The sequence below is a fragment of the Rana temporaria genome, chromosome 12 (assembly GCF_905171775.1).
Source record: "Rana temporaria chromosome 12, aRanTem1.1, whole genome shotgun sequence".
In the NCBI taxonomy this organism is placed as follows: domain Eukaryota; kingdom Metazoa; phylum Chordata; class Amphibia; order Anura; family Ranidae; genus Rana; species Rana temporaria.
Window position 1 is genome coordinate 41,382,448 of NC_053500.1, and position 66,084 is coordinate 41,448,531.

At 45.2% G+C, this 66,084-nt stretch overlaps 1 protein-coding gene across 1 annotated transcript; it reads left to right on the forward strand.

Annotated features, from left to right (window-relative positions):
• The first annotated feature begins 6,342 nt into the window (after positions 1-6,342).
• On the forward strand, positions 6,343-51,758 carry LOC120919576 (keratin, type I cytoskeletal 42-like). Its single transcript, XM_040331789.1, has 8 exons — positions 6,343-6,825; positions 33,882-33,964; positions 37,774-37,930; positions 39,323-39,484; positions 41,477-41,602; positions 45,070-45,290; positions 49,324-49,355; positions 51,540-51,758. Exons 1-8 carry the CDS (start codon positions 6,415-6,417, stop codon positions 51,662-51,664), a joined length of 1,317 nt encoding a protein of 438 aa, XP_040187723.1. The 5' UTR covers positions 6,343-6,414; the 3' UTR covers positions 51,665-51,758.
• Positions 51,759-66,084: the final 14,326 nt, after the last annotated feature.

The following is a 66,084-nucleotide window of genomic DNA, read 5'->3' on the forward strand; positions in this document are numbered from 1 at the left end:
TTTTCTATTTTTATTCTATTCTATTCTTTCCTTTATTTTCTATTCTATTTTATTATGTTCTTTTATTTTCTATTGTATTTTATTCTATTATATTCAAAATTAGAATTTCAGAAGATGGGTATATTCTTTCTATTTTATTATATTATTTTCTATTTTTTATTCTATTCTATTCTTTCCTTTATTTTATATTCTATCTTATTCTATTCTTTTATTTTATTTTATATTCTATTTTGTTCTGTTATACGCTATTCTTTTATTTTCTATTCTATCCCTTTTTTTTTCTATTCTATATTTTTCTATTCAATTTTTTTCTATTCTTTTATTTTATATTCTAATTTATTTTTTTCTACTCTCTTCCTTTATTGTCTATTTGATTTTATTCTGTTTGGAAATTCAAATTCGATTTGAAAACGACTTGAATTTGATTCAAAAACGTTTCGAATTCGAATTTCGGCTGACATTTAGATTTTGTTATTTTAAATTTGTTACTATTGTAATTCGGAAATTCGGATATAAAAATTTGTTTGCATTTCAGTTCAGAACGAAACGAACCGCACATGTCTAATCAGAATCTTCTCTCACTATGAAAGAGTCTGACTTACACTTGTACTTGCAAATCTTTAGTGCTTTAGGTATAAAGTTCGCTCAGTAAAGGCTTCTGCTGAGATCATTAACCCAGGAGTTCACTATAAAGAAACCCTTCTAGGAGCATCAATTATATCAAAGAAGGTCAAAGACACAACAGAAATAGGCTCACCTAATAAAGTTGTTAAAGCACAACCATGTGCACACAACAGATATTGGCCCGGATTCACAAAGCACTTACGCCGACGTATCTACAGATATGCCGCGTAAGTGCAAATATGCGCCGTCGTATCTGTGCGCCGGACCCAAAAACCAAGATACGCCTAAAAATAGGCTTCATCCGACCGACGTAACTTGCCTATGCCGGCGTATCGTGGGCGCATATTTACGCTGGACGCCCCATTGATTTTCGATTCAAATATGCAAATGAGGGAAATACAGCGATTCGCGAACGTACTTGCACCGGCGCATAATATACGCGGTTTGCGTAAGTCGTACGTCCGGCGTAAAGTTATTCCCCATCTATGAGGCACAACCCATGCAAAGGTATGGACCAGGGAACACAAGCCGTCGTATTTTACGTCGTTTACGTAGTACGTGAACATGGCTGGGCGTAGGTTATGTTCACACCGTAGGCAGTGATCCGTCGTATCTTAGGCAGTGGTTCCGACGTGATTCTGAGCATGAGCACTGGGATGTGTCCACGACACGACGCATGCGCAGTTCGTTTTAAGTACTTGTCTGGCGCTCGGCCCATCATTTGCATGGGATCACGCCTCATTAGCATGGCTCACGCCCACTTCCACCTACGCCAGCTTACGCCGAGGAAACCGATCGCTGTTTGGGAGGCAAGTGCTTTGTGAATTCGGTGCTTGCCTCTCTGCGCTGCGTCGGCGTAGCATAAAAAAGATACGCTACGGCGCCATAAAAATGCACCGATGTATGTGAATCTAGGCATAAGTATTTCAAAGAGAAGGACTCTCACAATTCTTTTTGCTGGGTAGAAATTTAAGATATCCACTTAAAATATGATTTTCTTTGATTTGGCATTTCTTTAAAACTGATTAGATTTCACCATACTAGGTGAGACTGTTCAACACTCTTATGTATTATACTCCATGGGCCAAATCCTCAGCCAGGCGGCGTAACTTAACTTTTTCCATTTAAGTTACACCGCCGCAAATTTCCCAAGTTAGTGCCCGATCCACAAAGCACTTACCTGGGAATTTGCAGCGGTGTAACTTAAATTCCGCCGGCGCAAGGCATTCCTCTTCTCCAGGGGGCGATTACCATTTAAATGAGGCGCGCTCCCGCGCCGGCCGTACTGCGCATTCTCTTGACGTCATTTTCCCGACGTGCATAGCGCGAAATTACGTTACGTCGGGCTTTGTGGATTGCGACGGGACAATAAAGTTGCGTTGGGTAAAAAAAAAGATACGGCGCCAAAAAAAAATGTGAAATTTTAAAAAAATCGCGTCGCGAGCAAGAAAGGTCTGTTTTTACAAGGTGTAAACAGTTTACACCTTGTAAAAGCAGCCCTAATTTTGCGTTTGCAAAATATAACTTACGGAGAAAAAACGAAGCTGAAAAGCTTCGTGGATCTCCGTAAGTCCTAATTTGCATACCCGAGGCGGCATTTCGACGCAAAATGCCCCCAGCGGCGGATGCGGTACTGCATCCTAAGATCCGACAGTGTAATTCAATTACACATGTCGGATCTTCGTCCTAACTATGGAAAACTGATTCTGTGGATCAGTTCCATAGTTAGGACCAGGGATACGACGGAGTAACAGCAGTTACTCCGTCGTATCTCTTTTGAGGATTTGGCCCCATGGCCTTAAAATTACACTCCTTAACCACTTAAGCCCCGGACCAATATGCAGCTAAATGCCCAGAGGTGTTTTTACAATTTGGCCCTGCGCTGCCTTAACTGGTAATTGCGCGGTCATGCAATGTTGTACCGAAACGAAATTTGCGTTTTTTTCTTCCCACAAATAGAGCTTTCTTTTGGTGGTATTTGATCACCTCTGCATTTTTTATTTTTTGTGCTATAAACAAAAATAGAGCGACAATTTTGAAAAAAATGCAATCTTTTTTACTTTTTTCTATAATAAATATCCCCCAAAAATATATAAAAAAAACGATGTTTTTCCTCAGTTTAGGCCGATACGTATTCTTCTACATATTTTTGGTAAAAAAAATCTCAATAAGCGTTTATCGGTTGGTTTGCGCAAAATGTATAGCGTTTACAAAATAGGGGATAGTTTTATTGCATTTTTTTTTATTTTTTTTTTTTTACTACTAATGGCGGCAATCAGCTGCGACATTATGTCGTGACTGCGACATTATGGCAGACACTTCGGACAATTTTGACACATTTTTGGGACCATTGTCATTTTCACAGCAAAAAATGCATTTCAATTGCATTGTTTATTGTGAAAATGACAGTTGCAGTTTGGGAGTTAACCACAGGGGGCGCTGAAGGAGTTATGTTTCACCTAGTGTGTGTTTACAACTGTAGGGGGGTGTGGCTGTAGGTCTGACGTCAAATAACTATTTCCCCGTCACCAAACACTAGAGCTGTAATGAGAGGGGCTGCATTCGCAACTTATTAATCCTTAGCAAAGTGGAACTAAAGCAGAAAACAAAAATAAATGCGAGGAGGGCAGACTCTTTATTGCAACAAACATCTCCCTCAACAGTGTTGACATCTTGTCACTGGCTTCTTCTGGGCCGGAGAGCCTTGGAAACGCCTGAAAAGGCCTGAGGACACCTCGGCTGACCTTGGCAAACCTCAGAATAACTTTGTTCCCGAGATTTGCCGTGCTGTCCTCGGGCATTTCCAAACGGCGCAGAAGAGTTGCGATCGGCAACATTCGGCTATGCTCGGCTTTGGCGCCCCCCCACCTCAGGCCAAATGCGGTACTGCACACCGCTTTGGCCTGAATCATGCTCGTTTTGCAAGACAACACTCGCAAAGTAGAGGGTAAAAATATTTTATTGCAGAAGAGACATAGGCCCAGATTCTCGTAGATGGGCGTAAAACTGCGGCGGCGTAACGTATGTCATTTACGTTACGCCGCCGCAAGTTTAACAGGCAAGTGCTTTATTCACAAAGAACTTGCCTGTAAAGTTGCGGCGGCTTGGGGTAAATCCCCCGGCGCAAGCCCGCCTAATTCAAATGAGCCGGGTAGGGGGCGTAGAGCATTTAAATTAGGCGCGTTCCCACGCCGAACGTACTGCGCATGCGCCGTCCCTAAAATTTCCCGACGTGCATTGCGCTAAATGACGCAAGGACGTCATTGGTTTCAACGTGAACGTAAATGGCGTCCAGCCCCATTCACGGACAACTTACGCAAACAACGTAAATTTTTAAATTTCAACGCGGGAACGACGGCCATACTTAACATTGGTTGCCCCTCATATAGCAGGGGCAACTTTACGCGTCGCAAATCTAACATAAACGTCGTAACTTCACTGCGTCGACCGCGCGTACGTTCGGGAATTTGCGTATTTTGCTAATTTGCATACTTGACGGGGAAAACGACGGAGGCAACACCTAGCGGCGAAAAAATAAATGCATTTAAGATCCGACAGCGTAAGAGCCTTACGCCTGTCAGATCTAATGGATATCTATGCGTAACTGATTCTAAGAATCAGTCGCATAGATACGACGGCCCAGATTAGGACTTACGACGGCGTACATTGCGTTGCGCCGTCGTAAGCCCTTTCAGAATTTGGCCCATAGTATAGTATGTTTCCTCCGCAATCAAAAATACCCTTCAGTCTCACAAATGTTTACAAGTACACTAAAGTTCTTTAGTCCTTTAGTTTTTACAAACTCCTTTATCTCCTTTATTGTTGTTTTTTTCTATTCGCATGTGAACTTTGGCATCTTTGCCTTGGTGCCAGAGGATCTTGCCCCAGCACTGTGGCAAAAGCATGCCCCCTTAATTTCCTGTAGAAAACAATGTAGGGATAGAATGGAATTGTCAGAAGGTGAAGAGGTGCAATGGTCAGCTCTGATGCTACCATATACAGTGGAACCTCGGATTATGAGCATAATCCGTTCCAGGAGAATGCTCGTAATCCAAAGTACTCGCATATCAAAGCGAGTTTCGCAAATTGAAGTCAATGGAAACAAAAATAATTAATTCTGCATTGATTTCAATGGCATGCAACACCGCATACGGCCAGAGGCGGGGGAGGTGCCGGAGAGCCTCGTAAATGGCCGAAAAGGCCAGAGGACACCTCGGCTGACCTTGGCAAACCTCGGTAAGACTTTGTTTCCGAGATTTGCCACGCTGTCCTCTGGCCTTTCCGTGCATTTCCGAACAGCGCCGATCAGCTACGATCGGCAACATTCGGCTCTGCTTGGCTCCGACGCCCCCAGACCTGAGGCCAAATGCAGTACTGCACACCGCTTTGGCCTGAATTGTCCTCGTTTTGCAAGACAACACTCGCAAACCGAGTTACGATTTTTAAAAACACAGTAGGCCAGATTCATGTAGATCAGCGGATCTTTAGATCCGCCAGATCTACCTGTTTTACAATCCGCCGGTGCAATTTAGCGAGGCTAGTGCATGATTCATAAAGCACTTAACTCGCAAATTGCACCGTCGGATCCTAACTCCCCCCGGCGGAATGCAAATTCCGCGGCTAGGGGGAGTGTACAATTTAAATCAGGCGTGTTCCCACGCCGATTTAACTGCGCATGCGCCGCCGGCGAAAAAGCCCAGTGTGCATGCTCCAAATGACGTCGCTAGGACGTCATTGTTTTCGGCGGCTAGGTTACTTACGGCCATCCGAATTTCCCGACGTACTTACGCAAACGACGTAACAAATTTAAAACTCGGCCCGGGAACGTCAGCCATACTTAACATTAGCTACCCCTCATATTAGCAGGGGTAGCTATCCGCCGGAAAAAGCCGAACGCAAACGACGTTGAAAAAGAGCGACGGGCGGGCGTACGGACGTGAATCGGCGGTTCTCCTCATTTGCATATGCGACGTGTAAAAAAAAGCGACGACACCTAGCGGCCGGCGGGAGATTACAGCCTAAGATTCGACTGGTGTAAGTCACTTACACCAGTCGGATCTAAGGGAGATCTATGCGGAACTGATTCTTATGAATCAGTCGCATAGCTCCGACCGTGGGATCTCACAGATCCGACCGTTGGCTCTCACAGATACGACGGCGGATCAGGAGATCCGCCGTCGTATCTCTTGATGAATCCGCCCCAGTGCTCGTATTGCGAAACGCTCATTAACCGCGTTACTCGCAATCTGTGGTTCCACTGTATATGCGCTATGAATAATATTAACAGCTACTTTTTACATTATTAACTTTTTTCTTTAAGAAAAATTGTCTGTTACTAATAATAAACTTCATTCATAAAGTTAGGAATTTATTAGGCATACTGGCTGCCTGGGTTCAGCCCTAAAAGCAAAGCAAGAAAAAGAAAATAAAAAACATAAAGGCAGAAGTAAGGAATAAATAAAGGACCAACAAAATTCAGGTTATAGGTCTGTTTGTAGAATAGTGCAATTGTGAATAAATGTGGACACAAAACAGTGTGTAATAGACTTCCAAGGTGTGTAATTGGATAGGAAAGCAAGCAAGCAAGTAGAATTAATGGGACTCAAAGGTTATATTTGCCTAGTATTTTCATACCTTTCTTATCAGCAAAAGAAGGCAAAGTGAACTTTTACAAGCCTAGGAGGTGCAGTAGTTCCTGTATATATAAAGAGTTATACACGCAACGTTCATATTCCACACTGCACACCTTGGCCAGGTCCACATTCACTTGCCAGTCAACAGATAGCCATCATGTCCTACAGCCACGTCCAATACAAGAGGATGGGTTCTATCGATAGATCCCCAATTTTGTCTGGAGGAGGCTACAATAAGGTGGTCAGCACAAGATACGCTGGCAGTGTCTACGGTGGTGCTGGAGGATATGGCACCAAAATTTCCACAGGTCCAAGTTATGGCTCAGGTGGCTACAGCAGCAGCCTCCAGCTCAACACTAACAGCGATGTTCTGCTTTCCGGGAATGAGAAGGAGACAATGCAGAACCTGAATGACCGCCTGGCAACCTATCTGGACAAAGTACGATCCTTGGAGAAGGCCAACTCGGAGATTGAACTACGCATCAAAGAATGGCATGTCAAGAATACCGGTTTTGTAGAACGCGACTACAATAACTACTACCAGACAATTGAGGGCCTGAAAAATCAGGTAACACCATAATGACTAAATTCTCCAGTCATGTTGATTTTTAATTTTAAAAAGAAAATAATAATTTACAATAGCATCCATTAAGGAACACACCCATTGATCATCATCTTTCTTTACTTCAACCACAATAGACATATAATGTGAAACAAAGAAAGTCTTTTCACGTTTGTTGTGTTGATTTTGGCATCATGCGGCTAGCTACTGGGTATAATATATTAATTATTAATTAGCAGTAAATTGTCTAGTGCAGACATCACATTATGTTATGTTCATTTTAAGTTTTTTTAATTTACTTGTGTCTAGAGAGCCTGACTTATTTCATTACATAGTGCAAAATGCTATGTGTAAAGGGTATTAGTCCAAAGCAGCCAAAAAAAGAATAAACGTTTTACCAATCCCCAAATTCTCAATTTTTGGTTGCTATGGTTTACTGAAAAGCGCACCCAGTTTTGCAATCTGTTAATTTATTAATTATTATTATTATTATTATTATTAAAGTAAACCATACTTCCCAACTTTCTGAGACACGAAAAGGCGCACCTTTCAATACAAACTATGCAAGTAAAGGGCACACCCCTTCCACACCTCAATTATGCAGACCATGAAGAATTGATATGCCCCAAAAAGATTAGTTAAACCAAGTAATTTTTTTTCTAAAACGTATTTTTCTTAAAATCGCATCGAGGTCACAGAGGTAGGCAACCTCGGCACTCCAGCTCTGGTAAAACTACAAATCCCATCATGCCTCTGCCTCTAGGAGTCATGTCTTTGGTTGTCAGGGTCTTGCAATGTATCATGGGACTTGTAGTTTCAAAACAGCTGGAGGGCAGAGGTTGCCTAACCCTGGTCTAGAGCAATATGCCACCTTGGGCATTCAAGTACATTTGTACGGAGGTCTATTTATCACATCAAAATGAAGGTCAACTGAGTCCCCTAGGATAAAACTTTATCAAAGGTAAACAAAGCAAACTGTAACCTTGAAGATACCTGACCCCCCCCCCCCCCCTTTACAGGAGTCCCCAAAACCCTCTTCAGTTGCTGGAGCCCCAGTGAAAAATCAAACGTTTTCAGGTATGGGGAACATGTACACATGTACTTTATGCCCTTCACAGTGCTCAGTCTCTGAGTGGCCTGGAGACCAACTGCTATCACATATAACTCTAGAAAATACCAGGTTCTCAGGAATCTAGTATTTGCATAAGGTTTTTTTTTGTGGACCAGGGTAGTGGGTATTGTCTTTGTAGGAAGAGGTGCAGTATGTTGTTAATTTCTAGTCTTTGTTTTCTCTCTTTTACTTGCTTTTGGTTTATGGAAATCAAGCCATTTAGCTGAATGCAGCTTTTCAACCAAAGTTGGTAGGGTGATCTGGACCTGGGATCTGGAAATTCTTGAAAATACCTGAAGGATGGTTTGTCAGAAGGGCTGAGAATATCTGTGAGCTACTCTAAGGCCCTGTACACACGATCAGTCCAAACTGATGAAAACAGACTGAAGTTCAGTTTCATCGGTTAACCGATGAAGCTGACTGATGGTCTGATGTGCCTACACATCATCAGTTCAAAAACCAATCGAGTCCAACGCGGTGACGTAAAACACAACGACGTGCTGAAAAAAACGAAGTTCAATGCTTCCAAGCATGCGTCGACTTGATTCTGAGCATGCCCGGGTTTGGAACCGATGCTTTTGCGTACTAACCATCGGTTTTGACCTATCGGTTAGGCGTCCATCGGTTCAATTTTAAAGCAAGTTCTAAATTTTGCGATCGAAGGATAAGGGACCGATGGGGCCCACACACGGTCGGTTTGGACCGATGAAACTGAACTTCAGTCCGTTTTCACCGGTTTAGACTGATCGTGTGTACAAGGCCTAAGGCATTGGTGTGTGCAGCCTATTGCATTAGGGTGTAGACATGTGCATTCGATTTCGTCCAAATGCATTTTTATCCAGATTTCAAGAATTTTAACAAACAAAAACGAATGCGCAGAATCCGAAATCCGAAAGATCCGACATAAAAAAATGCTTTATTTTCGTTTTCGTTGCTACAACAGTTCGATATAGATAGGAGATTCGACATGAGGCTGACAATAGCAATTTGTGTCTATCGAATCTGCCGTCGCATGTGCCTAACCTAACTCTATTAGTCCAAGATTATTCTACATAGAGAGGAAAGATTCGACATAGAGAGAAAAGATTCAACATTATAGAGACAGTGTTGGGGTAGACCATTCGACATGAACGACGAAGATTCGACGAAGCAGTGAAAAACATACAAACGTTGAATCTGTCATTGAAGGCTTATGGTGTCTGTCGGAAGTTCTAAGAAGATTCGACAAGCAGCTAAACTGTACGACGCCGCAATCGTAAATTTCTGGTCAAATGCTCGGCCCATAGGCTATAGAAGAATTTGAATGTTGGTTTATAAAATGTATAAAATATTATTATTACTAGTATCATACAACATTATAATTTTTCTATAGCTTGTAGGCGGAACATTTGACCGGAAATGTACGATTCAACGTACAGTTAAGCTGCTCCGTTGAATCTTCTTAGAACATTCGACAGACACCATAAGCCTTCAGTGACAGATTTGACCTTAATTAACTCAGATTTTCGGACAAATGCATTTTGTAACGAAACAAAATAAATAATAACGAATTTCAGGAGTAACTAAATAAATGTATTTTTCGGACGAAAATGAAATTCCGAAATGAATGTTTATTAGGGTGAGCACCCCAAGACTCAAACACGTGTGTGTGTATAAATACCGGTATATAGGGCAATGGACAGCGTCGGTAGAGCAGTGGACAATGTCAGTAGGGCAGAGGTTGATGTCAGTAGTTTATTTTCTTAGATATTTTTATTATTACATTTTTACAATTGCATTCTTTTTTATAATATGTTTATACAATTTTTTTTATTATTATTTTTTGCAATTTCTTTTAGGTGCCCAATTGGGGGCTTTGGTGAAATATCAGGGGTCTAAACAAGCCCCTGATGTCTCGTTTTTGAGACAAAGCAAGGGACTGGGGACTGAGGGAATCTGCCCAGAACAGGGTGATTAGGGTGTGCCCGGGCACACCTGGCACACCCTGTGCACACACTTATGCTCTAAGGGTTCACATGGCTGTATACTGTATACTCCATTATCTCTATTTCAATATAACAGCAGGAGGTGCTATGGCTAGCAGTTGTCCTTACCCCACCGTCATTTAGCTAGTCATGGGTGGTGCCCAAATATTCTGGAAAGGTTTCAGGATCATTTCTATTGATCTGTTTCATATGGCATGCCTTTTTTATTCCCAGCTTTGCATTTTTGGTTCTGGATATCTGCCATAGGCGATGGTACAGCATATTATAGGGCACAATACACTTGAGCCCCTCTTGAGATACAATCTAAGCAGGGGGATCATCACATTTTGAGGCAAGTCAAATTTTACATTCCTTTTTATAATTTCAAGTTCGGGACACAGTAAAACCTTGGATTGCGAGCATATTCCTGAAACATGCTTGTAATCCAAAGCACTTGTATATCAAAGCAAATTTCCCCATAAGATATAATGGAAACTAAAATCAATCGTTCCACAACTGATGGGCCTATGACTCCCCAATGGGATTAGAAGAAAAATCCAGCAGGAGTATAAAAGAGAAGAGAGGAGCCTCTAAGTGTAGCAATATGTTGCTAAATATTGTACCTTCATTAAATGTAACCATATTGCTACCTCTCTTCTCTTGTATACCCTGTTGTGAGGTGACGCTACTTGTATATCAAGACATCACTTGTATATCAAATCAACATTTATTAAAAAAATTTGCTTGTCTTGCAAAACACTCTCAAACAAAGTTACTCTCAAACCAAGGTTTTACTGTATTTTCGTACTGTATAAGCATAACCTACAAATAACAGTGTACACTCAGAGTGGTGCTGCCCATAACGCCACTCATGAAGGCACGGTGGACTAAGGCACTGAGGCCAAGGTGTCTATACTGGACACTCCATCCTCAGTGCATGTTCATCCCTGAGTATGTTCTTCCCCTGGGCTGCAAAGCACAATTGGTTTCTATTATTATTATTATTACCGGTATATAGGATTTATATACAGTGGAACCTCGGATTGCGAGTAATGTGGTTAACGAGTGTTTTGCAATACGAGCACTGTAATTAAAAAAATCTTAACTCTGTTTGTGTGTGTTGTCTCACAAAACGAGCAGGATTCATTCCAAAGCGGTGTGCAGTACCGTGTTTGGCCTGAGGGGGGGGGGCGCCGGAGCCGAGCGGAGCCAAATGGCGCTGTTCGGAAATCCCCGGAAAGACACGGAAATACTCAGTTCCCGAGCCTTTCTGAGGTTTACTGAGATCAGCCGAGCTGTCCTCAGGTCTGTGCGAGGCTCTCTGGTACCCCCAGCTCTGGCCACATGCGGTATTGCATGCCATTGAAGTCAATGCGGAACAAATTATTTTCATTTCGATTGACTTCAATGGATTATGCTCGTAATCCAAGGTTCCACTGTAGTTTGTAAAGCGTTGGGATAGTGCAGGTGGCCACTACAACTAATGCACAACAATTTAGCACCCAACAATGTTGGGGTGGATGGCACAAATGGGTGCCTAAGGGAGCATCCATCCCCAGCACAGGCCTATGTATTGGGTTGCCACCTTTTCTTCAAGCCAAACTCAAACACTTTAGCAGCCTGGGACACCTTTGGGTGCCCCAAGGAGAGTAGTAGGGTGGTGCGCGTAGCATGCCGCAGCAAAATGTGGGAACAACACACAGGTTTTTGTGCGACCTTGTGTTCTTATGTAGGATTACAGATGCATTAAAAGATACAATGTTAAAGGTTTATAGTTAAAGGGGTTGCAAAGGTTCATGTTTTTTCACCTTAATGCATTTTATGCATTGAGGTGAAAAAACATCTGATGTTGTCCGGCCCCCCGCCAAGCCCCGTTTACCTCCCTTAACCCCCAGAAAGTCCCGCGCCGTGAATGAGCAGGCATCTCGACCGGGCTTTTCCGCTCATTCATTGGGTGATTGATAGCAGCGCATCCATTGGCTCCCGCTGCTGTCAATCAAACCATTGACACGGGGAGCCAGTGGGCGGGGCCGAGTGATACAGTCGGCGGTATCACAGGAGCGCGCCCGCAAGCTAACCCCCTTGGGAGAGCGCTTCCCATGAAGGGTGTTAGCTGACGCGAGGAGGAGCCGAGATAGCCGGCGAGGGACCTCAGAAAACGAGGACCGGGGCCACTCTGTGCAAAACAAACTGCACAGTGTAGGTAAGTATAACATTTTTGTTATTTAAAAAAATATATAATTTAATCCTCTACAGCCCCTTTAAAGGCATTGCAAAGTGCTGCACCCCAGAGCAAGCAATTCGATTTCATTTTCTATACACTCAGTGCAGTCATACACCTGAAAAATGCAAGCTGATTGGCTGCCTCGGGTTACTTTGCGTTGCTCTTTGCTTGATTATAGTGGAGCAATAATGATCATTAATCAATAATGGTGACCCAGAGCAGCCAATCACAGATTAACTTTTATTTGACAATACAGCCAGTAACTGATATCCGTCTGAATCCCGTTAATTACTATTCTTTACAGGAATAACGTTGATAGATTTGCAAAGTTTTGGATTAGGTTCTGTTCCTGGACAAAATGGAAATAAAAATTCTGTATTGCCCATATCACCCAATCAGGAGCAATTTGGGCATTTGAGCATTACATCTCATAATAAAAGATTTGGCTTTGTTATTTATTGCTCTTATAAATTTATGGCAGCAATATTTGGACTGTTCAAACAATCTGTACTCTATAAACATGAGTATTTGCCGATCAAAAATCTTGGCAATGCCCGTATATACCAAGTAAACCGAAAGGAAAACCGTTGGTGACTGGGTTCTATTCATTTTAGGCCTCGTACACACGATAGGTTAACCAGAGGACAACGGTCTAATGGACCATATTCATCGGTCAAAACCAATCGTGTGTGGGCGCCATCGGTTAGTTAACCATCAGTTAAAAAAAAGGCAACTTGTTTTAAAGTTAACCGATGGATAGGTCAACAATGATCGTTAGTAGGCACGACCATCGGTTAAAAATCCATGCATGCTCAAGTCGATGCATGCTTGGAAAAATTGAACTTCCTTTTTTTTTAGCACGTCGTTGTGTTTTAAGTCACCGCGTTCTGACACGATCGGTTATTTAACCGATGGTGTGTAGGCGTGACGGACCATCAGTCAGCTTCATCGGTTAACCGATCACAACGGTCCTTCAGACCGTTCTCATCGGATGGACTGATCGTGTGTACGAGGCTTTAATCTACACTATTTTACCCAAACTATTGGGACGCCTGCCTTTACACGCACACATAGGTAGATTCAGGTACAATGGATTAACTTTAGGGCGGCGTAGCCTAGCCTGTTTAGGCTACACCGCCGTAAATTAGCTAGGCTAGTAATGATTCTCAATATACTTACCTGCTAATTTACGGCGGTGTAGCCTAAAACGAGCTGGCGTAAGGGTGCCTAATTCAAATGGGTTGGGGGGGGGGGGGCGTGTTTCATGATAATGAGGCTTGACCTCACGTTTTTGACGTTTTTTGTCACTGCGCATGCGCCGGGCGACTACATTTCCCAGTGTGCATTGCAGCTAAGTAGGCCGTACGGGCCTATTGATTTCGACGTGGACGTAAACGACGTAAATCCCGATTCGCGGACGACTTACGCAAACGACGTAAAAATTTCGAATTGTGCGGCGGGAACGGCGGCCATACTTAACATTACTATTCCACTAAAGGTAGATTCAGGTACAATGGATTAACTTTAGGGCGGCGTAGCCTAGCTAGGCTAGTAATGATTCTCAATATACTTACCTGCTAATTTACGGTGGTGTAGCCTAAAACGAGCGGGCGTCTAATTCAAATGGGTTGGGGGCGTGTTTCATACTAATGAGGCTTGACCTCACGTTTTTGACGTTTTTGTCACTGCGCATGCGCCGGGCGACTACATTTCCCAGTGTGCATTGCAGCTAAGTAGGCCGTACGGGCCTATTGATTTCGACGTGGACGTAAACGACGTAAATCCCGATTCGCGGACGACTTACGCAAACGACGTAAAAATTTCGAATTGTGCGGCGGGAACGGCGGCCATACTTAACATTACTATTCCACTAAAGGTAGATTCAGGTACAATGGATTAACTTTAGGGCGGCGTAGCCTAGCTAGGCTAGTAATGATTCTCAATATACTTACCTGCTAATTTACGGTGGTGTAGCCTAAAACGAGCGGGCGTCTAATTCAAATGGGTTGGGGGCGTGTTTCATACTAATGAGGCTTGACCTCACGTTTTTGACGTTTTTGTCACTGCGCATGCGCCGGGCGACTACATTTCCCAGTGTGCATTGCGGCTAAGTACGCCGTACGGGCCTATTGATTTCGACGTGGACGTAAACGACATAAATCCCGATTCGCGCACGACTTACGCAAACAACGTAAAAATTTCAAATTTCACGGCGGGAACGGCGGCCATACTTAACATTACTATTCCACTAGAGCCTAGCACTAACTTTATACGGCCTATCTCTTAGGTAAATGGCGTAAAAGTACTGCGTCGGCCTGACGTTCGTTCGTGAATCGGCGTATCCGCTCATTTACATAATCTACGCCGGCCGCAATGGAAGCGCCATCTAGCGCCATCACAAACATTGCAATCTAAGATAGGACGGCGCAAGCCGTCGTATCTTAGATATGTTTAAGTGTATCTCTGTTAGAGAATACACTTAAACATAGGTCGGCGCAGATTCAGAGTTAGGTCGGCTTATCTGTAGATAAGCCGGCCTAACTCTTTCTGAATCTACCTAATAAACTTTAATGGCATCCCAGTCTTAGTCTGTAGGGTTCAATATTGATTTGGCCCATCCTTTGCAGCTATAACAGCTTCAACTCTTCTGGGAAGTCTGTCCACAAGGTTTAGGAGTGTGTCTATGGAAATGTTTGACTATTCTTCCAGAAGCGCATTTGTGAGGTCAGGCACTGATGTTGGTCGAGAAGGCCTGGCTCGCAGTCTCTGCTGTAATTCAACCCAAAGGTGTTCTGTCGGGTTGAGGTCAGGACTCTGTGCAGGCCAGTCAAGTTCCTCCACCCCAAACTTGCTCATCCATGTCTTTATGGTCCTTGATTTATGCACTGGTCATGTTGGAACAGGAAGGGGCCATCCCCAAAATGTTCCTACAAAGTTGGGAGCATGAAATTGTCCAAAATGTCTTGGTATGCTGACACCCTAAAGCCCTGTAGGGGGGCACGCATACGCGCTGCCAGTGGCTCACTTCCAGTGTGATTTCACACAGCAGAGGCCAATCGGCGGGTGCACCCATCAATCATTAGGCAGAGAGACAGAACTGCAATCTGTCCATGTAAACAAGGTAGGTTGCTATTCTGACAGGGGGGAAGGGATGGAATATGTGTCTCTGCAAAGCAGAGAATGAATTCAATCTCTTCCCCTATTAAATGCACCTCACACAGTAGAGTAAAACACTGGCTAGGCACACAGTTAATGCTTTGACCACCCCTGATGTTAACCCCTTCACAGCCAGTGTAATTAGTACAGTGACAGTGCATATTTTTAGCACTGATCACTGTATTAGTGGCACTGGTTCCCAAAAAGTGTCAGTTAGTGTCCAACTTTCCACCGCAATATCACAGTCCTGCTATAAGTTGCTGATCGCCGCCATTATTAGTAAAAAAATAAAATATTAAAAAAAGCAAATTAAAATATCCCATCATTTGTAGACGCTATGGGCCAGATTCTCAAAGGACTTACAACGGCGTATCTCCACGCACGCCGTCGTAAGTCCGAATCTGTGCCGTCGTATCTGTGCGCCTGATTCATAGAATCAGATACTCTCTGTTGCCAAGATACCAGCGGCGTAAGTCTCCTACGCCGTCGTATCTTGGGGTGCATATTTACGCTGGCCGATAGGGGCGCTTCCATATATTTCCGCGTCGAATATGCAAATGAGCTAGATACGCCGATTCACAAACGTACTTGCACCCGGCGTATTAAAATACGCTGTTTACGTAAGGCATACGACCGGCGTAAATTTACCCCTCATAAAGCAGGGGTAAGTCATGTTAGGTATGGACGTCGGAAACGTCGGAACAGCATCGTATTTTACGTCGTTTGCGTAAGTCGTCCGTGAATGGGGATTGGCGTAGGTTAGGTTCACGTCGACTAAACATTGAGCCGGCGTAACTTAGGGACAAAATTTGACGTGATACTGAGCGCATGCGCCGTTCGTAAGGCATGTCATTTACGTGGGGTCACGATTCATTAGCATACAACACGCCCCCTACCAGCCTACTTTGAATTAGGCGCGCTTACGCCGGCCCATTTATGCTACGCCGCCGTAACTTAGGGCGCAAGTTCTTTGTAAATACTGCACTTGCCTGTCTATAGGAGCGTAGCGTAGCGTAAATAGGATACGCTACGCCCGCACAAAGATACGCCCCGATACGTGAATCTGGCCCTATAACTTTTGCGCAAAACAATCAATATGCGCTTATTGTGATTTTTTTTTAACCAAAAATATGTAGCAGAATACATATTGGTCTAGATTTATGAAGAAATTTTATATATTTGATATAATTTTATAAATTTTATATATTTTTTTTATTATTATTATTATTATTGGATATGTTTTATAGCAAAAAGTAGATTTTTTTTTGTTTTTTTCAAAATCGGAAGCCTTTTTGGTTTATAGCGCAAAAAAAAAAGAAAAAAAATGTAGAGGTGAACAATTACCACTAATAAAAGCTCTGCTTGTGGGAAACAAAGGACATACATTTTATTTGAGTACAACAACGCACGACCGCGCAATTGTCCGTTAAAGTAACGCTGTGCATTATAACAAAAAATGGCCTGGTCAAGAAGGGGGTAAATCTTCCAGAGGTCAAATGATTAAATAATGCCTCAATTCTGTTCTAGGTGATGGACAGCTGAAGGGTAATAGTTACTATACATACTGATAAAACATAATAAAAAAAAAGCAGATATACATTTACCGTTTATGGGTGTAAATGATACACAGTGTATGCAGATAAAACCTGGAAGGAATGTAAAGGATAAGAAGTGCGCGATCTCTTTCCACGTTTAGCACCGCGCCCTTTTTCTCAGCACCTGTAACCTTATATGGTCATCAAAACTGGAAATAGTTGGTGTGTACAAAGGGTGGTAATTATCTGTCATCCTGTATTTTCCAAACACTTTGCACTACAATCACCTTTGAGAGACGACAACCAATATGAAGCTTCTTCAGAACCTTACGGCCCTTTTTTCATGTTTCAATGGAATGCTTTCAAAAAGTTGTCAATGACGGGCAATGCTTATGTCTTGCTCATTATTGTTAGCCACGCATGCTGTAATTCTCTTACTGCAATATGATTTTCTGTGCCAGTGGCGGCTGGTGCTCAACATTTTTGGGGGGGGGGGGCGCAAACAAATGAAAAAAAAAAAAAAAAAACATCAATTGTCGCCACTGTGCCATCAAACGCAGCCACTGTGCCATCAATTGTCGCCACTGTGCCATCAACTGTCGCCACTGTGCCATCAAACGCAGCCACTGTGCCATTAATTTTCGCCACTGTGCCATCAATTGTTGCCACTGTGCCATCAATTGTCGCCACTGTGCCATTAGTTGTCGCCACTGTGCCATCAAACTGTGCCCCCAGCTGTCGCCCAGACCTCTGCCCTGCTGTCACCCAAGCCTCTGCTGATGCCCAGTCTCCTGCTGTCACCAAGCCCCCTGCTGATTCCCAGTCCCCTGCTGTCACCCAGTCCCCTGCTGTCACCCAGTCCCCTGCTGTCACCCAGTCCCCTTGCTGTCGCCCAGTCCCCCTGCTGTCGCCCAGTCCCCCTGCTGTCACCCAGTCCCCTGCTGTCGCCCGGGCCCCTGCTGTCACCCAGTCCCCCTGCTGTCACCCAGTCCCCCTGCTGTCGCCCAGTCCCCCTGCTGTCGCCCAGTCCCCAGCTGTAGCCCAGTCCTCTGCCCTGCTGTCACCCAGGCCTCTGCTTATGCCCAGTCTCCTACTGTCACCCAGCACCCTGCTGATTCCCAGTCCCCTGTCACGCTGAATTTGGGGACAGGTGGCAAGTGACACGCTGAGTCTGGTGACAGGGGATGGGTGGCAAGTGACACACTAAATTTGGTGACAGGTGACGATGGCAAGTGACAGGCTGAAACTGGTGACAGGTGACAATGGTAAGTGACAGGCTGAATCTGGTCATAGGGGACGGGTGGCAAGTGGCACGCTGAATTTGGTGACAGGTGACGATGGCAAATAACACGCTGAATCTGGTGACGGGAGGCAAGTGACACGCTGAATCTGGTGACAGGGGACGGTGGCAGGCCCGGACTGGGATAAAAAATAGGCCCGGGCATTTTGGATTGAGCAGCCCGTGACATGTTAACCGGCCCTTTCCCCACTCTCCACCCTGACGGAATCCCGCAAGAGGTGTGTGGTTAGGCAAGGGGGGACCAGGAAAGAGGATAGGGGGGTGGAGAGCACAGGGAATAACCTTGAGAACATGGGTTGGGGTGAGAGCACAAGTGAGGCAGAGAACACAGGGAGGAAGAGGAGAGCACAGGGGGGCAGCGGAGAGCATGGGGGAGGTGGAGAGCACAGGGAGGTGGCGGAGAGCACGGGGGGGGGGGTGTGTGTGTGTGGAGATCACAGGGGGTGGGCAGAGCATGGGGGGGGCGTGGAGAGCATGGGGGGGGATGAGGAAAGCACAGGGGGTGATGTGAAGAGCACGGGGGGGGATGTGGAGAGCACAAGGGGGATGTGGAGAGTGGAGAGCACAAGGGGGGTGTGGAGTGTGGAGAGCACAAGGGGGGTGTGGAGTGTGGAGAGCACAAGGGGGATGTGGAGTGTGGAGAGCACAAGGGGGGTGTGGAGTGTGGAGAGCACAAGGGGGGTGTGGAGTGTGGAGAGCACAAGAGGGTGTGGAGTGTGGAGAGCACAGGGGGATGTGGAGTGTGGAGAGCACAGGTGGGATGTGGAGAGCACAGGTGGGATGTGGAGAGCACAGGGGGGGGGGGGATATGGAGTGTGGAGGGCACAGGGGGGATGTGGAGAGCACAGGGGGAGTGTGGAGAGCACGGGGGGGTGTGGAGAGCACGGGGGGGGTGTGGAGAGCACGGGTGGGTGTGGAGAGCACAGGGGGGGATGTGGAGAGCACAGGGGGGGATGTGGAGAGCACAGGGGGGATGTGGAGTGTGGAGAGCACAGGGGGGGATGTGGAGAGCACAGGGGGGGATGTGGAGTGTGGAGAGCACAGGGGGATGTGGAGAGCACAGGGGGAATGTGGAAAGCACAGGGGGTGGCGGAGAGCACATGGGGGGATGTGGAGAGCACATGGGGTGGGATGTGGAGAGCACAGGGGGGGATGTGGAGTGTGGAGAGCACAGGGGGGGATGTGGAGTGTGGAGAGCACAGGGGGGGATGTGGAGAGCACAGGGGGGGGGATTTGGAGTGTGGAGAGCACAGGGGGGGGGGATGTGGAGTGTGGAGAGCACAGGGGGGGGATGTGGAGAGCACAGGGGGGGGATGTGGAGTGTGGAGAGCACAGGGGGGGGGGTGTGGAGAGCACAGGGGGGGGGGTGTGGAGAGCACAGGGGGGGGATGTGGAGAGCACAGGGGGGGGGATGTGGAGTGTGGAGAGCACAGGGGGGGGGGATGTGGAGTGTGGAGAGCACAGGGGGGGGATGTGGAGTGTGGAGAGCACAGGGGGGGGATGTGGAGTGTGGAGAGCACAGGGGGGGGGGGATGTGGAGTGTGGAGAGCACAGGGGGGGATGTGGAGTGTGGAGAGCACAGGGGGGATGTGGAGTGTGGAGAGCACAGGGGGGGGGGGGGAATGTGGACAGCGCAGGGGGGGGGGGAATGTGGACAGCGCAGGGGTGGGGAGAATGTGGACAGCGCAGGGGTGGGGAGAATGTGGACAGCGCAGGGGTGGGGGGAATGTGGACAGCGCAGGGGTGGGGGGAATGTGGACAGCGCAGGGGTGGGGGGAATGTGGACAGCGCAGGGGTGGGGGGAATGTGGACAGCGCAGGGGTGGGGGGAATGTGGACAGCGCAGGGGTGGGGGGAATGTGGACAGCGCAGGGGTGGGGGGAATGTGGACAGCGCCAGAGGTGGGGGGAATGTGGACAGCGCCAGAGGTGGGGGGGATGTGGATAGCGCAGGGGTGGGGGGAATGTGGACAGCAGGGGGGGGGGGATGTGGACAGCACAGGGGGGGTGTGGACAGCACAGAGGTGGGGGGGATGTGGACAGCGCAGGGGTGGGGGGAATGTGGACAGCGCAGGGGTGGGGGGAATGTGGACAGCGCAGGGGTGGGGGGAATGTGGACAGCGCAGGGGTGGGGGGGATGTGGACAGCGCAGGGGTGGGGGGAATGTGGACAGCGCAGGGGTGGGGGGAATGTGGACAGCGCAGGGGTGGGGGGAATGTGGACAGCGCAGGGGTGGGGGGGATGTGGACAGCGCAGGGGTGGGGGGAATGTGGACAGCACAGAGGTGGGGGGATGTGGATAGCGCAGGGGTGGGGGGAATGTGGACAGCAGGGGGGGGGGGGTGTGGACAGCACAGGGGGGGGGGTGTGGACAGCACAGAGGTGGGGGGGATGTGGACAGCGCAGGGGTGGGGGGGATGTGGACAGCGCAGGGGTGGGGGGAATGTGGACAGCGCAGGGGTGGGGGGAATGTGGACAGCGCAGGGGTGGGGGGAATGTGGACAGCGCAGGGGTGGGGGGAATGTGGACAGCGCAGGGGTGGGGGATGTGGATAGCGCAGGGGTGGGGGGAATGTGGACAGCGCAGGGGTGGGGGGAATGTGGACAGCGCAGAGGTGGGGGGATGTGGACAGCGCAGGGGTGGGGGGAATGTGGACAGCGCAGGGGTGGGGGGAATGTGGACAGCGCAGGGGTGGGGGGAATGTGGACAGCGCAGAGGTGGGGGGGATGTGGACAGCGCAGGGGTGGGGGGAATGTGGACAGCGCAGGGGTGGGGGGAATGTGGACAGCGCAGGGGTGGGGGGAATGTGGACAGCGCAGGGGTGGGGGGAATGTGGACAGCGCAGGGGGGGGGGGAATGTGGACAGCGCAGGGGTGGGGGGAATGTGGACAGCGCAGGGGTGGGGGGAATGTGGACAGCGCAGGGGTGGGGGGAATGTGGACAGCGCAGGGGTGGGGGGAATGTGGACAGCGCAGGGGTGGGGGGGGATGTGGACAGCACAGGGGGGGGTGTGGACAGCACAGGGGGGACCTTTCCGAGACCTGCAGGAGGAAGATTGTTCTATATGCAGCAGCCCCCTCTGCTCCTTTTATCCAGGTTACAGGAGGGGGGCTGTACTCACTGTTTCTGTCATCCTGTGTGTGCAGTATAAGGCGGGCATCGTGGGACCTTTCTCGGCTGGACACAGCAGCTCTAGCTCCTCCCCATTCTTAGTCACGCCCCCGGCACCGACGGCTGACCAATACGGGCGGCCGTATCGTAGGTGTCATCTAGCTCTTCCCTCTTTTGTTCCGTCCTCCCGGCGCCGATGGCTGAGTGTAGCTGACAGCGGGGCGGCCGCGGAGAGGAGAGCTGAGTGGCGCGGGCTTAAAGCGCAGCCCAGCTCTCTTGGGCCCTGCGAGGACTTGCGGCCTGGTGGCCCTAGCGGCCGCGGCCGACCGGGCATTTGCCCGGTTTGCCCTATGGCCAATCCGGGCCTGGACGGTGGCAAGTGACACGCTGTAAAGTAGAAATATTGTACTTTCATTCTTGAGAGTAGGTGCATACATTGGGGCAAGCTTATAGGGGCCCCATAGCATTACTTTTCCCAGGGGCCCATGATGCTATTAAGATGGCCCTGCCCAAAAATACCACCAGTTTGTCCCGTAAAATGCCGCCAGTTTGCCCCATAAAATACTGCCAAATTGCCCCAAAATACTGCCAGATTGCCCCAAAATACCACCAGTTTGCCCTCCCACCCGACACTTACCTTTTTTTGGGTCAGCCATCCTCCTCCATGCTCCCTCAATGTCTTCTCGATGCCCTCGATGTCGCTTCAGCCAATCAGGTGACCGGTAACCAGACCCGGTGAACCTGATTGGCTGAGACGTGTGTCAGTGTTAACCAGGGAATGCACACCCTGTGCATGAGAATACCGACGGTTGGCAACACTGCTAGAGACTGCACTGTCCACTGTTACTCTTTCCTGTGATAACTGGAAGTTTAGGAAAGCAGCACTGAGCAGCCAGCAGCATTGAAATTTATAAACTGCAAGTGCTGGCCTAACAATTTTAACAAATAGTTTACTGAGGAATTACATTTTATTTTGCTCAATATGGTAAGCTAAAACCTAAAGGGTTTAATACTGCTTTAACTGTTGTGTTTTTTTATAATCCAATTATTTGTTCAAGGTAATAAAAGATGCAGTGTTCTAACACATGACAGAGGACGGTATGTGTGGGTTCTTTGTAATGATTAAATAGTAGCATCACAACTTGGTCTCGATGTTTCAACTGACATCTTATTACAGCTACAGGGATTAACTGCAAACCACAGTTTAAATTGATTCACGTTTATTTATTTATTTGGACACCATTCAAGAAATATTCATCAAGGAATTTCTAAACTACTGAATAATCAATGCCATACCTGTATCCATAATGTAGCTTACATTTGGAACGGTTTGGAACAGTTTGGAGCCGTTTGGAAATAGTGGGCTAGATTCAGATAGATTAGCGGATCTTTAGATCCGCGTAATCTATCTGATTTACGATCCGCCGGCGCAAATTTGAGAGGCTAGTGCAGTATTCAGAAACCACTTACCTCGAAACTTGCTCCGGCGGATCGTAACTCCCCCGGCGGAATTCAAATTCCGCGGCTAAGGGGGAGTGTAGTATTTTAATCAGGCGCCAATTTAAATGCGCATGCGCTGTCCGTGAATCTTCCCGGCGTGCATTGCTCCCAATGACGTCGCTAGGACGTCATTGGTTTCGGCGTGAACGTAAATTACGTCCATCCGACTTACGTAAAAATTCAAAACTCGGCACGGGAACGACGGCCATACTTAACATTGGATACGCCGCATATAGCAGGGGTAAGTTTACCCCGGAAAAAGCTGAACGCAAACGACGTAAAAAAAAGCGACGGGCGGGCGTTCGTTTCTGAATCGGCGGAAATCGGAATTTACATATTCATCGCGTAAAAAACCTAAGCGCCACCTAGCGGCCGGCGGGAGATTGCAGCCTAAGATCCGACGGTGTAAGTCACTTACACCTGTCGGATCTAAGGGAGATCTATGCGTAACTGATTCTTATGAATCAGTCGCATAGATCCGACCGTCGGATCTCAGAGATACGACGGCGTATCAGGAAATACGCCGTCGTATCTCTATCTGAATCTCCCCCACTGTCTACGAGCATTTGGAATGCTCTCCGGCGCCCCCCCCCCCCACCTCTGGCCACATGCGGTATTGCATGCTATTGAAGTCAATGCGGAACAAATTATTTTCATTTCCATTGACTTCTATGGGGAAACTCGCTTTGGATATGCGAGTGCTTTGGATTATGCGCATTCTCCTGGAATGGATTATGCTCGTAATCCAAGGTTCCACTGTATTCTAAAAGCAGCGAGACTTCCCCACACTTTTTTAGATTGGCATTTATCCGACAGGTTGATTGTAGAGAAGTAATTTGATCCATGTACAGCAAGGATCCTCAAACTACGGCCCTCCAGCTGTTGCGGAAATACACATCCAATTAGGCATTGCAAAACTCTGACATTAACAGACTTGACTAGGCATGATGGGAATTGTAGTTCCTGAACAACTGGAGGGCCATAGTTTGAAGACCCCTGATGTACAGGTATGGCCAGCTTAAGATAAATACGGCGGTAGGCAGGTGCTATTTGGTGAGTTAACGTTAGACAGGTAGAGAAGGGTTAATTCTGGGTCTGCCGGTTTTCTAGGCTTTTTGCGTTCTGCCTCCTCCCTGTGCAGCCTATAAATCAGAAGGAAGACCGGGCTTAGGGAGTGAGCAGAACTGCATGGGAAGGAAAGAAGGTCCAGTCCAGAGGACAATGTAGCCTGGAGCCATCCTCAACTACCACCCAAAGGGAATCCACCTACAAGAACTTTGCTAAATATGGACTACTACCTGTAAAGGTATGCCTGGGCAGCCAAAGATTAGCTAGTTAGGGAGAATTTGTGCACATTATTTATGAGACTGTGGAATTTTTACTTTGAGTTTGTGATGTCTCGAGAACTTCAATAAAGCATCTAAAACTGTTCCAAGCCTGGTCTGAAGTTTTTCAAAAGGAGAGCATGGTGGTACATTAAAGGAGAAGTACAGCCAAAGCTCGTTGGCTGTAACTTTCCTGCTAAAGCCCGTTGTCGGCTGATGTCACAGAGCCAGCTGCAGGCTTAGGAAAGATTGTAACCATATAGTCGGGATTCACCCACATGCTTAAACCGACACCCGACTCAGCCTCTCAGCGAGTTGCTGAGGGCCTGAGTCAGCCGCCCCTGCCCCCTCCTCAGCCCATCGCTCCAATGAGCATGGGGGGGCAGAGCAGAGAGACAGTGACTGACAGTCACCAGCTCTAAGAACCAAGCGATTGGTGGTGATTGATCACTCGGTTTCAAGTCTTAGATCCGGCGGGAGACAGATGCAGCATCACTCCCTAGCAGTCAATTCCTGATAGTATTAACTGTATTAACCCCAGTTAATTATTGTGCTTTCAGCGTGTGTTTAATTATATTCTTCTCCACATTTATAAGAAAGCTAAGCTGTCTGGCAAACCATGTTTTTTTTGTAAGTTTAGGTACTTTTTACATAGTTACAGTGCTCCAGCTTGCACCAATGTAAGTATGTACAGTATGTGCCATATCTGTGGGATCACTGTAGTTGGCACAACTACTATAGTGAGTTATCTCCTCTAGCTTCAAGGTCTGTACGTAGCGGCTGCCCTGCTGAACTTTGAACACAGAAGGTCACACTTGGCAGGGGTGCCATTAAGGAAAGACTGTGGGCCAGATTCTCAGAGGAGATACGACTGCGTATCTCCAGATACACCGTCGTATCTCTGAGTCTGGCCGGTCGTATCTATGCGCCTGATTCATAGAATCAGTTGCGCATAGATTTCTATTAGATCCGACCGGCGTAAGTCTCTTACGCCGTCGGATCTTAACTGCATATTTACGCTGGCCGCTAGTGGCGTGTACGCTGATTTACGGCTAGAATATGTAAATCAGCTAGATACGCGAATTCACGAACGTATGCCCGGCCGACGCAGTACATTTACGCTGTTTACGTTAGGCTTTTCCCGGCGTAAAGTTACCCCTGCTATATAAGGCGTATATGCGGCGCACCAATGTTAAGTATGGCCGTCGTTCCCGCAACGAAATTTGAAAAATGTACCTTGTTTGCGTAAGTCGTCCGTGAATGGGGCTGGACGTCATTTACGTTCATGTCGAAACTAATGACATCCTTGCGGCGTACTTTGGAACAATGCACACTGGGAAATTCCACGGACGGCGCATGCGCGGTTCGTGAAAAACGTCAGGGTTGATTTACATAACACACGCCCACCTCTTCACAATTTGAATTAGGCGGGCTTACGCTGGCCTATTTACGCTACGCCGCCGCAACTTTCTTTTAAGAATACGGCACTTGCCTGTAAAAGTTGCGGAGGCGTAACGTAAATAGGATACGTTAAGCCTGCACAAAGAAACGCCATTCTACGTGAATCTACCCCTTTGCATTTTATCATTAAGCCAATGAAAATAATTCCTTGTACTTCATCTGTCTATGTTAGTCTTTGGATGTTGAGTTTTTGTATTGATTTCTTAGGAATTTATAACTTAATTAAGTGTTCTCTATTGCTCCAGTTTCTTCCCAATTTGACACATATTAGGACTTGTCATTGACCTTGGTGCATGGTCACACAGGTATGCTTATGATGTCTTCTTGGCTACTTACTTTCTTAAATAGGCGGCCTTTGGTTGCAAGAACCCTTGACAGCAATGGAGGGGGAAACCACTCACAGGCAGCCTTGTGGCAACAGTGTCTACTACAATTATTTCCAAATTCCATGGAGATCCCACAGGTATCGAACACACAATATATTAACAAAACTATTGGTACGCCTGCCTTTACATGCACATGAACTTTAAAGGCATCCACGTCTTATAGCCAGATTCACAAATAGTTACGCCGGCATATCAGTAGATACGCCGACGTAACTCGGAATCTAAGCCGGCGTAAATTTAAGTGTATGCTCAAACTGAGATACACTTGAACCTAGCTAAGATACGACGGGCTGCGCCTTTGTAACTTAGGGTGCAATTTTTCCGCTGGCCGCTAGGTGGCGCTTCCGTTAAGTTCGGCGTAGAATATGTAAATGACTAGATACGCCGATTCACGAATGTACGTGCGCCCGTCGCAGTAAAGATACGCCGTTTCCGTAAGAGATACGCCGCGTAAAGATAAAGCTGCCCCCTAGGTGGCGTAGCCAATGTTAAGTATGGCCATCGTTCCCGCGTCTAAATTTGAAAATTTTACGTCGTTTGCGTAACTCGTCCGTGAATGGGGCTGGACATAATTTACGTTCACGTCGAAACCAATACGTCCTTGCGGCGTACTTTGGAGCAATGCACACTGGGATATGTACACAGACGGCGCATGCGCCATTTGTAAAAAACGTCAATCACGTCGGGTCACAAGTAATTTACATAAAACACACCCCCCATCCTCATTTGAATTAGGCACGCTTACGCTGGCCCCATTTACGCTACGCCGCCGTAAGTTAGGAGGCAAGTGCTTTGTGAATACAGTACTTGCCTCTCTGACTTAAGGCGGCGTAGCGTAAATACGATATGCTACGCCGCCTTAAGGATGCGCCGCCGTACCTGAATCTAGGTAATAGTCTGTAGGGTTCAATGTTGAGTTGGCCCACCCTTTGCAGCTATAACAGCTTTAACTCTTCTGGGAAGGTTTAGGAGTGTGTCTAAGCAAATGTTTGACTATTCTTCCAGAAGTGCATTTGTGAGGTCAGGCACTGATGTGGGCGAGAAGGCCTGGCTCGCAGTCTCAGCTCTAATTCATCTCAAAGGTGTTCTGTCAGGTTGAGGTCAGGAGGACTGTGCAGGTCAGTCAAGTTCCTCCACCCCAAACTCGCTCATCCATTTCTTTATGGACCTTGCTTTGTGAAATGGTCCAAATCATTTGGTGGAGGGTGTGTTATGGTGTGGGGTTGTTTTTCAGGGGTTGGGCTTGACCCCTTAGTTTCAGTGAAGAGAAATCTTAAGGCGTCAGCATACCAAGACATTTTGAACAATTTCATGCTCCCAACTTTGTGGGAACAGTTTGAGGATGGCCCCTGTCCTGTTCTAACATAACTGCACACCGGTGCCCAAAGCAATGTCAATAAAGACATGGATGAGCGAGTTTAAGTTGGAGGAACTTGACTTACCTCAACCCGATATAACACCTTTGGGATAGATTAGAGCAGAGAATGCGAGCCAGGCTTTCTCATCCAACATCAGTGTCTGACCTGACCCAATGCCCTTCTGGAAGAATGGTCAACCATTCCCATAGACACACTCCTAAACCTTGTAGACAGCCTTCCCAGAAGAGTTGAAGCTGTTATAGCTGCAAAGGGTGGGCCAACTCAATACTGAACCCTACGGACTAAGACTGGGATGCCATTAAAGTCCATGTGTGTGTAAAGGCAGGTGTCCCAATACTTTTGGTAATATGGGCCCAGATTCACGTAGATCGGCGTATCTTTATGCCAGCGTATTGCATCTCATATGCGCTACGCCGACGTAACTGTGAGAGGCAAGTGCAGTATTCACAAAGCACTCGCTCCCAAACTTGCGCCGGCGTAACGTAAATTGGCCGGCGTAAGCCTGCCTAATTCAAAGTAGGAAGGTAGTGGGTGTGTTACATTTAAATTAACCGTGACCCCATGTAAATGAAGGGCCGAACGAACGGCGCATGCTCAGAATCACGTTGCATATACTCCCTAAGATACAACGGCTCAATGCCTTTGACGTGAACGTAACCTACGCCCAGCCCCATTCACGTACAACATACGCAAACGGCGTAAAATCCGACGGCTGTTCCGACATCCATACCCTAGCATGACTTACCCCTGCTTTATGAGGCTTAACTTTACGCCGGACGTACGCCTTACGTAAACGACGTAGACTACTGCGACGGGCGCAAGTACGTTCGTGAATCGGCGTATCTAGGTCATTTACATATTCGACGCATAAATCAATGGAAGCGCCCCTTGCTGCCAGCGTAAATATGCGCCCAAGATACAACGGCGTAGGAGTTTTACGTCGGTCGTATCTAGCCAAAATTCAGGCGTATCTTGTTTGCTGAATAAGGCGCATAGATACGACGGCGCATCCATGGACTTACGCGGCGTATCAGAAGATATAAGTCCTTTCTGAATCCGTACCATAGTGTGCATACTTACATCGGTCCAAACTAGACCAATGTAACTACATGTAAATGGCCATACCTAAACTTCAGCTTTAAGTGAACCTGTTGCAATGTCCTGCGTAGGCACAGCACATAACCCCTTTCAACCATAAAGATTTCATATATCTTTATGAAAAATAAATAATAATAATTCTCTCTTACATTTATTCACAGAAATTCACCACATTGTGACATAACTCTATGTACTTGTATATACATAATAGTAATCTAAGTTCTGTGTTTCTAGCATTACATGTGACTGACGAAACAATCAATAGAATCAAAATGACTAAAACCTGGCTAAGCTGGGGGTTGGTTGGACTTTGATATATGATCAAACACAGTAAAAACAGTAGACTGCAATAGAAGCAGGTGAATGATTAAGGGAGGGGAACTTTAGTATGAAAGCACCATTGTACAAGAAACCTTTCAGCTAAAGTAAAATTAGGGGAACCTTAACACACCCATCTATGCATCACCTGTCTCATATCCAAATAACTCGGAGAGAGTCACAAAACAATGCTTGTCTGATATTTTCATCTATAAGCAACGAATGCTGTAAACGGGGGAAGCCAACTTTTGTTATAAGAATATAATTAAGTTTTGGCAAGCCAGGTTGTATTCTACTAATGAAAAGTTACCGTGTTCCCCGATGCTGAAACATTATACAATATTTACTCAATACTTTTCCTACTCAGTGAAACCACTTTCTAATAACAAGTAATTATGTGCTTGTTGACATGTTAGGCGTAGCTTTGGTAGTTGCTAGGAGCGTACATGAAGTTCTGGCACCAAGAACCAAAAGAAATCCATTAGATACAGATTAAAACAGAGTTTAGCTCACCAAGGCTCGGTTTTAAGCCAATGCAAATAATCCCTTGTACTTCATCTGTCTATTTTAGTCTTTGGATGTGTGAATGTTGAGTTTTTGTATTGATTTCTTAGGAATGTATAACTCAATTAAGTGTTCTCTATTGCCCATGTTTCTTCACTATTTGACACATATTAGGACTTGTCATTGACCTTAGTGCATGTATGCTTATGATGTCTTCTTGGCCAATTTCATTCTTAACCACTTCCATACAGGGCACTTACGCACCTTCCCGCCCAAGCCAATTTTCAGCTTTCAGCACTGTCGCACTTTGAATGGCAATTGCGCGGTCATGCTACACTTTACCCAAACAAAATTGGCGTCCTTTTTTTCCCACAAATAGAGCTTTCTTTTGGTGGTATTTGATCACCTCTGCGATTTTTTTTTTTTGCGCAACAACTAAAAAAAGACTGAAAATTTTGAAAAAAAATACGTTTTTATTTTTTTCTGTTAATTTTTTTGTAAATAAGTAAGTTTTCTCTTTCAATTACGGGCACTGATATGGCGGCACTGATGGGCACCGATGAGATGGCACTGATGGACATCAATGAGGTAGTACTGACGGGCACAGATGAGGTGGCACTGATTGGCGGCGCTTGTATGTGGCACTGATGGGCACACATAGGCAGCACTGATGGGCACACATAGGCGGCACTGATGGGCACACATAGGCGGCACTGATGGGCACACACAGGCGGCACTGGGCACTCATAGGCGGCACAGATGGGCACTCATGGGCGGCACTTATGGGTGGCACTGATGGCTACTTATGGGTGGCACAGATGGGCACTGATAGGTGGGCACTGGGCATGGATGGGCACTGTGGGGTGGCACTGATGGACACTGGGGCGGCACTGATTAACCTATGTTGACAGTCAGTGCCCATGTGTGGGCACTGATTGGCATCATTTTTTTTAATGCTTTTTTTTTTACTTTTTTTTTTTTTAGCCTTTTTTTTTTGATCTGCCTTTTTTTTTTTTTTTTTACAGCCTTTTTTTTTTTTAGCCTTTTTTTTTTTGATCTTCCCTTCCCTGGTGGTCCAGGGTGGGCTTCCCTGGTGGTCCATGTGGCGATCCGAGGGGGGGCTGCGCTGATAAACAATCAGCGCGAACCCCCCCTATCAGGAGAGCAGCCGTTCAGCTCTCCTCTACTCGCGTCTGTCAGACGCGAGTGAGGAAGAGCCATCAACGGCTCTTCCTGTTTACATCGTGATCAGCCATGATTCGACACGGCTGATCACGTGGTAAAGAGTTTACCGAGATCAGTGTTGGGGGGTGTCAGACTTACACCCCGCAACAACGATCGCCGCGATGCGCGCCCCCGGGGGCGCGCAACGGCTCAGAATCCTGAGGACGTCATATGACGTCCGGTCAGGATTCTACAACCACTTTTCCGCCGTCAATCTGTCATTGGCAGGCGGCAAGTGGTTAAATATTATTATTATGATACAGGATTTATACAGCGGCAACAGTTTGCGCAGCGCTTTAAAACATCAGCGAAGACAGTACAGTTACAATACAATACAGGAGAGATCAAAGTGCCCTGCTCGTTAGAACTTACAATCTAATAAGTAGGGTCAAGTGGAACAAAGGTAGTAACTGTGGGGGATGATCAGATGGACAAAATTAAAATACAGTTGTTTGGTGTGGTTAGGATAGGCTTCTCTGAAGAGGAGGGATTTTCAGGGATCCTCTTAAAGCTAATAGAGAAGGAGATAGATGGATAGATTGGGGTAAGGAGTTCCAAAGGCTTGGAGAGGCTCTGGAAAAGTCCTGGAGACAAGTATGGGAGCAGGTAATGAAAGAGCTAAAGAGCAGGAGGTCTTGAGAAGAGAGACAAGAACGATTAGGTTGGTATTTAGAGACTAGGCTAGTGATGTAGCTGGGGGCAGAGTTGTGGATGGCTTTTTAATGTAGTTGTTAGTATTTTGAATTTAATTTGTTGGGTGAGCGGATGCCAGTGGAGGGATTGACAGAGAGGAGTAGCAGAGACAGAGCGATTGGTAAGGTGGATGAGTCTGGCAGCAGCATTCATGATGGACTGAAGGGGGGATAGAGTATGCAGAGGTAAGCCAATGAGGAGGGAGTTGCAGTAATCGAGGCGAGAGATGACTAGGGAGCAAATTAAGAGCTTTGTTGTGTCCTTGGTTAGAAAGGGGCGTATTTCTGAGATGTTGTGGAGTTTGAGGCGGCAAGATTTGGACAGTGATTGGACGTGGGGGTTAAAGGAAAGTTCTGAGTCCAGGACCACCGCATGTGGGGATGGGCTGATGGTTGTGCCATCAATTTTGACAGAGAGATTAGGGGAAGAGGTTTCCTTTGGTTGCAAAAACCCCAGCAATGGAGGGGGAAACCACTCACAGGCAGCCCTGGGGCTGGGGAAATAATAGCTGTCCAGTCCGATTGCTTTGTTTCTAGAGAACAATCATTTGGGTTTCTATGATTAAGCTCCTGCTGGGCAAAACATGTTAGAAGGGGTTCTCCAATTGGTAGGAGACCAAGGTGATGCAATTTTTTACTAATTGGAGCTTACTATATGCTGAGAGAGTGTGCGGATGGGTGCCAATTTGTTGTAGTACTTATTTAGAGCTGCTGTATGCCACCCCACAGATATTAGATCCATGCCTGATGTGGTCACATTAGCTGGGCTGGAAGAGTGTCATCCAAATGTCTATGGACGCCCTTAAACGCTAACTTGAAGAGACGCAGTCACCTTGTCAATGCAGGGAAAAGTGACAGTGTTCCTGCAAAGGTCCCCCCACCTCACCTTTCCCATCCCACTTTAAGTTACCTTAGCTGTGCTCCCGTTCCATTCCTTTCTGTGTCACAGATGGGGACACTAACCATTTCCTCCAGGTATGGGGGGGGGAGTGATCAGACCTAGAAACCATCTCTATACGTCAGAGGTTGGAGGTCCCTATACATCAAACTTACATCAGAGGTGGGAGGTCCACTTCCCCTTGTCACTTTATGTGCCACCGATGTCTTCTTCAGCCTAGTGTCTACTTTCTTTGGTCATTGGGCGGCCGTAGATGTAACGTCTTCACATGCATGCTGCAATTATATCTAAGATGAGCGAATCCACCGAGGTTCAGTTTGCCAAACGTTCGGCAAACTTGCAAAAATAATTGTGAACTTGTAAAAAAAAAAAAAAACAATATAGCAGGAGAAAGGGCATATTTCTCTGGCTTTAAGGGCCAAAGTACACAAATTCTTTAAATTACAGGTATAGATGATGCTCTTTTTTTGTTTACTTCTTAATACATATTCACATTGAATAATCTTTGAAACTCATCGGTTGTAGAATTTTAAAGGTATTTTTTTTTATTTTTTTTATTAAAACAACAACCATGTTATACTCATCTACACTGTGCAATGGTTTTGACATTTTCCCTTCTGGGGTCCCCCACCAGCGCTCTAGGCTACTTCTCTTCTTGGTGTTCCACTATAGGAAGCTGCTTCCTATGGTGGCACATCTGCAGGCTCGATCCCAAGCATAGTTCAACACCCCCCCTCCCCCACACTCTCTGCTTACAGAATTTGATTGACAGCAGCAGGAGCCAATGGCTACATCTGCTGCCTCTGTGAGCAGAGAGAGAGGAGAGAGCTGCTGCAGATGGGCACAGCACTGGATCAAAATTGGACATAGGTAAGTATGAAGGAGAGTGAGAGGGTGATCAAACAGTGGGACATTTTTTACCTTGATGCAGGGAATGCATTAAGGTAAAAAATGTCCAGGCTTTAAAACCGCTTTAATGCCGCGTACACACGACCGTTCTTCGGGTTATAAAAAATGAAGTTTTTAATGGTCTAGAAAAAACAACGTTTTTTTCAACCCGATCGTTAAAACGGCCTTGCCTACACACGATCGTGAAAAAAAATGCTCTAGCAAAGCGCGGTGACGTACAACACATACGACGGCACTATAAAGGGGAAGTTCCATTCGGATGACGCCACCCTTGGGGCTGTTTTTGCTGATTTTGTGTTAGTAAAAGACGATTCGCGTTTTTCAGTCTGTTACAGCGTGATGAATGTGCTTACTCCATTACGAATGCTAGTTTTACCAGAACGAGCGCTCCCGTCCCATAACTTGCTTCTGAGCATGCGTGGATTTTTCACGTCGTTAAAGCCCACACAGGACCGTTTTTTACAACCCTAAAAACGACAATGTTAAAAACGTCATGAAAAAATAGAGCATGTTCGAATTTTTTTTTGGCCCATTTTTTTTTAACTCGAAAAATGCACTGAAGCCCACACACGATAGTTTTTAAAGACATTAAAAAAACTTCATTTTTTAGAACCCGAAAATTGATCGTGTGTACGCGGCATTAGGGTGTATTAAGGTGAAAAAGCACAAAGCTTTACAACCCCTTTAAGGCTGTGGGAATCTTATAAAATGAAATGCTATATGGAACATCTAATACAACACATATTAACTAAACTACTAAAAATAAAACAAATTAAATCTCTGTATCTAATTAAAATGAACAAAGGCTTTTTTTTTTTTTTACTTCCCGTTACTGCTTAGTTGTGATATGAGAAGAAACACATTTTTAATTTAGCTTCTTTTGAAAAATTACTTCTTTAGACAAGGGTCAAATAAACGTGGGCTATACTAATAATAATGTTATTTAATAAGCATTTGTGTTTTTTTGCAGATTCTCAATACCACATTGGACAATGCTAGAATCCTGCTGCAGATTGACAATGCAAAATTAGCTGCAGAGGACTTCAGACTCAAGTAAGCAAACCCATATACTGTACATAGTAATATGTCACAAAATCAGACTGGAATTTCATTAACCACATGTAACTTTCGGACCTTTAAAAATGTCCCTCTACTATGATTATGTTTTTGCAAAGAACAATTTTTTTTATTAGCTTTTACCTGGCTTAGAAAATACAATGGAGTTGTATTTCTACTGATTAAAAAAAGTTGGGGGGGGGGGCAGGGATAATAACCCCTTTAGGAAAAGTAACCCTTTTCCTAGTGTGCCTATTGGTAGATCCAACCAAAATGACAACACATGATACTGTAAAAAAGTTACCCCGAACATTGTAAGCTTAAATCCAGAAAATATGTAAACGTGTTCCCGGATCACCACAGCCACGAAAACAAAGCGGGGAATAATGGGGAGCAAATTTTGCTATTCTAACAGGAACCAAATACCAGTACATGAGAACTTTATAATTTGTTTCCATAGCAAGTATATTTTGGGAGGACGTTTTAGTATTTGACCATACTTTGTTCCAGGTAGATATATCTATATTGAAACCAAGGTCGTTAAAGCGGGAGTTCACCCTAAAAAACAATTTTAACCTTAGATTAATGCTCATTTTGTCTAGGGGAATCGGCTATTTTTTTTAAAATCGAAGCTGTACTTACCGTTTTAGAGAGCGATCTTCTCCGCCACTTCCGGGTATGGTCTTTGGGACTGGGCGTTCCTACTTGATTGACAGTCTTCTGACAGGCTTCCGACGGTCGCATCCATCGCGTCACGAGTAGCCGAAAGAAGCCGAAACGTCGGTGCGGCTCTATACGGCGCCTGCGCACCGACGTTCGGCTACTTTCGGAAAATCGTGACGCGATGGATGCGACCGTCGGAAGCCTGTCGGAAGACTGTCAATCAAGTAGGAACGCCCAGTCCCGCAGCCCATACCGGGAAGCGGCGGAGAAGATCGCTCTCTAAAACGGTAAGTACAGATTTGATTTAAAAAAAACTAGCCGATTCCCCTAGATAAAATGAGCCTCAATCTAAAGGGAAAAAATTGTCATTTCTGGGTGAACCTCCACTTTAATCAATTTTTCAGCATATAAAGGTAATTTTGCAGTGAGCTTAGTACTTAGTTGGCTATATAGTATTGAAATGAGTCCTCTTGAATGAGGATCTCGTTTACATATTCATTCAAACTGCGTCATGTCACTCAATTTATTTATACCTTGTAAATATGGTGCAAAGAAATTTTTAATTTGTAAATAGCGAAACATTTCTGATGCCGGAAGTTTATGACTTTCACGTATTTCTGGAAATGTTTTAAATGAGGCAGGTTTTAAAAAGTCACAACATTGTGTTAGACCCACTGAAATCCATCTTGTGAAGGTTCTAGGAAATGTGAGGGCTGGGTAAAACTTTGAGTTTCTCATAAAAGATATAAGGGGTACATGTGGGGATTGTAAAAACTGGGTCATTTTAAATCTTTCCCAAATAGTGATTGAGGGCCAGATCCAGAAAGAAATACATTGGCGCAGCGTATCAGAGATACACTACGCCGCCGTACCTTACCTGGTGTATTTTCGAATCCTCAGCGAGTTCGCACCGTAAGTTACGGCGGCGTAGTGTATTTCTGGCGGTGTATTTCAAATTGGGCTGGTTGGGGGCGGGTTTCATTTAAATGAAGCGCGTCACCGCGCCGAATGAAATGCGCATGCGTCGTTCCTAAATTTCCCGCCGTGCATTGCGCTAAATGACGTCGCAACAACGTAATTTTTTGAACTTAGACGTGAGTTACGTCCATCCCTATTCACGGACGACTTACGCAAAAATTATAAAAATTTAAAATTTCGACGCGGGAACGATGGCCATACTTAACATGCCAATTCTATGTATACGCCGAAAAATACCCGCTTTAACTATACGCCGGAAAAAGCCGACTACAGACGACTTTAGAAAATGCGACGGCCGCATGAGAAATTTTACCATATGAGATTTGGTATAGAGATTGGGTCGCTATCAATGGTTTCAATTACTACCCATAGTGGAATTTCATGGCTTACATGGTATTTGGGAATGTTTGCTATTTGCGCAGCATAAGATTTAATTTTAATTCAATTCTTGCATCATTTAAAACCAATACGTTTTGGAGGCTTTGAAAAGTCCATGTTATTAATTTTCAGGGATGAATACTCCACATGCCGCTTAACCAGCACATGGAGCAATCATTCCTGATGAAAGGGGACAATTGTAACCCTGGAAACAGGTTGTTTTTTCAGCAAATGGCAAATGTCGATTTAGTTTTAGTCTTATGTCGCATACACATGATCGGATATTCCGACAACAAAATGGTGGATTTTTTTCCGAAGGAATATTGGCTCAAACTTGTGTTGAATACACACGGTCACACAAATGTTGTCGGAAATTCCGAACGTCAAGAACGCAGTGATGTACAACACTACAACGAGCCGAGAAAAAATTAAGTTCAATGATTCCAAGCATGCGTCAAATTGATTCCCGAGCACGCAAAGGATTTTTGTGCGTCAGAATTGGCTACAACTTTTGTTGTTGAAAAATTGAGAACCAGCTCTCAAACATTTGTTGTCGGAAATTCTGACAGCAAATGTCCAATGGAGCCTACACACGGTCGGAATATCCGACCAAAAGCTCACATCGAACATTTCTTGTCGGAAATTCCGATCGTGTATATGCGGCATTAGTCTTAGGACTAAAATGGCATTTTAGTTTTAGTCCCATTTTAGGGGCAGATCCACAAAGATCTGCCCCGGCGCATCGTATCTGAGATACGCTATGCCGCCGTACCTTACCTGGCTTTGGTTCAAATCCATAAAGATTTCGCGCCGTAAGTTACGGCGGCGTAGTGTATCTCAAGCGGCGTAACAGCGTGGAATTCAAATTGGGCGGGTTGGGGGCGTGTTTCATTTAAATGAAGCGCGTCCCCGCGCCGAACGAACTGCGCATGCGCTGTCCCTAAATTTCTCGCTGTGCATTACGCCAAATGACGTCGCAAGGACGTCATTGGTTTTGACCTGGACGTAAATTACGTCCATCCCGATTCACGAACGACTTACGCAAAAAAAATGTGAAATTATACACGGGAACGACGGCCATACTTAACATTGAGTACGCCATGAAATAGCAGCTTTAACTATACGCCGAAAAAAAGCGACTAGAGACGACGTAAAGGAATGCGCCGGCCGCTCGTACGTTCGTGGATCGTCGGAAATAGCTAATTTGCATACTCAATGCGGAAAACTAAGGGAACGCCACCCAGCGGACGCCGAAGAATTGCATCTTAGATTCGAAGGCGTACGAAGATGTAGGCCTGTCGGATCTAACCCAGATGCCGTCGTATCTTGTTTTGAGGATTCAAAACAAAGATACGACGCGGGAAATTTGAAAGTACGCCGGCGTACTCTCTCTGTGGATCTGCCCCTCTGTCTTCTGCTATTGTTTTAGTCGTATTTAGTCGACTAAATCTCCAGTACATTTTAGTCGTCTAAAGTCTACTGGGTGTAATTAAATTGTAATGCATTAGTTAACATTTTGCTACAATTTCCAAATTATTTATTTACTGCTGGAGTGAAAAATTGAATATGTTATTATTTATGGTATTAAGGTATGAACATGCACTACAGACCAGTGTTAGTTTTGAAGTCAAATTTCTATTTATTTTTAGTCTTAAGCCCCATACACATTATTAGATTTTCTGCAGATTTTTTGTCTTCAGATTTACCAAAGACAAAGAAAATTAGGATTTATATATACTTTGAGTCTTTTTGTGACGTTCCAACTTCTTTCAACTTATATGTTATAGATTTGAAACTGAACAGGCTATGAGATTTGGAGTAGAAAAAGACATTGCCGGTCTTCGGAAAGTGATTGATGACCTCAGCCTGACAAGAGCCGAACTTGAGCTGCAGATCGAGACTTTGCGAGAGGATCTGGCCTACCTGAAGAAGAACTATGATGAGGTCAGTGTCATTTTCACAGTTCTTTTGGTGGGGCATCTTCAGTTTTCACCCTCAAAGAAAGAGACTTTAGAAAGCAATAGGGTGAATTAGAATGAAGGTGATACAGCCAGAGTTTATTAATCTTCTAATTGTGGGAGTAATGCATTATCATGAAAACATGTACAGTAAACATATATCTACAACAAATAGCTCAACTTCAGTCTTACCTCCAGTCCTGCACAGTTGTACAGAAATTGCTTTCTCTGAATCCACTGCACACTGTGTGCTTTTTACAGTATACATTACAAGCTGCGTCAGCCCACCTCATTTCCTGTTTGGAGGAAAACCAGCATCATCTAGCTCAGGCATGTCCAAAGTCCGGCCCGTGGGCCAATAGCAGCATGGTTTTAAATGGCCCGCCTGCTTATCTAAACATATATATCTTTTGTGGCCCCCGATGATCTCCCAGCGCCGGGGCCACAAAAGATATATAGGCTGGCTGCCTTGGAAGGGACATGGAGGAGGTGGGACGAGTGCCGTGCACACAGGAGTATTCCTGTTTACACAGCAGCCTCTGTAATAGGAAGTCCCGTCTCTGGCGCTGCCATTGGACGACTGTTCTGTCCATCAAAGGAGGCGGGACTTTTTTTTAAAGAGGGTGCTGTGTAAACAGGAGATTCTCCTGTAGAATATCTTTGGCGCTCGTCCTGCCCCCTTCATGTCCCCTCCAAAGCTGCACTGATGGCAATGGTGAGTGCATTCCTGGCAATGGTGGGTGCTGCATTCCTGGCAATGGTGGATGCTGCATTCCTGGCAGTGGTGGGTGCTGCATTCCTGGCAATTGGGGGTCTGCAGGTGGGCACTGACCCTTATTTTGCTTCACAGTTCTTTATTTAAAATTGTAAGTGTTTTTCCTGAAACTTCCCTATTAAAGTTTATACGCCAATAAATACGAAATATCCAAATAACACACCTGAGCTCATCTCTTTACTCACACACAGCCACAAAGGCAAGAGAATTCTTGTTGGGCAGTATATTGGTTCTCGAAAAAAAACACACTTAGACCGAATTTTAATGGTTCAAAGAATGGCAGGCAAAATGGTCGGACCTCACGCATGTTCACTTCATCAAATCTGGCCCTCTTTGAAAAAAGTTTGGCCACCCCTGATCTAGCTCTTCTCTCCCCAGTCCTGCTGTCTCTGGCCTGTCCCTTTCATTTAGCTCAAACTTTATTTTTTCACCTGAACTACACAAATGGCAACACGAACATTATATATATATATATATATATATATATATATATATATATATATATATATATATATATATATATATCCTACAAACTTGCTGTGTATGGGACCTGCTATTACGGTAAAGATTTCAAAGTTCAATTTTTTTTTTTTTTATATACAGGAGGTTCAAATTTTCCGCAGCCAAACTGGAGGAACAGTCAATGTGGAGATGGATGCAGCACCTTCTTTGGATCTGTCCAAGGTCTTGAATGACATGAGACTCCAGTGCGAGACAGTGTGTGATAAAATACGCCAAGATGCAAGAGATCAGTTTGAAACCAAGGTATGTATCCCTATCACTGGGATTTATTTACTGTTGTAAGATTCTAAGCAGCACCTGAGAGCCGAGGGACAGATCGGCTTTGGGTGCCGACATTGCGGGCGTCCTGGACAGGTAAGTGTCCTAATATTAAAAGTCAATAGCTGCAGTATTTGTAGCTGCTAACTTTTATTTTTATTTTTTTCGGCGGAACTCCAAAAAAAAACACAGGACCAGCGCGTTCTGAGGTTTCAGTGCTAGAGCTGTAAAAACGTCAGACGCCAGTAAACGCGGTTTAATGCTGTATACAGAGCGTTAGGCCTCGTTGGGCGTTTCTCTGCTTCTATTCAAAAATGTATAGTTCCCTATGGGAGCCTATTGATTTGAATAGAAGTTGCACCAGAAGTCAGATGATGATGATGACGGTGCGACTTGTGTGCTGAGAATCTTGAAGGGAAACCCCCCGCCAAAATGAAAAGAAAAATTGGCGTGGGGTTCCCCCTGCAAGACGGTCTGGTATGGATTTTAAGGGGAACCTCCACCTCGAAATCCATACCAGATCCCAATCCGAGCACGCAGCCTGGCAAGTCCGGAAAGGGGGGGCGAGCAAGCCCCCCCATTACAATACCAAGCCACATGCCCTCAACATGGGGGGTTGGGTGCTTTTTTGGCCCACCCCAAAGCACTTTGTCCCCATGTTGATGAGGACAAGGACCTCTTCCCGTCAACCCTGGACGTTGGTTGACGGGGTCTGCGGGTGGGGGCTTATCGGAATCTGGAAGCCCCCTTTAACAAAGGGGGCCCCTCAGATCCTGGCCCCCCACCCTATGTGAATGAGTATGGGGTACATTGTACCCCTACCCATTCACCTAAAACAAAAAGTGTCAAAAGTAAACACAGTACACAGACTTTTAAAGTATTTTATTAAGGCAGCTCTTCCGATATCTTCTCCCCTCTCTGGCTCTTCTTCCTCTTCTGGCAACATCTTCTGCCTCTTCTTTAAAAACCTGTGTACTGTGTTTATTTTTGACACTTTTTGTTTTAGGTGAATGGGTAGGGGTACAATGTACCCCCCATACTAATTCACATAGGGTGGGGGGCCGGGATCTGGGGGGCCCCCAAACGCAGACCCCGACAGGGTTGTGGGGAAGGGGCCCTTGTCCTCATCAACCTAGGGACAGGGTGCTTTGGGATTGCGGCAGGGCCCCGTGCCCCTAAGCACCCCCCCCCCCCCCATGTAGAGGGTATGTGGCCTGGTATGGTCCAGAAGGGGGGGTGTTCACTCGCCCCCCCCCTTTCCTGACCTATCGTGCTGCATGCTAAATGCTGATAAAATCGCGTTTTTTAACGCTGCTTTTTTCTGGGCGTCGGTACTAGCTTTACAGCTCTTTTTTTATAACGCCAGTAAGCATGAGGCCTTATCAGTTAGCATTTTTTCCCAGCTCTCTCTCTGTGGCCTATAAAACACTCACTGTGTTATGAAGAAGATTAGAGGGGAATGTTTTCTGTAGTCCTGTCCTAGGGTGACAGTGCTGCTCCTTCTGGGACAGGAAGTGTACTACTGGCAGGATCAGCAGATGCAAATAAAGGGAAACAAAATTAAAAAGAAAACTAAAGCAGCCATCAAATATAATGACTGGTAAACTGCAATATAATTTTTGTTCTTAAATACACTTTTAAATATCTATATCCCAAAAAAAATCCTATTCCAGTTTACATTGGATGTTCAGCTGAAACCTGTCCTGGTTAGCAGCTCATCGCTTCATTATATAGCCTGATGTAACCTTGTTTCTAGATGCTCCGTTACACACAGCTGATCTCATGTGATATGGCAGGTCTTTACATCCAGATTAAATACAGCTAATCAGCATTGTACAAAATACATGATCTGATGCAGAGCTTGCAACGGAACCCGGAAAAAAAGATCCATGTTTCTTATCAGTTTGATAAAGGACACAATTTTACGAAATATCCTCTTACCCATCTCATGCGCAATCTTTTTCTGCTGCTTTCTAGATAGAAGTGGTAAACAGGGAGATCGTAACCCATACAAGTGAACTGGAAGATACCAAGACTCGTATCACGGAGATGCATCGCAGCGTACAAGGCCTGGAGATAGAGCTGCAAGCGGAACAGAGCAAGGTACGGCTGTCAGCATCATTGGTACCATTTCTGGAAAATATATTTTATTATATGAAAATATGTTTTTATTTGCACTTTCAACGTGATAAAACATTTGGGAAAAAATCAGACCTAAAATTGCTCAAATAGAGACAAATAAATGGATTATTATTATTAAATAGATTTAGTTCAATAAGAAAAAATAAGTAAAGATTTCACTTTTGGGTGTGGTCTTAAAAAAGGGGGTGTGGCTTAGACACTGCACTGTATAATTGCAGGCGAAAGACCATATGAGTTGAGTTATGAATTTGGCTTTAGCTTGGTTAACACCCACCATCCCTTTTCCTTAACATAGAGAGTACACATTTCAACCTGGGGCGATGTAGAGTACTAAAAATACAAACACAACTTACAGATTTTATGTTGTTTTAGTATTTTTATGCAGTCCTGTTCCTTTGCACTCCAACCCCTTTCCCCAGGCACTGATCTCAGTAACCCTTGTAAGCTGCCCAGCACATTAGACTATTTGTTTGGTTCAAAGCACACCTGTGCTTTTCTCATAAAACTTTGAATCCCCCACACAACTTTCCTCTTCCCCTCGCCACTTTGATTTATTTGAGTCTGAGCTTACACAGGGCTAAGGGCTTCCCCTTGTGATAGCACGGGTGCAATCATGATGTACCAGTGGTAACACCTGTCTTTTGGTACCTAGAAGTACCGGGAATTTTCTTCACTAAGTGGCTGAATGGTGTAGTGGGGAAGAGAAAGAAGGGCAAGTATGTTTCTCATGGGTAAAACACAAGTTTGCTTCTAAAACATTATAGAGGTCAATAATTAGTAGACATGTGCACAGAAAAAAAAAATCGTTTTTTTTTTGTTCTGTTTCGTATCGTTCCGTAGGTTCGTTTCTGTTCGTTTTTCGTAAGACGCCCCTTTTCCTGTTCGTTTTTCGTAAGACGAGATTTTTTCGTATTCCGATCGTTTCGTATTTTCGTTACCGTTTTATTTTCGTACATGTGGGATGGTTCGTTATTCTGTTTAATTCATGTTCGTTACTTGTTAGACAATAATTTTCGTGAATTTTCGTCAATGATTTGCATTCTGTGTTTTGGATTCCTTTTTCTGTTCGTGTTTTCGGTCGTGTGTTCGTGTGACATCTATGACAATTTGTCCATATTAACGATTGTTAAGCCCCATACACTTGGTCAGACTTTTTTAACAACAAACATAAAAACGATCGTTTTCCGTTCGTTCTCAGAAAATTTGTTCGTTTTTAAACTCCATCAGAAAACCATTTTTGGGTTCAAAAGTCTGGCCAACTGATCTCCCTTCAGATGAAAATCCACAGAAAAGTTTATTTGGCTTTACTGTACTACTCAGCACAAAAGAGAAGCTGCTTCACTAACTACACTCACTGCCCATTCAAAAAAACGAAAATGACATCTATAGTAAAAGATTTCTATTCTGTATTTTGGGTCCTTTTTCTTTTGGTGTTTTCGGTCGTGTGTTCGTGTGACATCTGTGGCAAAAGATTTGCATTCTGTTGAATCCAAAATACAAACAGAAAAAAGGAATTCAAAATACAGGGTGCGGGTCTTTTGTTGTGGATGTCGTGTGAACATACGACTGAGGGTGCGAACAGAGAATGGATTCAAACAGGATACAGAATGCAAATCTTTTGTTGTGGATGTCGTGTGAACATACGGCTGAGGATACGAACAGAGAGGGGATTCAAACAGGATACAGAATGCAAATCTTTTGTTATAGATGTAATTTTCGTTCTTTTGCCGTTTTCGTTTTGTCATATTTTCGTCAGATCGTTCGTTCGTATCTGCGGTTGTTCGTTATGCGGCTCATTCGTAATCCCGTCGTTTTCGTATTTTGGTGCTTTAATTTTTTCGTATGTACACATTATTCTGCGGGTACGAAAATGAACATTTTCGTACGAAAATAACATTCGTATGAACGGGAATGCACATATCTAATAATTAGGCAAAAGCTTGTGGGTCTCTCAAAGTGTCACCCATACCACACTTCTTTCCCCAGTACCCATCACTGATATCATATTCTGACATAACACACTTGTCAAATCTGCAGATCAAAGCCAAACCTCCCCTTCTCTAGGGCATATGACTGCCAACACAAGCTACTGGTTGGTCTACAATGCAAGACTGGCATCAAGGACATGTCCTGGAGATAATGAAAGGCTAGTGTGTTTTGCATGGGTAAAGCACAGGTTTCCTTCTAAAGGAAAATAATTGGCCAAAAGCTGGTAGATCTCTCGAAGTGTCGCCCAAACAAAACTTATTTTCCCAGTAGCTAATATAATAACAAAGGAGTGAATGAGTTGTTTTGTGGTGTCGTTAGTCAGGAAGGGACAAATTCTGGAAATTTTGTGGAGGTTAAGGTAGCAAGATTAAGCCAGTGATTGGATGTGGGGGGCTGAAGGAGAGATCAGAGTCTAGGATTACACCCAGCACCCTGGCATGTGTGGAGGGACCAATGGTTTTGCCATGGATCTTAATGGTAAAGTAACGGAGCGGGATCAGGGAGGAGCAAATATTACAAGCTCAGTTTTAGAAAGATTGAATTTGAGGAAGTGGTGTGACATCCATACTGATATGTCACTGGAAAAATAGATCTGGTTGTCATCAGCATAGAGGTGGTATTGAAAGCTATGGGAGGTTATCAACTTTCCCAGGGAAGTGATATAGAGATTAGGAAGGACACAAGGACGGAGCCTTGGGGTACCCCAACAGAAAGAGGAAGAGGAGCGGAGGAGATGGTGTTGTATGTAACACTGAAAAAGCACTGAGATATGTAGGAGGGAAACCAGAGTCACAGAGGTCTAGGGAGTGGAGTTTGTTGAGGAGGAGCTGGTGGTCAACTGTGTCGAAAGCAGCAGAAAGGTCCAAGAGTATGGAGTACTGACTGTTGCTTTCGCAATTAGTAGGTCATTGGTGAGTTTTAGTAGGGCAGTTTCAATGGAATGTTGTGGGCGGAAGCCTGTAGGGGATCAAGAAGATTGTTGTCAGTGAGGTAGCAACTCATACGGTCGTAGACAAGGCGTTCAAGAAGCTTGGAGCCAAATGGGAGCAGGGAGATGGGTCATAGGTTATTCAAACAGGTGGGTTTTTTAAGTATGGGGGTAACCAGTGCATGTTTGAGCAGGGAGAGAAAGGTGCCAGAGGAGAGGGAGAGGTTGAATATGTGGGTTAGAGTGTTTAGGATAGAGCAGGAAAGTGGTCACAGTAATTGTGAGGGATAGGGTCCAGGGAACAGGTGGTGATGTAAGCCATGGAGAGGAGTTGGCAACTTCCTCAGTGATAACAGGGCTGAAGGGGGAGAGTATTGAGTGCGGTGTTGGACCTAGTGTGTTGGTTGGAGGAAAAAGCTGAATGCTGCATATCTCATCGCGAATTGTGTCGATATTGCTTTTGAAGTGATTGACAATCTCCTTATTTAATATCTGTCTATTCTTCTTACAGAGAGATTCTTTAAGTGCCATCTTAGATAATATAAATGCTCAGTATGCTGCAAATCTGGCCCAGATACAAGGAACTATTAGCCATAAAGAAGCTCAACTGATACAGATACGAACAGACATGGGACGTCAGGCTCAAGACTACGAGCTTCTTCTGAATGTCAAGATCCGTCTAGAAATGGAGATCGCCACGTACCGTCGTCTGCTGGAGGGGGAGGAGACAAGGTGAGATAGGAGTGGTTTCATTTTAGTATAAACCAGAAACGTATATGTAGGTACGGAGTTCATAGTGAATACAATGATCAGTATTACATTTTAGGACGTAAGGTGATTATTGAACATGGCCATATTATGCAGTAAATGTTGTATCTGTGGTTATTGACATACACCACTGGTTGTTATTGGTGTAGAGCTACCCCCATAGGGGCTACTGGTAATATCTGGTTCTTCTATAAAAACACAGAGGCTCCCCACCACGGCAAGCACCAATGCGTTCACACTGGCTCCAATAACACAGTCTAGGCAATGTATTTTTAAGATTTATTGCTTAAAGAAACCTTAACAAGAGAGGGTCACAGGATACTCCAAAATGATCAATAGCAATAATGGAGTTCAACGTCTCAATAATATTCTTACAGCAGCCTTTCCAGGAGAGGAATCCCCACTATATCTAAGACTCTATAAGACCAGACCCAGTCCATGTAGCAATCTCTGGCACTTAAATCACTTCTGGCACAAGCACACCCAAAGTCCACAGCAGGGTCTTTACTTTACAATATCCTTGGAGCCTCTACAAGTAGATCCTCAGTACTCCCAGGACTTGAAAACATTGAGCTCCAGCAAACACTTCTTTAGCAGGCCTCTCCAGACCCTCAGCCCAGCAATTGATGAGATCCAGACTGTATTCTCCCATTTAAGAAACTCTGCCCTAGGCACCAGTAGCCCTTAGTAGACTGGAACTCCCTCTGAAGAGGAAAGACACTTACCCAGAGCTTCCAAAATAGTTTTCACCTTCCCAGCCACCTTCTGGATGCATGCTTCTAGGGCATGGCTGGGGCAGGATATAATTTATACTAGTTATCTGAATCTCCCTGCCCTATATTCTCAAAGATTCTTTCAAAGACAGGTGCAAGAAATCAAACACCCAGCTCAGGAAACCTTGAACAGACAAAAACAATCAATCACTGCTTCACTCACTACAGTATAGCTGAAAACTAAATGTACCTAGCAGCCTAACTAGGAAGGTGCTACATCAGGATAATAACTGAAAGGATGGCTGTGAATTTTTTTTCTCCAGGTCTGAAAATGATTTTGTTAGCGGCTAAGAGTGTTTGTACATATAAATGTACCAATCTTTTTAAAAAAAAAATGCATTAATGGCTTGATATGGTTGGCAAATTAAATTCACTTGTTGTGTGTACATGGCCAGCTACCACAGCAGAAGAAGCTTGTGATGGGAGAGGAGCTGATCATATGACAGGTCACATAACCAGGATCCCCTACTATATTTCATATTTCTGGTGACTTCAAAGTTCTACTCTTTCCATACTCTATCACAAGAACGTAAGAATATGTAGATTAGCCAATTGGGAGAGCCCTCAAAAACATGCTATTATTTTTTTTATTGAAAATAGTTTTTATTGCTTTTCCAATGATAATACAATTATAACTGTTAAACAGTAGACAGCACAAGGAAAAAAGACAGTAAAACAAAGGTGTTACAGCACCATTAGCTATAATGGCGAAATCAGTAGTCAAAAACATAAGCAATGAGAAGTAGTAGCATACAGTAACAAATTTTATGGAAAGGGTCACTTAAAGCACCATAAAGGACAAAACCCACGAAAACAACCACAGAATAAGTCCTGTCCCTGGTTATCCATAAAGAGGAGGCAAAGTATGTACAAATGAACTGATAATATGCTAAAACCAATTGGCGCTTACAGGAGGAAGAATACACCAAGCAAACAGGTAAATGTCACAGAGAAATCAATCTGACACAGTCAGTATATAATGAACTTGGCCCCCAAACCTTATCAAAGTTTGTAGGCAATCCCCTATAGTTAGCTTAATAAAATGGCAGGACCTTACTGACCAGGGCCTTCTAGGCCTACAGGGTAGGCATAGCAGCCCATTTTCACGAGAGAATAATATGTTTTATGGTGTAGAAGAAGAAAAGTGTAAGTAGAGTACGGATAGTTTTTGTGGGAGCCAGGGAGTCTACCAGATTTTAAAGACATACCTCCAGGGCTCTAGTCCTGCGGGAACGCATGGGAATGGAGTTCCTGCACTTTTTTCACAGCAGGAACTCAGTTCCCTTTGCAGGACTAGAGCAGCCGAGAGCAGCCGAGCCGCCCAAGCCAATCCTTCACTAAGCGGTGATGCCCAGCTCGAGTCACTGTCAGGAGCAGGCGAACCTTAGTAATCCTTTATGTTACTGGCCGCTTCCTGTATATGGATTCATCAGGTAGTGTGCGGGTATTCTGTCACTTCCTCGATGCCGCATTGTCTCCTGGGAGCTTTTGTCATTGTTCCCAGGAGACATTCCGGAGGTCTGCCGCGAGTTATCGCGGGATTTAGAAAGAACTTGCTTTAAAAAACATGCGGTTTAGTAATTATGCATATGAGCGTATCATTTTTTTTTTGGTGGAGGAGTGGATCTTGGGTGGGAGTTTCCACACTTTTTGACCCAGGACTTGACCCCTGCATACCTCTATGATAGGAGTAATAATTAGGGTTGTCCCGATACCGATACTAGTATCGGTATCGGGACCGATTCCGAGTATTTGCGGGAGTACTCGTACCCCCGCAAATACCCCCGATACCGGAAAAGAATACCCCCCCCCCACCGCCGTTACGCCGCATCCCGCCGCTGTTACGCCGCTTCCCGCCGCATCCCCGCCACATCCCCGCTACCGCCGACTGTGTAATACGCGCCGGGAACATTACAGCTTTGAATAGCTGCAATGATTCGCGCCGCGCATAGACACTCCACCTTACTCGGGTGAACTGTCCTATCCCGAGCGAGGGGGAGTGTCTATACGCAGCGCGGCGCCAATCATTACAGCTATTCAAAGCTGTAATGTTCCCGGCGTGTATTACACAGTCGTCGGTAGCGGGGATGCAGGTAAGCGAGACATGGCTGGATACATGGGGGGGAGACATGGCTGGATACATGGGGGGGAGACAGGGCTGGATACATGGGGGGGAGACATGGCTGGATACATGGGGGGGGAGACATGGCTGGATACATGGGGGGGGAGACATGGCTGGATACATGGGGGGGGAGACATGGCTGGATTCATGGGGGGGAGACATGGCTGGATACATGGGGGGGAGACATGGCTGGATACATGGGGGGGAGACATGGCTGGCTACATGGGGGGAGACATGGCTACATATGGGGGGAGATGGCTGGATAATGGGGGGGACATGGCTGCATATGGGGGGGGGACATGGCTGGATATGGGGGGCATGGCTACATATGGGGGGACATGGCTGCATATGGGGGGGACATGGCTGGATATGGGGGGGCATGGCTACATATGGGGGGGACATGGCTGCATCTGGGGGGGACATGGCTGCATCTGGGGGGGACATGGCTGCATCTGTGGGGGGACATGGCTGCATTTGTGGGAGACATGGCTGCATTTGGGGACACATTTAAAAAAAGTATCGGTATTCAGTATCGGTGACTTGTACTCAGTCCTAAAAAAGTGGTATCGGGACAACCCTAGTAATAATTAAACCTTTTGTGCCTGCTCCCCCTGGCCCTTTAAAGGGTTTGGCAAGGGTTTGTGACCACTGTGATTGGGTGCCACGGTGGTCACGTGATTGCAAAACTCGCGATCATAAGAAACGATCAGGAGTTTTTCGTGAGCTGCCGGTTACTGTGCCTGGAGCACTCACGGCACAGCTCTATCAGTGCTAATGCATACAGATGTGCGGCCCCTCTTTTCCAAGGCCCGGCTTCCGGGAAACCGCATATTTGCGTGCGCTCAGTGCCTAGGGGTTAGGTTAGTTGCTGACTGGATACGCTGTACAGTCTCTATCCAATAATATTGCATGGCTGAGCACGCCCAAAAGATGTGCATAAAGTTGACATGGAAAACCTGGGACATATATAGTTATGCTATTCAAAAGATAATTCTCATATTTGATATTTTGAAATTTAACATTATACAACCTTTATAATAAATATGTTTATTTGTCAAAAATGCTAAAAATATATTCTTTCTAACTTATTTTCATTTTACAGTATAACCACCGTTGACGAGGAAAAGCTACAAGGTAAGTAAATAATTATTTTAATGTTAGCTATGCTTTTTTCAAGGAAGCTCACTGATTGTTCTTAATTAACAAGGGGCTTGCAGCTTGAAAATGGTAAAAAAATAAGAAGATTTTCCAGTCTTTGCTGCCCGACTGTCAATAATTGTTACTTGTAATAAATCCAAAATACTGGTAGTATAAAAGTTGCCACAAACACCTTATTAGCTACAATCACAAAATACTAAAGCACTTGAGCTTTTAATGTATCAAATAATAACAGCCACATATCAACATACAGAATTTTATTTTACATAATATAAATAGATTATACATAAAACACATTATAAAAAGGGGGAACGATTCTGAATCGTTGGTATAGGTGTACCCAAAATAAATATCCAGCCTTCTACAAGCTTATTACAATTGTAAGTCAAATAAACAACTGCTCTGTCCAAAAATGGACCATGTACAGTACTATAAATAAATGATATACAAAGAGGGAGGAGAACAGGGTCACCGATGAACTCTACGCGTTTCACGGTCCAAGCTGCTTCATCAGAACCTATATTTTAATCTACAGATGTGCATCACATTTCTTCTTTACTGATTCATTTTCTTACCCAAGATGCATGTGGCTATCCAGACGTAAAACCCCTCAGAAGGGGATAGACACCCTCAGAACCATGCGCCATCCTCAAAGCGAGACAGACTTGGGCCATCACCTGACCAACCTCCAACATCCAAGCTGTTGGATGGTTGGTGAGGTGATTGGGTATTTGGGTACACCTATACCAACGATTCAGAATCTTCTCCCCTTTTTCTAATGTGTTTTATGTATAATTGTTACTTGTTGATAGAAAAAGGAAAGAGGAAGGATCCACTTTGTGTGGACCGTCATGCCCTCCTGGGAGATTTTATGAGTACATATGAGCTTCGGGTTCAGGTCTAACATGAGTTCAGTGAACAAACTAATAAATTTTGCCCAGATCACCTGGGGGAAAGCCTGGATGCTGTTTATTATCTGGTATTAATGAACAATGCTATTACTGGGCGGAGGTGCGGCAGGTCATCCTGACGATGAGGCAACATTGTCGGGTGGCGGGCCATCTTGACCGAAAGAAGGTTGCTGAATGAGGTGATTGATGCTAAATTTACATAGTTGTATGCATCAAATGGGAAGGAAAAAGGGATTTTTACTGTGTTTACAAATAGTAATGAGAGCCGTACATTTAGAAAAAAGGTATATCAATTTTAATGAGAGTCGAGTTAAAAACGTAGAAAAAATGATTTATTCACTCATAAACAGCAGTTCATGTAAGAGATGGTCACATAAGCAGGTATTAGGCTACAGCAAATGTTTCATATATTATCCCAACATGTTTCGCCTGGTAGCTTCATCAGGGATTATACGAATCAATCAAGGAATTCATGACACTATACAAAAATATAAAAATAACCACATCTAAACATAAAATATCATTATTGTAATAAAACAAAACATGTCGGGATAATATATGAATTTGAAACATTTGCTGTAGCCTAATAGTTGCTTATGTGACCATCCCTTACATGAACTGCTGTTTATGAGTGAACAAATTGTTTTTGCTACGTTTTTCACTTGACTCTCATTAAAAAAAAATGTGTATACTATTTTTCTAAATGTACGGTTCTCATTATTATTTGTAATCCCTTTTTCCTTCCCATTTGATTCATTTAACTATCTGGGATGAGGTGCCAACCTATTTGGGTGTTCCACCACTAGTCGGACATAACTTATTATGACTTACATAGTGGTATATTATTTATATTAATGCACCCCATAATCATTCCCCTGAGGGGGGCAGATATCATATTATATAATTATAAAGGAAGCTTCCATATTCCTATAAGCTTGTTTCCTTAATATGGTAACAAGGTATTTTGCAAGAAGGGAGGATTTTAACTAAGCTCCCAGTCATACTACCCCTAGTGGAAAAAAATTGTATTAGTCAAGAGATAAATCACATGTCTAGACATTCTAAATACCCTTAAAGAGAGTCATGCATATTAGTCTTTGAATGATAGCTGTGAGAAGATAAGGAAGAAAACATTATTGTTCCAAAATCATTGATCTCTATGCAATTTGTACTTTCTGCCCTCAGGATATCCTTTATTCTTGTCTCTAGCTCAAAAACTAACATACTTGACCTGTTTCTCTCATTTTAGAGCTGCTGAGAACTCGCAAAATAAAGACTATCGTAGAAGAGGTGATTGATGGGAAGGTTGTGGCCACTGAAGTTAAAGAAATCGAAGAGAAGCTACCAAGCATAATGCAAGCACATCAAAAGTGAAAATATAATATTGATATATGTGCCAGAAACTATTAGACAGTTTGCGAAAATGACTTGACATGCATTAATAAATAAAAATCTTAAGATATGTGTATCTCCTTGCCTTGAACAGTCTCATATAGTATTCTGCAACCAGATGATAGGACATGCATTTTCTTAAACAAATCTGGAAAGCCACTTTATAATCACTGGATTTCATCGGAGGAATTCCTCGGAATTTCCGATGCAAAAACTCAGATGGGCATACACAGGGTCGGAATTTCCGATGGAAAAAGTCCGTCTGACTTTTTTTTTATCGGAAATTCCAACCGTGTGTACGAGGCATAATATGCTCAATGATGGGTAATCCTAGGTTCAGAAATATGCGGTGCAGAAAATGCAGCAATCCCCGCACGTTTCCACATAGCATTGTGATCCGCTGTGAATCTCAAATGATGGGATTGCCTGTTTGAGTTCCTGAACCTACTGGTCCCCTATCAAAGTTTTTACTACTACTGTTCACTTTTTCTGGAGTGAGTCTGTTTGATATTGACTGTGTCAGGTACAGAATTATACAGGTACACTTAAGGACCACCTTACGCCGATATACGTCGGCAGAATGGCACGGCTGGGCACAATCACGTATGGGTACGTTCCCTTTAAGTGCCCAGCTGTGGGTCGCGCACGCCCGCGACCCAGTCCGAAAGCTCCGTAACTGCGTCCGCGGGACCCTCGGACCCAATCGCAGAGGGTGTCCTGCGGTCAGTCACAGGAGCTGAAGAACGGGAAGAGGTGTGTGTAAACACACCTTCCCCGTTCTTCAATGTGGCAATGTCAGTGATCGTCTGTTCCCTGATATAGGGAAAGACAATCACTGACATCAAACGTCCAGCCCCGCCCCCCTACAGTTAGAAACACATATGAGGTCACACTTAACCCCTACAGCGCCAACTAGTGGTTAACTCCTAAACTGCAATTGTCATTTTAACAGTTATCAGTGCATTTTTATAGCACTTTTCGCTGTGAAAATGACAATGGTCCCAAAAATGTGTCAAAATTGTTCGATGTGTCCGCCATAATGTCGCAGTCATGAGAAAAAAAACGCTGATCGCCGCCATTACTAGTAAAAAAAAAAAACAATTAATAAAAATGCCATAAAACTATCCCCTATATTGTAAACGCTATACATTTTGCACAAACCAATCGATAAACGATTATTGCAATTTCTTTTTTTTTACCAAAAATAGGTAGAAGAATACGTATCGGCCTAAACTGAGGGAAAAAACGTTTTTTATATCTTTTTTGGGGATATTTATTATAGAAAAAAGTAAAAAATATTGTTTTTTTTTCAAAATTGTCGCTCTATTTTTGTTTATAGCGAAAAAAAACAAAAACGCAGAGGTGATCAAATATGATTTGTAGGAAAAAAAGGACGCCAATTTTGTTTGGGAGCCCCCCCCCCCACGACTGCGCAATTGTCAGTTAAAGCAACGCAGAGCCAAATCGCAAAAAGGGGCAAGGTCCTTAACCTGCATAATGGTCTGGGTCTTAAGTGGTTAAAGAGCTACTTCAGCTGATTCAGTAGCATCAATGAGTAACTTGGTAACTAATAACACCAAAAGGCAAAATTAGGTGCTGTTCAGGTAGAGAGGTAAAGTCCAACTAGGTCTGCTTCATGATGTGTGGCTTATGGATGTTTTCCTTTGATAATGAATAAGACCGATACTTATTACATTTGAGCATAAAGAGTAAAGTCAACCCCTCCACCTCTTTATAAGCTCCCTAATACTCTCTATTTCTCCTCCACCTCTCTTTTTTTTTCACCCCACCTCTCTTTCCCATTGGCTACCACTGTAAAATATCCAGTGCTTCTGAAAATAGTGGAGGCATGGGTGACCTCTTCCAATGATGCAGTAATCAAACTTAGAAAATTACACTGTAATATGCAGGGGCGGACTGACAACTCATGGGGCCCCCGGGCAATAGAAGAGTATGGGGCCCCTCTGGCTTACAGATGGCCACCACGCCAGGAGGTAGTGCAGAGGCGGGCAGCTAAAATCTTGGGATATTCACATTAAAAGCATGTCATTTTCGGACATATCAGGGACAGATCTAAAAAAAACACAGATTTGTACATACTGTCCCTGGTTTTACTGAGCCTGGCAACCCGGATGGGGCCCCCTAGTGGCATGGGGCCCTCGGGCAGTGCCCGAGTGACTCAATGGTCAGTCCGCCCCTGGTAATATGGCAGATGGGGTGATGTTACTGCTCACTTTAAGTGTTTGCAGTAAGGCAGTACAGCTGCCCCTCCTACTCTGCAGGATTACTTTTTGAACTGATTGGGCCCAGGCCCAGTACAAGAGGGCTGGCTGTACTGTCTTAACAGTGACCCTGGTACAAAATTACTGTATGAGCTCCGGCTTAGGAGCCACTGGGAAGGTTTTAAGCTTTATTTATTTTTTTAAAGTGTATTTTGTGCGTGTACTCGAGAGAGGAGCCGGACTGCAGGAGTTGGGAGTAGGCAGGCCTCCCCCAGAGGCAATCTGCCACCTTTCTCCATGCCCCGGGTGGCAATGGCGGGTGCGTGAGGGGGTCCTCCCACACAGCCCGCCCTACCTGCTCCGCTTTGAAGCCCAACGGGGCAGAGGGACTCCCTATAAGGGAGTGAGAGGATTAGCCCGCTCAACCAGCCCCATTAGTCCTTCGCCTCTCTTTAGAGACCGCGTGGTCAATGTGCGTGTGTTAACCCAATTTAGAGTGCGTGTGTAGGTGTGGTGGTTTTTGTGGGAGGGGGGTGGGCGTACTAAGCACAGGCTTACCTTGCATAGCACACCCACCGGGAGCCGGGCTGAGACCACCAAACTCAATTCACATGAAGCCGAGACCGGGATCCGAACCTCTAGCTGCAGAGGTGAATGGCTTTTAAGCTTTAAATGGCTGGAAATGAAGACAAGAGATCAGGTAAGAAGGTAGGATAGAAGTCATAATTAGCGAAAAAGTGGGACTACTTGGTGGCTAAATGGCAAATTCCGCTAGCGTCAGAGGTGACACCCAGTTGTTCTGAACAAAGGGGGTAAAAAATCAAATGTACTGCTCCAAGGTTTGATTAGTCCTTTCCATTTGCCCGTTGGATTGTGGGTGATAAGATGACCACAGCGACAATTCAATTTTCAAAGTTTCACAAAACTCTCCAAAATCTCAATGTGAATTGGACACCTCGGTCTGAGACAATATTTGTGGGAACCCTGTGGAGTCTGGAAATTTCCTTGGCAAAAATCCATGCGGTCTCCATGGCTGATGGCGTGTTTTTCAGGGGCAAGAAGTCAGCCATTTTGGGTATTCAATCACAACAAAAATGGCTGTACAAGCCTCAGATGGTAGAAGTTCCACTATAAAGTCCATGGAGATTAACTTCCATGGTCTATCAGGGAAAGGCAAGGGTCTAAGCAATCCCCAGGCTCTATTTTGGGTACCCTTGCTTCAAATGCAAGTGGCACAGGAGTTTACATAATTCCTGCAATCATTTTCTAGCTCAGGCCACCAAAATGTGCGTTAGGTGGTTAGTCATGACAGAACCCCAGGATATGTAAACATTTCCTGGAACTAAAATGTTATCTCCTTTCCACAACAGTCCATCTTTCACCTGCAGAGTGACCCAGAGAGAACTGGAAGCACCCCCAGAAGCCAGCCTCAACTGTGACAGAAGGTCAGTCTGCAACAATAGGAAATTCCCCACAAGCAGGAGGGTGTCTGGTATAGATGTTTCTTTTGGATCGTCAAACATACATGATAGAGCTTCAGACTTGACATTTTCCGACCCAGGCCTGTAGGTTCTGTGGAAGACGAATCTCAAGTAAAAGAGTGCCCATCAATCTTGGCGCAGGCTTTAACAGTTCTTAGAGACTTGAGGTTCTTGTGGTCCGTACAAATTAATACCGGATGGGATGCTCCTTCCAGAAGATGCTTCTACTCTTCCAAAGCCACTTTAATTGCAAGCAACTCTTGGTCCCCCTGTGACCTGTTTTACAAGTGTCCATCATTCCTTAGGACCCCCCCTCCCCCTAGGTAGAGGAAGGCTGATTGAGTAGGTTCTATTTCTGGTTTGGGGCTCGAGTGCTGGAACCTGGGTGATGCCTAGGGATGAGCTGAACACACCCTGGTTCGGTTCGCACCAGAACTTGCAAACACGCAAAAAATTTGTGCGAACACTGTTAAAGTCTATAGGCCACGAACATGAAAAATTCTAATTTTAAAGGCTTACAGTATATGCAAGTTATTGCCATAAAAGTATTTGGGGACCCGGTTCCTGCCCCAGAGACATGTAAGCAAAAGTTTTAAAAACAGAAGTTTTTCAGGAGCAGTGATTTTAATCATGCTTAAAGTGAAACAATAAAAATGAAATATTCCTTTAAATATTGTGCCTCCCCTCTAGTCCATTACGAGGCCTTTTGGGTCTGGTATGAATATAAATGGAAAACCTGCACCAAAATGTAAACAAAAGGTGTGGAGATGCCTCCAAAATCCATACCAGACCCTTATCCTGGGTATCCTTATGATACATGTCCTCTGGGGCAGGACCCGGGTCCCCAAAAACTTGTTATGGCAATAACTTGCATATAATCCTTTAAGATGAGCACTTTTTGTTTTTCATGTCCCATAGACTTTTACGGTGTTCCGCGGCTTTCAAATTTGCAGCGAACGCCGCATATTGTTCGCTGTTCCGCGAACAGGCAAAAGCCCGATGTTCGTGTCAAACATCAGGCTCATCCCTAGTGATGCCCTTCTATAGGCCATGTGGATCTAACTTTGTCTATGCTACAGTTATCACTGGAACTGAGAAAACCTAGAACCTCCAGATGTGTGGGCTATGTTCACCAGTTCTGTGTGATACTTCTGAATGCTGAGACCCACTCAGTGATTTCTAACCAGAAAAGCTATCAGAGCCTGACCATCAAGTTTTGGGGTATTCCTCCACCTCCTATCAAGTTCATTATTAAAGAGTTAAACTGCATTCAAACCTGGAACTGCCCTTCTTCACCTACAGAAAGTAGACAACGTACAAAATTCCTGTCATTGCATTTTACCTGCCAGTCACTTTGTGAGGGAGGTTCTAGTGTCCTGTTTTAGGGCTGTATTTCAGAAAGTCTTGCCAGTCTTGTAAGCTAGCCATCCCATGGTGAGTTCATCACCAGTGGGTTGGACCAACCTTTAACACAACAGCTGCTCTCTGTTTTTCATGAGTCCATCCTTACTTGGGAAGCCTTCCCATCTGAAAAGAGGGTGACTGATTTAGAGGGCTGTGTTTCTAATTAGGGTTGTCCCGATACTAGTATCGGTATCGGGAACGATACAGAGCATTTGCGCGAGTACTTGATACTTGGTCAGCGGGCGGAGGTTTTGAGCTGATAGGTCGGGCAGAGTTTGCAAGCGGAGAGGGCGGGTGTATGCTGCTCTCCCCCTCCGTTCGCTGCTTCCCCCTCTGTGCTCCTGCTGTCCTCCATGCTGTGTCCTGTGTCCCCCCTAGTGATGCTGCTGTTGGCGCTCCTCCGTTTTCCTGCTGTCCTCCATGCTGTGTCCCGTGTCCCCTACCGTGATGCTGCTCTCCCTCTGAGTGATGCTGCTGTCTGCGCTCAGTGTCCCCCTCCGTGATCCTGCTTTCTTCATGTCCTCATCCATGCTCTGTGTTGTCCTCCTCCGTGATGCTGCTCCCCCCCTCCATGCTGCGTGTCCCATGTCCCCCCTCCTGCTGCTGTCCCCCTCTGCGCTATGTTTCCCCTCCATGTCCTCCTCCACTCCCTTTGTCCTCGTCAGGATGGAGAGCGGAGGTAGGAGCCACTAAACCCGGCTAGTACCTGTTCTGAATGAACAGAGTCACTGACTCTGTCCATTCACATAACTGAAGCATCGTAACCTGTGTTTACGATGCTTCAGTTTATGAATGGACAGGAGCCTCTGTCTCCTGTCCATTCATTTCAGCTGAGGCTGCTGAGAAAGGGACTGGGGAACCTGTATCCCTAGTCCCTTTCTCTCTCTTAAAGGGGAGATGTCAGAGGTCTGTTAAGACCCCTGATATCTCACCAAAGCCCCCCCCCCCCCCCAACAGGGCTGATTAGAAAAAAAGAAAAAAAATTGCAATAAATAATTTAAAAAATAAAATGTAAATAATAATAATAAAAAAAAAAAAAAATAACACAGACAATCCACTACCCCCCCCCTAAAAAAAAAAAAAAACACTGTCACATGACATTAAAAAAAGTATCGGTATTCGATATCGGCGAGTACTTGAAAAAAAGTATCGGTACTTTTACTCGGTCTCAAAAAAGTGGTATCGGCACAACCCTATTTCTAATTCAAGGTCCCAGGCCTGGAACCTGGGCCTAGAGGGCAGTGGCATATGGTGCTAAAAACATTTGAGGGGGGCGCAAACAAACTAAAAAAAAATAGAAAAAAAACATCAAATGCAGCCACTGTGCCATCAAATGCAGCCAATGTGCCATCAAAAGCCGCCACTGTGCCACCAATTGCAGCCACTGTGCCATCAAACGCTGCCACTGTGCCATCAAATGCTGCCACTGTGCCCATCAAACGCAGCCACTGTGCCATCAAAAGCTGACACTGTGCCATCAAAAGCTGACACTGTGGTATCAAATGCTGCGACTGTGCCATCAAATGCTGCGACTGCTCCTATCAAACGCTGCCACTGTGCCATCAAATGCTGCCACTGTGCCATCAATTTCATCAACTGTGCCATCAATTGCAGCCACTGTGCCATCAAATGCTGCGACTGTGTCCATCAAATGCTGCCAGCGTGCCCATCAAAATGCTGCCACTGTGCCAAATGCTGCCAGTGTGACAAATTCTGCCAGTGTGCCAGTGTGAGTGTGCAATGCATGAATCTATCTATGGTGAGAGAGAGTGACAGGAGAGGGGGTCAGCGCTCCTGCGCCCTTTATGGACGCACCGCCACTGCAAGAAGGGTGACACTCCTCTTAACGCCACGTGGTCTTAACTTTGTCTATAAGTGAATCATCACTGGAACTGACAAACACTAGAATTTCCAGTTTTGTGGGGCTATGTTCAGCAGAAGAAGTTCTGTATGATGCTTCTGAACACTGAGCCCAAGTGACTTCTAACCAGAATAGCTGCCAGAGCCCGATTATTGAGTTTTAGGCTATTCCACCTCTTATCAGGTTCATGAATAAACAGTTAAACTGCATTCAAGCCTGGACTTGCCATTCTTCATCTACAGAAAATATAAATGGAATATACCCTTGGGATGAGGTGTTCCAGTGAGGGTATCCCCCTTAGCATCATAAGGGACTTTCTGGGTGGAAGCACTAAAGATTCAGACCCAGATACACTGCCCTATACTCCCACTTAGATCAAGAACCCATTCGTCTAGGTTTTGCTACTTAGCCAGATGTTAAAATGTGCCTCATTTTAACCTTTTACAAGTGAACGTGTCTAAAAGCAGACAACGAAAGTTAACCGGACACCAAACAGAAGCAAGCACACATTTTAGCATGTGAAAAAATAAATGGGAAATTCTGCAAAACGCACAGTAAATAACACGCATCCCACAAAACGCCAACATATTGCACATCCCATTTAAATTAGCAGGCTGCCCTATGTGTGTCACAGGAAAAACGAGACACAAAACATTTGCTCCCTTTTACAAGTGAACGTGTCTAAAAGCAGACAACAAAAGATGCTGATTATTACCTTCAACCAGCCAGAAAATCTTATGCCGCGTACACACGATCGGTCAAACCGATGAGAACGGTCTGATGGACCATTTTCATCAGACCAAACCGATTGTGTGTGGGCCCCATCGGTTATTTATCCATCGGTTAAAAAAATTCAATCTTGTTTTAAATTTAACCGATGGATACCTAACTGAAACTGAAAAAAACGATCGTTTGTAGGCACGTCCATCGGTTAAAAATCCAGGCATGCTCAGAATCAAGTCGACGCATGCTTGGAGGCATTGAACTTAGTTTTTTTCAGCACGTCGTTGTGTTTTACGTCACCGTGTTCTGACACGATCGGTATTTTAACCAATGGTGTGTAGGCACGACTGACCATCAGTCAGCTTCATCGGTTAACCGATGGAAAAATCCATCAGACCGTTCTCATCAGATGGACCGATCGTGTTTACACGGCATAAGTGTGAACTTAAGTCCTATAATTGATTTATATTTTCTGATTATAATTTCAAATGCTATAAATGTTATAAAAAAACTTTAAGACCTAAATGCTAAAATATAAAAAAATGTCCCCCCCAGCTGATCAAAAATATATTGCCCTTTTTTGAGGAGGTGGGCTAACATACATAAATACTTGCATTAGTCCATGTTAACGCAACAGCTGATGATCTGTTCTCCAGCACTGGATAGTGGGTGGCATCTCCTAATTCATCACATGCAATGTAGGAGTTGCAGCACTGTCATTAGGATGGGACCGCTGGTCCGGCACAATGACTGCAGTGAGTAGCGTGGCGACAAGACCAGTCACAAACTGGCAAGAAGAGTAGTTTCAGGGGACTGGTCTTCACAACTGTAACCGGCAAGGAGGAATGCCACAGAACAATGGATTAAAGTGGTTTCTAAATTCAATAGGTTGTTTTACCTTAATGAATTATCTGCATTAAGGTAATAAAACATTTCACTTGCTGTTTCTTTCCCTTCCCTCCTGAATTCTCTCTTGATCCAATGCTGTGCCCGTCTGCAGCAGTGCTGGTCTCTCTCCCTGCTCTCATAGGACAGACTGAGAGCAGCAGGAGCCATTGCTTCCTGCTGCTGTCAATCAAATCCAGTGCGGAGGAAGTGGGGGCATGGCCAAATCGTGTTTAAGCACACAGCCTGGCTTGGGAGCGTGCCCACATGTGTGCCCCCATAGCCCATGGCTTGCTATGGGGGCACACTCAGGAGAAGAGGTGTGGCAGTGCAGCAAGGAGACCCAGAAGAGGAGGTAAGGGGCTGTTCTCTGTTATATCACCTCTTTTTTATTTTAGGGTAAATAGCGAGCCTTTTATTATTACTTTTTTTTTTTAATCATATCATTTTAATTGAAGAAGCAAACTTACAAAACAAAAAGCACACTTTAGACATAAATAAATAGAGAAAGAAAAAGATAAAAAAAAAGAAGAAACTTTTTTTAAAGATAAATAAAACACCAAAAACAGAGCACCATCTAAGAATAATCTTGCAGCTTCCTAATTAGCCTAATCAAGCATAGAAATTCAACAAACCATTACGTTTCTCTCTTTCTCTTTTGCTTTTTTCCCTCTTTGTCTCTTTCCCAACTTACACAGACAGATAATGTCAATTGGAGAAATTGTGCCCATTGTTGGTGTCAATAGGAGAAATGGTGCCCCATTGCCACTGAGAGTTGGCAGAATAGCGTCTTTTATCAGTAGGAGGATTAGTGCCCCAAGAGCCAGATAAAGGCAAGCAAAGGGCCACAGTTTAGAGCCCACTGATCTAGCCCTTTTCTCTCCTATCTTACTGTCTCTGAGATACTTTCATTCATTGGATTTCACTTATTTCACGTATGTATGATTACCATCATTTGTGGGTGTTACCTAAAGTGGTCCACACTGAAATGCAGTCATCCTATGAACTCCTATTCCTCCAGACTGTTAGAATGTAATTTCATATGTAAATAGAGACTGCATTCATATGTAAATATAGACTGCATTCATATGTAAATAACTGATGCCTGCAGCATTCATATGTAAATAAAGGTGGCATTCATATGTATATCATGCCCCTCTGCAGTAAAGAAATTATGTGCTGTAACCTCTAGCAACCAATCAGCGAGCAGTATTACTGTGCAGTAATCTCTAGCAACCGAACAACAAGAAGCAATCACATGCTGTAACCTCTAGCAACTAATTAGTGAGCTGTAATGTGTGCTGTAACCTCTAGCAACCAGTCAGTAAGTGGTAATGATATGCTGTAACCTCTGGCAACTGATCGCAATCACTGCCTGATCTGATACATTAAACTGATTTTAAGTCTAGCTGATATTTATTGTATGTCTCAGAGCATGTGGAGCACAAAATAGCATGGGGGGGGGCAAGAAATGTTTTGCCCAGGGTCCAATCAACATTAAAGACGGCCCTAAGGGTGTGTGTTAATAAAGTCAGCTGTCAACTCCTTCCTGTGTTATGACCTACAGTCTAGTCTGTAAGGAAGTAAGACAGAAGCAATAGATATGTTTTGAATCATGGATGTAGGACAGTAAGGTACGTGTCTGTAGATTTTTTGAAAAGATTTGCTATTTTTGCAAAAAAGTACATGAACATATATGTAGCACTACCCCCGTAGGATCTGCTGGTTTAGATTTTGGGTTTTGGGTTACCTCTAAGTTCGTTGTCTAGGGAAGAAAGTCTGTAGAAATTGCAATGTCCACATAAGATGTAAAACCTTTAACTGTTAGGTTTTTATTTTTGCTGCATAAAACTTGTAAAGGAAGTAGAGAGTATAGAGAGAAGGGGAAGGTTCAGGTACGCGGTTCAGAATGCACAAAAATATCTAAAGTTCCAGTATTCACCACTCCCTCTTGAGTGGGTATTGCTTACCTGGATAGACCCCTCTTACATGGCCTATCAGCCGGAATGATGCACGGACAGTATGGAAATAGTCTCTGCCACAGACCATCTGAGAACAAAAGATGGATAGTCCAAGAATCCTCTGCCACAGGATTTAAGTCCCGAACTTCCTGCCTTACAGCAAAAGAGCCTTTGAGCCGACCCGGCGTACTGTAAGACACATTGAGTAGTGGATCCCTTTTATAACAAGGTCACCAGGCTTATCCCGAGACATCAGCTTGCCTTGCTTGGTCTCCTTCAGGGCAGGTCCTCCCCCAGTTTTCTTCGTTAAGCAACTTCCCCCACTTGGATGGGCAGCTTGGGATTCCTTCTAGAACCATAGGCCCCAGTCAGCATAACTGGACCTACTTGATAGGAATACAGCCTCTGACCAACGTGGTCCCGGGCCTGGAATCACACACACGCACCTCGCGCCAGGAGGGCCACGAGGCGAAGGACCCCAAAAAACGGCGTCTGCCCCTTAAGTATCCCTTCCCAGCATGCACAGCGGGGCACCACTCCCACTGGGCTGCTGCCGAGAAGGGTCACTTAACACACCATGGTTCGCCCGAGTTCCAACATGGACCCAAGGTGGTAACACCACCTACAGGCAACAAGGGGAAACTTCTATCAAGCACAACCATAGCCAGAACAGAGGCTCATTTCCATGAAATCAGTAAAGTCTGAGCCCAACTATTAGCTCAAACACCCCCTAAATTTATAGTAGCGCCCAGTCATTGGGAGCCCGGCGCTACATATATATTGGTGCATAGGGTAGCTGGAATTTAGAAAAAAAAAAGGTGAACATTACAGTATTTTAGCCCATCCTCTAAAAACACAAGAAATACAGGGCCAAATTCTCAAAAGAGATACGCAGACTTAACTCAAGTTTTCTAAATTTACACGGCGCGTATATTTGCGCACGATCTTCAAAACGAGTTAAGCAAACATTTCCGTATTTTCAGCCGTACTTAAATTAGTTACACCTGCGCATCCCCGGGCGCAAATTACGCTAGGCTCGCCGCTGTTTTTGATAGGCAAAGATGCAAATGAGGGAGTTAGGGCGATTCTCAAAATTAAGTGTGTGCGCCGTATTTTCCGCCCTGTGCGCAGCTGTTAGTTTTTCTGACTAAATTTCCACATTATAAAACCAGCCCTAATTTTACACATGCTGTGGAAGGGTTTGCTGTAGGTAGTGACTAGAGCTTAGAGCTATAGTTGAGAAGGATCTTTGTGTAAAAATGCCAGGGCCAGCTATGATTCTGACGGCACTTGCTGCCTTACAGGCACAAAGGAGGAGGAGGGCACAGAGGAGGAGGATGAGGGCACAGGCGAGAATTTATCGTCCACGGCGTGATCTTTGGCAAATGCCAGATTATGAGGTGTATGGCAACTACCGGTTTGATAGGGAGGCCATCCTGGAGATCACCCAACTTCTTCATGAGGATCTTATCACCCCAACCAGACGCTCCCATGCCCTGACACCTCTACAAAAAGTGATGGCAACCCTCCATTTTTTAGCCAGTGGCTCATTCCAGCGTGCATCTGGAGGTCTGGCTGGGATGGTGCAGTCAACAATGAGCAAATGTGGTGGTCCCTGCCATACTGCGGCGCATTACCAACCAGTTTGTGATGCCCACCCAGGAGGAGCAGCGTCTGCAAGCCATGACAGACTTCTATAACATTGCTGGCTTCCCAAGGACCATCGGGCGATAGACTGCACCCATGTGGCACTACAGGCCCCCCATTAAACAGAACACCTGTTCAGAAACAGGAAAGGCTGGCATTCGATCAATGTCCAGGTGATCGTAGATGCCCATGGCCTCATCTGGCACGTTTGTGCCAAGTTTCCAGGGTCGTGCCACGACAGTTACATCCTACGGCAGACCAAGATCTACCAAGACTTGGAGCAGAATGTGTATGGAGACAGCTGGCTGATTGGTGAGTGACATTGGTGTCAGGTATGCCCCCCCCCATGATGCAGACATCACAAGGGGCACATGCATGACTAATATCCTCCTGTCTTTTCCCTTACAGGTGACTCAGGATATGCGTTGGGACCCCACCTGATGACCCCCTTTAGGAACCCCCAAACACCCGGAGAACGGAAATTCAACGAGGTGCACATCCAGACCCGGGCAATAGTAGAGCGGACATTTGGCCTTCTCAAGTCCAGATTTAGATGCCTTGACAAGACTGGGGGTACACTCTTGTATTCCCCAGACTTTGTCTGCCAAATTATTGGGGCATGTTGCATCCTCCATAATTATGCTGTGAGAAGGGGCCTGCATGTTGATATATGTCCTGACCTAACCCCCACCCAGGCAATCCCCACCCCAAACCCCTCTACCCGGACTGCTGAGGGCCAGGTAATAAGGAGACAACTGGCTGAAGGCATCTTTGCCCAGTAAATGGACCCTAATTATCTTTATTTTTTTGCTTTGCCCTGTAAAAATCACAGAGATTATGTGACCTTTAAATATTTTCTTTGCACATAAAATGCACATTACTTATATGCCAATGAGAATGTTTTTTTTTTTTTTACAAAACGCACATTAATTATCTCACAATGAGAATGCATGAATGCACGTCACTGTGGTCCCTAGCACAGACACATCACATGCACATCGAATTGGATTAGATCCAAGTACCCCCCCCCCTTTGGTACTTGGGAGCAGTAACGCCCCGCCACGGCTCCAATTATGTCACTGTGCATTCATACACCATTCAGGAACCTAGGATGACTTCTCCCTGGTCCTGGGGATCCATACTCCACCAAAACTGAGGGTGACACCCTTATGTTTTCAGGAATGCCACCCCCCCACATTCACACATCATTCACACACATAAACCAAATCATAAGTACAGTAGAAAAAAAAAAAAATAAAAAAAAAATTCAAAAGTACCCCTGCAAATTAAGGATGTTGCCGAGTGCTCCTTCTGGGCTGCCCACGACCACGGCCACGGGCACGGCCACGGGGATGGCCACGGCCGACTGGGGGATCTTCACGGGGGGGGTCTGTGCAGGGGAGGGAGTATTTTCAGGGGGGGTCTGTGCAGGGGAGGGAGTATTTTTAGGGGGGGGTCTGTGCAGGGGAAGAAGGAGCCTCCCCTGGTGTCTGTCCTCCTGCTGGCCTTCCCTCCAAGGCAACGGCTATCCTTGTCAGACAGGAAGTAATGTCAGCCGTATTGGCCTGCACAGCCCGGGTATTGGCCTGCACAGCCTGGGTGAGGGCAGTCACCTCCTGGGCCACGCCTGTTGTTGCGTTTTTCAGGTCCCACAAACACGTGATGACCCCCACTGAGTTGGTGGCCACCTCACCCAGTGACTCCCTCATTGCACCCAGGCTGCGCTCCACCTTGGTCATCGTTTTTTGGATTGTAGACAGACTGCGGGTCTGCCGGACATTGTCCCTCAACAGACTGACCGGCAGACGCACCAACCCCCCCCTGTTTTCCGGGGTCGGCCTCCTACTAGCCCCTGAGGCTTGTGGCCTTGGAGGAGGAGTTGGAGTGAGCCATGGGTGCTGCTGCATGTTGGAGGAGGGTTGGAAGGGGCGACCCATGATGGTGGCCTGACTGCTGGGCGCCTGTGGGGTTCCCTCAGGGGATGACTCAAAGGTCATATCTTGGCCCATCATGATTTGCTGCCCAATCACAATATTGTCATCTTCCTCCCCCTCATCCTCCTCCCACTCAACATCCAAATTAGGGGAGTTGTGGGCACTCCCCTCCCATGGCGAATCCTGCCCTTCTTGGGACTCTGCATTAGCCTGTCTTGGGGGTGGTGCAGCAGCCTGCCCTGATGGGCCAGCAACCTCCTGCCCTGATGGGGCTGCCACCTCCT

Excerpts from the sequence above, each read along its gene's own strand:
- LOC120919576 (XM_040331789.1), top strand. The coding sequence starts at position 6,415 with ATGTCCTACAGCCACGTCCAATACAAGAGGATGGGTTCTATCGATAGA. Across the intron at positions 41,603-45,069 it reads TGCAAGCGGAACAGAGCAAG|AGAGATTCTTTAAGTGCCAT; the intron begins GTACGGCTGTCA and ends TTCTTCTTACAG. Across the intron at positions 45,291-49,323 it reads CTGGAGGGGGAGGAGACAAG|TATAACCACCGTTGACGAGG; the intron begins GTGAGATAGGAG and ends TTCATTTTACAG.